Source organism: Pseudophryne corroboree (genome assembly GCF_028390025.1).
Source record: "Pseudophryne corroboree isolate aPseCor3 chromosome 3 unlocalized genomic scaffold, aPseCor3.hap2 SUPER_3_unloc_47, whole genome shotgun sequence".
In the NCBI taxonomy this organism is placed as follows: Eukaryota; Metazoa; Chordata; class Amphibia; order Anura; family Myobatrachidae; genus Pseudophryne; species Pseudophryne corroboree.
Genome location: NW_026967538.1, coordinates 935,314 through 1,007,402, shown reverse-complemented (window position 1 = coordinate 1,007,402; position 72,089 = coordinate 935,314). Strand labels below are relative to the sequence as shown.

Genomic DNA, 72,089 nt, shown 5'->3' with positions numbered 1-72,089 from the left:
TCAGCTCTTCGGTGTGGAGGTATTTCACCAGAAATGCGGACAACAGGTGTCAAGCCGTGTGTTCCCTTTGTCAAGCTGTAATAAGTAGGGGTAAGGACGTTAACCACCTCGGAACATCCTCCCTTATACGTCACCTGCAGCGCATTCATAATAAGTCAGTGACAAGTTCAAAAACTTGGGCCGACAGCGGAAGCAGTCCACTGACCAGTAAATCCCTTCCTCTTGTAACCAAGCTCACGCAAACCACCCCACCAACTCCCTCAGTGTCAATTTCCTCCTTCCCCAGGAATGCCAATAGTCCTGCAGGCCATGTCACTGGCAATTCTGACGATTCCTCTCCTGCCTGGGATTCCTCCGATGCATCCTTGCGTGTAACGCCTACTGCTGCTGGCGCTGCTGTTGTTGCTGCTGGGAGTCGATGGTCATCCCAGAGGGGAAGTCGTAAGACCACTTTTACTACTTCCACCAAGCAATTGACTGTCCAACAGTCATTTGCGAGGAAGATTAAATATCACAGCAGTCATCCTACTGCAAAGCGGATAACTGAGGCCTTGACATCCTGGGTGGTGAGAAACGTGGTTCCGGTATCCATCATTACTGCAGAGCCAACTAGAGACTTGTTGGAGGTACTGTGTCCCCGGTACCAAATACCATCTAGGTTCCATTTCTCTAGGGTTGCGATACCGAAAATGTACACAGACCTCAGAAAAAGAGTCACCAGTGTCCTAAAAAATGCAGCTGTACCCAATGTCCACTTAACCACGGACATGTGGACAAGTGGAGCAGGGCAGGGTCAGGACTATATGACTGTGACAGCCCACTGGGTAGATGTATGGACTCCCGCCGCAAGAACAGCAGCGGCGGCACCAGTAGCAGCATCTCGCAAACGCCAACTCGTTCCTAGGCAGGCTACGCTTTGTATCACCGGTTTCCAGAATACGCACACAGCTGAAAACCTCTTACGGCAACTGAGGAAGATCATCGCGGAATGGCTTACCCCAATTGGACTCTCCTGTGGATTTGTGGCATCGGACAACGCCAGCAATATTGTGCGTGCATTACATCTGGGCAAATTCCAGCACGTCCCATGTTTTGCACATACCTTGAATTTGGTGGTGCAGAATTTTTTAAAAAACGACAGGGGCGTGCAAGAGATGCTGTCGGTGGCCAGAAAAATTGCGGGACACTTTCGGCGTACAGGCAGCACGTACAGAAGACTGGAGCACCACCAAAAACGCCTGAACCTGCCCTGCCATCATCTGAAGCAGGAGGTGGTAACGAGGTGGAATTCAACCCTCTATATGCTTCAGAGGTTGGAGGAGCAGCAAAAGGCCATTCAAGCCTATACAACTGACCACGATATAGGAGGTGGAATGCACCTGTCTCAAGTGCAGTGGAGAATGATTTCAACGTTGTGCAAGGTTCTGCAACCTTTTGAACTTGCCACACGTGAAGTCAGTTCAGACACTGCCAGCCTGAGTCAGGTCATTCCCCTCATCAGGCTTTTGCAGAAGAAGCTGGAGACATTGAAGGAGGAGCTAAGACAGAGCGATTCCGCTAGGCATGTGGGACTTGTGGATGGAGCCCTTAATTCGCTTAACAAGGATTCACGGGTGGTCAATCTGTTGAAATCAGAGCACTACATTTTGGCCACCGTGCTCGATCCTAGATTTAAAACCTACCTTGGATCTCTCTTTCCGGCGCACACAAGTCTGCTGGGTTTCAAAGACCTGCTGGTGAGAAAATTGTCAAGTCAAGCGGAACGCGACCTGTCAACATCTCCTCCTTCACATTCTCCCGCAACTGGGGGTGCGAGGAAAAGGCTCAGAATTCCGAGCCCACCCGCTGGCGGTGATGCAGGGCAGTCTGGAGCGACTGCTGATGCTGACATCTGGTCCGGACTGAAGGACCTGACAACCATTACGGACATGTCGTCTACTGTCACTGCATATGATTCTCTCACCATTGATAGAATGGTGGAGGATTATATGAGTGACCGCATCCAAGTAGGCACGTCACACAGTCCGTACTTATACTGGCAGGAAAAAGAGGCAATTTGGAGGCCCTTGCACAAACTGGCTTTATTCTACCTAAGTTGCCCTCCCACAAGTGTGTACTCCGAAAGAGTGTTTAGTGCCGCCGCTCACCTTGTCAGCAATCGGCGTACGAGGTTACATCCAGAAAATGTGGAGAAGATGATGTTCATTAAAATTAATTATAATCAATTCCTCCGCGGAGACATTGACCAGCAGCAATTGCCTCCACAAAGTACACAGGGAGCTGACATGGTGGATTCCAGTGGGGACGAATTGATAATCTGTGAGGAGGGGGATGTACACGGTGATATATCGGAGGATGATGATGAGGTGGACATCTTGCCTCTGTAGAGCCAGTTTGTGCAAGGAGAGATTAATTGCTTCTTTTTTGGTGGGGGTCCAAACCAACCCGTCATTTCAGTCACAGTCGTGTGGCAGACCCTGTCACTGAAATGATGGGTTGGTTAAAGTGTGCATGTCCTGTTTATACAACATAAGGGTGGGTGGGAGGGCCCAAGGACAATTCCATCTTGCACCTCTTTTTTCTTTTCTTTTTCTTTGCGTCATGTGCTGTTTGGGGAGGGTTTTTTGGAAGGGACATCCTGCGGGACACTGCAGTGCCACTCCTGGATGGGCCCGGTGTTTGTGTCGGCCACTAGGGTCGCTCATCTTACTCACACAGTCAGCTACCTCATTGCGCCTCTTTTTTTCTTTGCGTCATGTGCTGTTTGGGGAGTGTTTTTTGGAAGGGCCATCCTGCGTGACACTGCAGTGCCACTCCTAGATGGGCCCGGTGTTTGTGTCGGCCACTAGGGTCGCTAATCTTACTCACACAGCTACCTCATTGCGCCTCTTTTTTTCTTTGCGTCATGTGCTGTTTGGGGAGGGTTTTTTGGACGGGACATCCTGCGGGACACTGCAGTGCCACTCCTAGATGGGCCCGGTGTTTGTGTCGGCCACTAGGGTCGCTAATCTTACTCACACAGCTACCTCATTGCGCCTCTTTTTTTCTTTGCGTCATGTGCTGTTTGGGGAGGGTTTTTTGGAAGGGACATCCTGCGGGACACTGCAGTGCCACTCCTAGATGGGCCCGGTGTTTGTGTCGGCCACTAGGGTCGCTAATCTTACTCACACAGCTACCTCATTGCGCCTCTTTTTTTCTTTGCGTCATGTGCTGTTTGGGGAGGGTTTTTTGGAAGGGACATCCTGCGGGACACTGCAGTGCCACTCCTAGATGGGCCCGGTGTTTGTGTCGGCCACTAGGGTCGCTTATCTTACTCACACAGTCAGCTACCTCATTGCGCCTCTTTTTTTCTTTGCGTCATGTGCTGTTTGGGGAGTGTTTTTTGGAAGGGCCATCCTGCGTGACACTGCAGTGCCACTCCTAGATGGGCACGGTGTTTGTGTCGGCCACTAGGGTCGCTAATCTTACTCACACAGCTACCTCATTGCGCCTCTTTTTTTCTTTGCGTCATATGCTGTTTGGGGAGGGTTTTTTGGAAGGGACATCCTGCGGGACACTGCAGTGCCACTCCTAGATGGGCCCGGTGTTTGTGTCGGCCACTAGGGTCGCTAATCTTACTCACACAGCTACCTCATTGCGCCTCTTTTTTTCTTTGCGTCATGTGCTGTTTGGGGAGGGTTTTTTGGAAGGGACATCCTGCGGGACACTGCAGTGCCACTCCTAGATGGGCCCGGTGTTTGTGTCGGCCACTAGGGTCGCTAATCTTACTCACACAGCTACCTCATTGCGCCTCTTTTTTTCTTTGCGTCATGTGCTGTTTGGGGAGGGTTTTTTGGAAGGGACATCCTGCGGGACACTGCAGTGCCACTCCTAGATGGGCCCGGTGTTTGTGTCGGCCACTAGGGTCGCTTATCTTACTCACACAGTCAGCTACCTCATTGCGCCTCTTTTTTTCTTTGCGTCATGTGCTGTTTGGGGAGTGTTTTTTGGAAGGGCCATCCTGCGTGACACTGCAGTGCCACTCCTAGATGGGCCCGGTGTTTGTGTCGGCCACTAGGGTCGCTTATCTTACTCACACAGCGACCTCGGTGCAAATTTTAGGACTAAAAATAATATTGTGAGGTGTGAGGTGTTCAGAATAGACTGAAAATGAGTGTAAATTATGGTTTTTGAGGTTAATAATACTTTGGGATCAAAATGACCCCCAAATTCTATGATTTAAGCTGTTTTTTTAGTGTTTTTTGAAAAAAACACCCGAATCCAAAACACACCCGAATCCGACAAAAAAAACCCGGTGAGGTTTTGCCAAAACGCGGTCGAACCCAAAACACGGCCGCGGAACTGAACCCAAAACCAAAACACAAAACCCGAAAAATTTCAGGCGCTCATCTCTATGAAACATACACTGTGGATTATGCAGTAAGATATATCATAAACAGTGACATCTCCAGCTCTAATGCCCCATCATGAATTATTTTTAGGCAGTGGGGAAATAATAAGACAGAAAATATGCCATATATATCATCAATTAGGTGTTTTCAAAAAAGCATGGATTTCTGCATTACACAAAGAGAAAAAACATTTATGTGTTTGATAGGCTCCCAAAGATAGTAGATGTATCTGCATCCGTTGTTTTGGTAGCAAATAAGCACTTGTTTACTTACTGATAATGTTTTATCTGTCACTCATGCATATGATGGAGTGATCTCTGTGCCACGTGGATATGAATTTATCGTGCACAGAGAGGAAAAAGTGCATGTATCAAGATATTACCTAATCCAGGTGTACATTCATTGCGTTTTGTCCTACTTGTATAGGAGAAATGTTAGGGGAGATCCTGATGGAAGGTGCTGGCCGCGTCTGCCCGCGTATTGCCCGCTGCTGTGCTCCGGCCGCACTATTCTTCCTGTTAGGCTGGTTCCCGTAGCGCCGAACTTTACCGTGATCGGCTTCAGGATACTCCCACGGTGCCGTTCAGTCAGGCTGGGGGGAAGTTTTCCCTCCTAAATCTGACTTCCAGAAACCTGCCCGGGACCCCTCTCACTGCTTGCAGCCTGGATTTGGGCTCCAGAGCTGGGCAGCCTGGCTCCCCGGTCCAGGTTTCTTGGCACTACGGGTGATCTCCATGGAGCTCCAAGAAACCACTCAGCCTGTTTCCTAGCTGAGCTGCTTCTCTTTCTCCCTGTGCCCCTTGGAAAGGTGAGGCTGGATGGGAAAGCATTACGTTTTTTTGGGGAAAAGGTCTTGGAGAATCCATCAGCCTGCACAGCCATGGATTCCCCCCTCCTGGGACACACAATCAAGTAAGTGCAATTTATCTTTAAATACATTACATTTAAATCACACTGTACATGTTTATACATTTAAATACACTCTGAGCCTGCACAGGCTCCACATACCTAGGCACTGCATGTTTTACACAATGTCCTGTTCTGTAACTACTGTGCCCAGGGAGAAAAAAAAAAAATAAATTTTTTATATGTATATTATAACAATCAGTGTATATGCAATGTGATCCAGCGGATACTAAAGTTTCCTATAACTATTTTCCAACTGATATACCCTGTAGATACTACTGTTTGTTATTTCTCATTAAGATCCAGTGGTGCAGTGGTGTGGAATAATAGTAAGATAGAATCAAGGGAATAGATACAAGCGTTTGACATAAACAAAGTATACAGTGGTGGTGGTCAGATTCATGTGCATAAGCCATATAATAGGTGTTCCGCTCACATATATAACTCCGAGGGGACAAATATACTATGGGGTATATGCAATTGCGGTCGAATTCGCGGCAATTATCGCCGTTTTTTAATTCGACCAAATTCGCCAGGTGAATTCCGGAAGGTGGCTTCCGGAATTCACCATATTCAATGAAAAACGGATTCGCCAGAATCGCGGGCGAAAATCGGCCGATTTGGCGGATTTTGCCGCGATTTTAAAAACGGGAAAAAAACGGAAAAAAAAATGGCGTGGGGTCCCCCCTCCAAAGCATAACCAGCCTCGGGCTCTTTGAGCTGGTCCTGGTTCTAAAAATGCAAGGGAAAAATTGGCCAGGGATCCCCCGTATTTTTAAAACCAGCACCGGGCTCTGCGCCTGATGCTGGTGCCAAAAATACGGGGGACAAAAAGAGTAGGGGTCCCCCGTATTTTTAACACCAGCATCGGGCTCCACTAGCTGGACAGATAATGCCACAGCCGGGGGTCACTTTTATGCCGTGCCCTGCGGCCGTGGCATCAAATATCCAACTAGTCACCCCTGGCCGGGGTACCCTGGGGAAGTGGGGACCCCTTCAATCAAGGGGTCCCCCCCCCCAGCCACCCAAGGGCCAGGGGTGAAGCCCGAGGCTGTCCCCCCCCATCCAATGGGCTGCGGATGGGAGGGCTGATAGCCTTTTGTGATAATAAAAAGATATTGTTTTTTCCAGTAGTACTACAAGTCCCAGCAAGCCTCCCCCGCAAGCTGGTACTTGGAGAACCACAAGTACCAGCATGCGGGAGAAAAGCGGGCCCGCTGGTACCTGTAGTACTACTGGAAAAAAAATACCCAAATAAAAACAGGACACAGACACCTTGACAGTAAAACTTTATTCACACTGCCGACACACACATACTTACCTATGTTGACACGCCGACTGCCACGGTCGCCGACGATCCGAGGGTACCTGTGAAAAAATTATACTCACCTTCCAGCGTCCAGAGGTACATCCAGGTCCAGAGGTAAATCCACGTACTTGGCAAAAAAAACAAACGCACACCGATCCTTACCGGACTAGAAAGGGGTCCAATGTTTTCACATCAGACCCCTTTCTCCCGAATGCCGGGACACCACGTGACTCCTGTCACTGATGTCCCTTCAGCCAATCAGGAAGCGCTACTTCCGTGGCGCTCACCTGATTGGCTGTGCGCCGTCTGGACTCTGACAGCGCCTCGCAAAGCCGCTCCATTACTTTCAATGGTGGGAACTTTGCGGGTAGCGGTGGGGTCACCCGCCGGTCACCCGCTGACCGGCGGGTGACCTCACCGCTAGCCGCTAAGTTCCCACCATTGAATATAATGGAGGGAGCTATGCGATGCGCTGTCTGAGTTCAGACAGCGATCAGCCAATCAGGTGAGCGCAACGAAGTTGCGCTTCCTGGTTGGCTTAGAGACCTGTCAGTGACAGCTGTCACTGACAGGTCTCATTCGTGGAAAGGTGTCCCATGTGTCAGCATGGGACCCCTTTCAGTCCGTTATGGAGCGGGTATTTGCGATTTATTTTTTTGCCAAGTACGTGGATTTATCTCTGGACCCTGGTTGAGGTGAGTATATTGAACTTTTCTTTTCAGGTATCCGTGGATTCTACATGGAGAAGAGGACCGATGTCGGCGTGTGAACATAGGTAAGTATGTGTGTGTCGGTAGTGTGTAATAAAGTTTTACTGTCGACGGTGTGTGTGTCCTGTTTTTATTTGGGTATTTTTTTCCCAGTAGTACTACAGGTACCAGCGGGCCCGTTTTTCTCCCGCATGCTGGTACTTGTGGTTCTCCAAGTACCAGCTTGCGGGGGAGGCTTGCTGGGACTTGTAGTACTAATGGAAAAAACAATATCTTTCTATCACAAAAGGCTATCAGCCCTCCCATCCGCAGCCCATTGGATGGGGGGGGACAGCCTCGGGCTTCACCCCTGGCCCTTGGGTGGCTGGGGGGGGGGACCCCTTGATTGAAGGGGTCCCCACTCCCCTAGGGTACCCCGGCCAGGGGTGACTAGTTGGATATTTAATGTCACGGCCGCAGGGCACGGCATAAAAGTGACCCCCGGCTGTGGCATTATCTGTCCAGCTAGTGGAGCCCGATGCTGGTGTTAAAAATACGGGGGACCCCTAGTCTTTTTGTCCCCCGTATTTTTGGCACCAGCATCAGGCGCAGAGCCCGGTGCTGGTTTTAAAAATACGGGGGATCCCCTGTCAATTTTTTCCCCGCATTTTTAGAACCAGGACCAGCTCAATGAGCCCGAGGCTGGTTATGCTTTGGAGGGGGGACCCCACGCCATTTTTTTTTATGATTTTACCCTTCCAGCATAAAAAAAAATAAAAAATAATATTTTAAAAAATATATAAATAATATTTGTGCCTCCCAAAAATAAAAAAAAAGTACCTAATCCCTTCTAATATAAATAGATCTGCTATTCCCCAAAAAAAAAACACCAAAAAAAACATGTTTAAATTTTTTTTATTTGTTTTCACCCTCCAAAGTGTGGCGGATTGAAAATGACGAATTTGCTGTCTAAAAGCACTGCTGTCGAATTTCCAAACTTGAATTGAATATGCTTTGGTCGAATTGCAGCACTTGTATCATTGCAGAAAAGTCGAATTTGCAAAAATTCGAATTTCAAAAAGTCGAATTTTGAAAGTCCGTTTTTTGGTCGGAAAGCACTGGATTGCATAGGGGAATTATTTTTTTTGGTCGAAAATGACCCGAAATTCGACAATTTCGGGAATTCGACCACAATTGCATATACCCCTATCTGTTCTATTCTTTTTTCAATTTTTAATTTTTCTTTTGAACAGAACATAATAAAAGGAGTACATACAAACTCCAACAAAAAATACAAACATACTTTTTTTACTTTTTTGTTTTTTGTTCTTTTGAAAATCTTCCCTAATTGCACAAACAGGAGTACATACAAACTCCAGGAACTTTTGATTTTCTTAAATCTCGGTGAAGGAGATAAAGTGATCATATCCCTAAGGTACACCTATTTGTAGATATAACCTAAATAAATGGGATACCCGGGTGCGAACATATAGAGATTATCGCTGTATAATCGGCAAATTACATGCCCTATATTATTTATTGATGAACAAGCCTAGAATTTTTAATACAGAATTAATAAAGAATTGATTTTAATCTTAACACAATATATAGAAAGCGTGCCCCAGAAAAAGATAAAGTCTTCTTTTTCTTTAGCTTTCTCTGTGCAAGCAGAGAGGGCTATACCCCCCCTTTGAGCTCCAAGAAACCACTCAGCCTGTTTCCTAGCTGAGCTGCTTCTCTTTCTCCCTGTGCCCCTTGGAAAGGTGAGGCTGGATGGGAAAGCATTCCGTTTTTTGGGAAAAAGGTCTGGGAGAATCCATCAGCCTGCACAGCCATGGATTCCCCCCTCCTGGGACACACAATCAAGTAAGTGCAATTTATCTTTAAATACATCACATTTAAATCACACTGTACATGTTTATACATTTAAATACACTCTGAGCCTGCACAGGCTCCACATACCTAGGCACTGCATGTTTTACACAATGTCCTGTTCTGTAACTACTGTGCCCAGCGCTCAGCGCTGGGCTTCCCTAGCCCTGCAGCCTGGCTGCTAGGGCTCTCTCTCAGTGCTGGAGGTATGGGGCTGGCTTCCCCCATCCTCCAGCCTGCCTTCCTGCCTCTGGGGTTCCAGGGAGCTGGCTCTCCCTGTCCCCCCAGTGTGGCACTAACTCCGTGGCCTCGCCGCACGCAGCGGCGCACCCCCTGTACCGAAGCCCGGCGGCCCGGGACACTTGTCCCGGCCGCCCCCCAGCGCTCAGCATCCTAATTACACCCCCGCCGCTAGGGAGCCGGCTAGCCCGGTCCCCCCTGAGCGGCGCTGACTTGTGGCCTCGCCGCAGCGTCCGGCGGGGAGCCGGGCTGCGGCGCACCCCCCTCGCCGGCTAGCAGCCCGGGACGTCCGTCCCGGCTGCTGCGGCTGGCCACCCGTGCTGGGCTGAGGTGCCGGGAGCAGAGCTCCCGGCCCCCAGCGGCGGCTCTCACAGAGAGCACTGCAGCGGGAGCCGAGCTCCCAGCCGCAGCGCTCACCCTTCTCCCCGGCGTGCACACTCGAGTGCGCCCGGGGCTACACTGACCGCTGCCGGGAGCGGAGCTCCCGGCCTCCGGCGGTCAGCGGCTCCCTCTCTCCCCCGGCGCGCACACACTGCTGAGCGCGCCGGGGGCTGTCCTTCCTGCCGTGGTCTCCGGAGGGGTCCGGGACCACGGCACATTCAAAAATACAGGTTTTTTTTAACATTAATAAAACACGGCGCCTAGCGCCCAACATATTTCAAATGTGGCGCCAAGCGCCCATTGTCCTTGCAAAATGGCGCCGGGCACTAGGGGTTAACCCTTTCAGTGCCGCGGTGGCCATTTGCCTCGTGGCTGGGCCTCTCCGGCCACACTAGGTATCCCCATACCTGCTCTGCCCTGTACAATACATGATAGTCTCCTCTTACCCAGTGATGTGAGAGGCCGGTGATTCTCCATCATCATGTCCTTGTACAGACCCCTGTGTTCCTCTATATACTCCTCCTCCTGCATGGAGACATAGACAGTGACATCCTGACACCTTATAGGTACCTGACACACACAGTGATACAGTCATCACCCAGACACGTCCCCTGGTGTTACTGTATAATGCCCCATTCCCAGCATTCACCTCTTCAGCCATCACCCAGACACATCCCCCGGTGTTACTGTATAATGTCCCATTCCCAGCAGTCACCTCTCCAGTCATCACCCAGACACATCCCCTGGTGTTACTGTATAATGCCCCATTCCCAGGAGTCACCTCTCCAGTCATCACCCAGACACATCCCCCAGTGTTACTGTATAATGTCCCATTCCCAGCAGTCACCTCTCCAGTCATCACCCAGACACATTCCCCGGTGTTACTGTATAATGCCCCATTCCCAGCAGTCACCTCTCCAGTCATCACCCAGACACATTCCCCGGTGTTACTGTATAATGCCCCATTCCCAGCAGTCACCTCTCCAGTCATCACCCAGACACATCCCCTGGTGTTACTGTATAATGCCCCATTCCCAGCAGTCACCTCTCCAGTCATCACCCAGACACATCCCCTGGTGTTACTGTATAATGTCCCATTCCCAGCAGTCACCTCTCCAGTCATTACCCAGACACATCCCCTGGTGTTACTGTATAATGCCCCATTCCCAGCAGTCACCTCTCCAGTCATTACCCAGACACATTCCCCGGTGTTACTGTATAATGCCCCATTCCCAGCAGTCACCTCTCCAGTCATCACCCAGACACATCCCCTGGTGTTACTGTATAATGTCCCATTCCCAGCAGTCACATCTCCAGTCATCACCCAGACACATCCCCTGGTGTTACTGTATAATGCCCCATTCCCAGCAGTCACCTCTCCAGTCATCACCCAGACACATTCCCTGGTGTTACTGTATAATGCCGCATTCCCAGCAGTCACCTCTCCAGTCATCACCCAGACACATCCCCTGGTGTTACTGTATAATGCCCCATTCCCAGCAGTCACCTCTCCTGTCATCACCCAGACACATCACCTGGTGTTACTGTATAATGCCCCATTCCCAGCAGTCACCTCTCCAGTCATCACCCAGACACATCCCCTGGTGTTACTGTATAATGCCCCATTCCCAGCAGTCACCTCTCCCGTCATCACCCAGACACATCACCTGGTGTTACTGTATAATGCCCCATTCCCAGCAGTCACCTCTCCAGTCATCACCCAGACACATCCCCTGGTGTTACTGTATAATGCCCCATTCCCAGCAGTCACCTCTCCAGTCATCACCCAGACACATCCCCTGGTGTTACTGTATAATGTCCCATTCCCAGCAGTCACCTCTCCAGTCATCACACATACACATTCCCTGGTGTTACTGTATAATGCCCCATTCCCAGCAGTCACCTCTCCAGTCATCACCTAGACACGTCCCCTGGTGTTACTGTATAATGCCCCATTCCCAGCAGTCACCTCTCCTGTCATCACCCAGACACATCACCTGGTGTTACTGTATAATGTCCCATTCCCAGCAGTCACCTCTCCAGTCATCACCCAGACACATTCCCTGGTGTTACTGTATAATGCCGCATTCTCAGCAGTCACCTCTCCAGTCATCACCCAGACACATTCCCCGGTGTTACTGTATAATGTCCCATTCCCAGCAGTCACCTCTCCAGTCATCATCCAGACACATCCCCCGGTGTTACTGTATAATGCCCCATTCCCAGCAGTCACCTCTCCAGTCATCACCCAGACACATCACCTGGTGTTACTGTATAATGCCCCATTCCCAGCAGTCACCTCTCCCGTCATCACCCAGACACATTCCCTGGTGTTACTGTATAATGCCGCATTCCCAGCAGTCACCTCTCCAGTCATCACCCATACACATTCCCTGGTGTTACTGTATAATGCCCCATTCCCAGCAGTCACCTCTCCTGTCATCACCCAGACACATCCCCTGGTGTTACTGTATAATGCCCCATTCCCAGCAGTCACCTCTCCCGTCATCACCCAGACACATTCCCTGGTGTTACTGTATAGTGCCCCATTCCCAGCAGTCACCTCTCCTGTCATCACCCAGACACATTCCCCGGTGTTACTGTATAATGCCCCATTCCCAAGCAGTCACCTCTCCAGTCATCACCCAGACACATCCCCCGGTGTTACTGTATAATGTCCCATTCCCAGCAGTCACCTCTCCAGTCATCACCCAGATACATCCCCTGGTGTTACTGTATAATGCCCCATTCCCAGCAGTCACCTCTCCAGTCATCACCCAGACACATTCCCTGGTGTTACTGTATAGTGCCCCATTCCCAGCAGTCACCTCTCCTGTCATCACCCAGACACATTCCCCGGTGTTACTGTATAATGCCCCATTCCCAAGCAGTCACCTCTCCAGTCATCACCCAGACACATCCCCCGGTGTTACTGTATAATGTCCCATTCCCAGCAGTCACCTCTCCAGTCATCACCCAGATACATCCCCTGGTGTTACTGTATAATGCCCCATTCCCAGCAGTCACCTCTCCAGTCATCACCCAGACACATCCCCCGGTGTTACTGTATAATGCCCCATTCCCAGCAGTCACCTCTCCAGTCACCACCCGGACACATCCACTGGTGTTACTGTATAATGTCCCATTCCCAGCAGTCACCTCTCCAGTCATCACCCAGACACATTCCCTGGTGTTACTGTATAATGTCCCATTCCCAGCAGTCACCTCTCCAGTCATCACCCAGACACGTCCCCTGGTGTTACTGTATAATGTCCCATTCCCAGCAGTCACCTCTCCAGTCATCACCCAGACACGTCTCCTGGTGTTACTGTATAATGCCCCATTCTCAGCAGTCACCTCTCCAATCACCCAGACACGTCCCCCGGTGTTACTGTATAATGCCCCATTCCCAGCAGTCACCTCTCCAGTCATCACCCAGATACATCCCCCGGTGTTACTGTATAATGCCCCATTCCCAGCAGTCACCTCTCCAGTCATCACCCAGACACATCCCCCGGTGTTACTGTATAATGCCCCATTCCCAGCAGTCACCTCTCCAGTCATCACCCAGATACATCCCCCGGTGTTACTGTATAATGCCCCATTCCCAGCAGTCACCTCTCCAGTCATCACCCAGATACATCCCCCGGTGTTACTGTATAATGCCCCATTCCCAGCAGTCACCTCTCCAGTCATCACCCAGACACATCCCCCGGTGTTACTGTATAATGCCCCATTCCCAGCAGTCACCTCTCCAGTCATCACCCAGATACATCCCCCGGTGTTACTGTATAATGCCCCATTCCCAGCAGTCACCTCTCCAGTCATCACACAGATACATCCCCTGGTATTACTGTATAATGCCCCATTCCCAGCAGTCACCTCTCCAGTCAGCAAATGAATGATTCTGTTGGTGAGTTCCAGGATCTTCTTGTCATTGTGTCTCTCATGTGTCAGTGAGTGAGGTGGAGGCACCGTGATTGGGCTCTGGGTTCTACTCAGTCCTCCTGATACACGGGGATGGCTGCTTGGTGTCTCATACTCATTGGATGTCTTCTTCACTATTGTGTAATCCTGTGTAATGGTGGAGACATCATATATCAATATATACACTCTCAGATCCCTTCACCTCCCCAGTCATGTCCCTGTATTATTACTATAGAAATAAGTGACGTCACTGTGACACTCCCAGATTCCCTCACCTCCACAGTTATGTCCCTGTATTATTACTATAGGTATGTGATGTCACTGTGACGCTCCCAGATCCCCTCACCTGCCCAGTCATGTCCCTGTATTACTACTATAGATATGTGACACCACTGTGTCACTCCCAGATCCCCTTACCTCCTCAGTCATGTCCCTGTATTATTACTATATATATAAGTGACCTCACTATGACGCTCCAATTTCCTCATCTCCCCAGTCATGTCTCTGTATTATTACTATAGATAAAAGTGATGTCACTGTGACACTCTCAGATCACCTCACCTCCCCAGTCATGTCCCTGAATTATTACTATAGATATAAGTGATGTCACTGTGACACTCCCAGATTCCCTCACATTCCCAGTCATGTCCCTGTATTATTACTATAGACAAAAGTGACATCAATGTGACACTCCCAAATCCCCTCACCTCCCCAGTCATGTCACTGTATTATTGCTATAGATAAATGTGACGTCTAAGTGATTCTCCCAGATCCATTCACCTCCCTAGTCATGTCACTGTATTATTACTAAAGATATAAGTGATGTCACTATGACACTCCCAGATCCCCTTACCTCACCAGTCATATCCTTGTATTGTTTCTATAGATATAAGCGATGACGCTGTGACACTCCCAGATCCCTTTGCCTCCCCAGTTATGTCCCTATATAATTACTACAGATATAAGTGACATCACTGTTCTGCTCCCAGATCCCCATACCTCCCCAGTCACGTCCCTGTATTATTACTATAGTGATGCCACTTAGTATTATTACTAAGTGATGCCACTGTGACACTCCCAAATCCCCTCACCTCCCCACTCATGTCTCTGTATTATTACTATAGATATGTGATGTCACTGTGACGTTCCCAGATACCCTCACCTCCCCAGTCATGACTCCGTATTATTACTATTGATATAAGTGATGTCACTGTGACGATCCCAGATCTCCTCACTTCCACAGTCAAGTCCCTGTATTATTAATATAGATATAAGTAACTTATCAGTAACTCTTCAAAATCCCCTCGCCTCCCCAGTCATGTCCCTGTATTATTACTATAGACATAAGTGATGTCACTGTGATGCTCTAAGACCCCCTCACCTCCCCAGTGACATCCCTGTATTATTACTATAGATATGTTACCTCACGGTGATGCTCCGATTCCCTCACCTCCCCAGTCATATCCCTGTATTATGACTATAGATATTAGTGATGTCACAGTGACGCACCCAGATACCCTCACCTCCCCAGTCATGTCCCTGTTTTATTACTATAGATATTAGTGATGAGCGGGTTCGGTTTTACTCGGTTCTCAAAACGGCATCTTATTGTCTCACGGATGTCACGTGTTTTGGATAGCCAATAAGATGCCGTTTTGAGAACCGAGTAAAACCGAACCCGCTCACGACTAATAGATATAAGTAACATCACTGTGACACTCCCAGATCCGCCACACCTCCCTAGTTATGTCCTTGTATTATTAATTTAGATATAAGTGATGCCACAGTGATGCTCCCAGATTCCCTCACCTCCCCAGTCATGTCTCTGTATTATTACTATAGATATAAGGTCACAGTGATGCTCCCAGATCCTATCACCTCCCCAGTCATGTCCCTGTATTATTACTATAGATATAAGTGATGTCACTGTGACACTCCCAGATCTTCTCACCTCCCCAGTCATATCTCTGTATTATTACTATAGATATAAGGTCACTGTTATGCTCCCAGATCCACTCACCACCCCAGTCATGTCCCTGTATTATTACTATAGATATAAGGTCACTGTTACGCTCCCAGATCCACTCACTACCCCAGTCATATCCCTGTATTATTACTATAGATATAAGGTCACTGTGACGCTCCCAGATCCACTCACCTGCCCAGTCAGCAGGTAGATGATCTCCAGGGTGATTTCTACTATACTCTCAGTCCTGTGACTCCTGTCCTTGTCCATCCTCAGTGAATCAGAAAGAATACAGAACGTGTGATGTGTAATAAAGACTCCGTTCCCCACAGCTGGAGTTCCTTGGAATAAATATAATACATAAAACATATTGCACATGGAACATAGTAAATATGGAACAGAGTGGCCATGAAGTCTCCTATTTCCCCACAGCCATAGAGTCCTGGAAAGTGTCTCCAAGGTTCCTGTGACCCAGCCCCATAAGGCTGTACTGCATAGTGGGCCTGATCTAGATATTAGCGCTATTGTGGGAGGAGTCACAATGAACTGATGGTCGGTACACCGCTCATGTGCACGACCCGTACGGGGCATGTGCTCTGTGTCCTGAGTTGTCAGACGAGTATGGCTGCAGCCATGGAGTGGTGTAAGGGTGAGAATTGGTTGTGAAGGGACAGGGTCTCCTGAGGGAAATCTCATGGCCTCATTCATGGAGCTGCGGCGTACAGTCTCCGTGACCTCAGGTTTCACACATCCAGCTGATGGTGTAGCAAAGGCGACAGGAGACAGGCAAGGAAAGGTTGCAGGAGACAGGCAAGGGAAAGGTGGCAGGAGACAGGCAGTGGAAAGGTTGCAGGAGACAGGCAGGGGAAAGGTTGCAGGAGACAGGCAGGGGGAAGGCAGCAGGAGACAGACAGGGGAAAGGTTGCAGGAGACAGGCAGGGGAAAGGTTGCAGGAGACAGGCAGGGGAAAGGCAGCAGGAGACAGGCAGCGGAAAGGCGGCAGGAGACAGGCAAGGGAAAGGTTGCAGGAGACAGGCAAGGGAAAGGTTGCAGGCAACAGGCAGGGAAAAGGTTGCATGCGACAGGCAGAGGAAAGGTGGCAGGAGACAGGTAGGGGAAAGGTTGCATGCGACAGGCAGGGAAAAGGTTACAGGTGACAGGCAGGGGAAAGGTGGCAGGAGACAGGCAGGGGAAAGGCGGCAGGAGACAGGCAAGGGAAAGGCGGCAGGAGACAGGCAGGGGAAAGGCAGCAGGAGACAGGCAGGGGAAAGGCGACAGGAGACAGGCAAGGGAAAGGCAGCAGGAGACAGGCATGGGAAAGGCGCCAGGAGACAGGCAAGGCAAAGGCGCCAGGAGACAGGCAAGGCAAAGGCGGCAGGAGACAGGCAGGGGAAAGGCGACAGGAGGCAGGCAGGGTAAAGACGGCAGGAGACAGGCAAGGGAAAGGCGGCAAGAGACATTATTTGTTCTCAGGAGATTGTATAAATTGTTAATCATTTGTAACAAAAGTTAGGTTTTATTCTTTGAGAATATCTCATTATTTCTTCACAAGAGTGCACCCACAAAGAAGTCTACGTTCTTTCTCTTGTCACTGTGACACTCCCAGGTTCCCCTTACCTCCCCAGTCATGTCCTTGTATTATTACTATAGATATTAGTGAGATCAATGTGACATTCGCAGGTCCCCCCACCTCCCCAGTCATGTCCCTGTATTATTACTATAGATATAAGTGATGTCACTGTGACAGTCCCAGGAGTATGATATACATTTGCTTCATACTGCTCCAATTAGCATCTGTTACACATGCCAGGGATATTATGGTCTCTGCCTTAATATATCCTAGAATTTGAGCAATATTTTCAATCCCCACAATTACATATAATAAAATTAATAATAATAATAACAACGACACGAAAGGCTGCACCCCAGTATAAAAATAATAACATATGTCTTTATTAACAGGACACCACAGGCTACTCCCCCTTTATAATCATAACAGGACCCACAGGCTGCTACTCCTGTATTATAATAACAGGACACCAAAGGCTGCTCCCCCTGTATTATAATAATAATAATAACAACAATAACAACACACCACAGGCTGCTCCGCCTGTATAATAATAATAATAATAACAATAATAAAAAGACACCACAGGCTATTCCTTCCAAATAATAACAGGACACTACAGGCTGCTCCCCCTGTATAATAATAACAGGACACCACAGGCTGCTCCGCCTGTATTATAATAATAATAATAATAATAATAATAATAATAATAACAGGCTGTTTGTACTGTATAATAATAATAACAACTACTACTACAGGACACCACAGGCTGCTCCCCCTGTATAATAATAATGACAGGACACCACAGGCTGCACCCCCCTCCCGTATAATAATAATGACAGGACACTACAGGCTGCTCCCCCTGTATAATAATAATATCAGGGCACCACAGGCTGCTCCCCCTGTATAGTAAGACGCCATTACCTGATCTTCCTCCGGAAGTAAAGTGGAACGCACAGCCAGCAAGTAGGGAATGATTGGCACAGGCTGCTTCCTGGTTACTGCCCCCCCCCCTACTACACCCCGCCCACAGCCCCGTCCTCTGTAAAGCTATTACCATATATGTCCTCAGTGCAGGAGGCCGGCGGCCATTTTCTTGTAGACAAGTCCGGCAGCAGCAATAGGTTCCCTGGCCGTGTAGTGACGTCAGGAGCGGCGGCCATTTTCCCCTGGTCTGAGCTCCGCCTTCCTTCTATCATTCCCACAAGGCAGCAGGAGCAGAGAGCAGCCATTGCTGTGTCTGGCAGCAGGTAATGGTATTATTATTATTATTCTATAGGCTGAGCAGCTCTGGTGTCAGGTTCTGTACTACAGGGGGAGCAGCCTCTGGTGCCTTGTTATAGTGCAGCTGGAGCAGCCTCTGGTGCTGCATTATCCCTGTACAGGTGGCTGACACTCTAGTGTCCTATTACTGTAATACAGGTGGAGCAGACCCCGCCGTTACCGTAATATAGGTGGCGCAGACCCCGCCGTTACCATAATACAGGTGGCGAAGATCGTGCCGTTACCGTAATACAGGTGGCGCAGACCCCGCCGTTACCGTAATACAGGTGGCGCAGACCCCACCGTTACCGTAATACAGGTGGTGCAGACCCCGCAGTTACCGTAATACAGGTGGAGGAGACGCCACCATTACCATACTACAGGTGGTGCAGACCCCGCCGTTACCGTAATACATGTGGCGCAGACCCCGCCGTTACCGTAATTCTATACACGGGACATTGCAGGTGTTGTGTCCTGTGGCATTGTGCTGTACACGGGGAGCGGCCTGTGTTGTCATAATATACAGGGGTAACATCTTGTGTTGTCATAATAGACAGGAGGAGCAGCCTGTGGTGTCCTGTTGTTGTTGTTATTATTATTATTATAATATAGAAGGATCAGCCTGTGGCGTCTTGTTATTGTTATTATTATACAGGAGGAGCAGCCTGTGGTGTACAGTTATTATTATTATTATTATTATTATTATTATTATTATTATTATACAGGGGGAGCAGCCAGTGGTGTCTGATTATTATTATTATTATTATTATAATACAGGGGGAGCAGCCTGTGGTGTCCTGTTATTATTATTGTACAGTAGGAGCAGCCTGTGGTATCCTGTTTTTATACAGGATGAGCAGCCTATGGTGTCCTGTTATTATTATACAGGGGAAGCATTATTGTTATTATTATACAGGGGGAGTAACCTCTGGTGTGCATTTGTTCTTGTTGTTGTTGATAATAATAATACTACTACTACTACTACTACTACTAATAATATTATTATATAGGAGGAGATGCCTGTGGTATCCACATTATTATTATTATTATTATTATTATTATTATTATAATAATAATAATAATAATGTCCTGTCATTATTATTATACAGGGGAAGCAGGCTGTGGTGTCCTGTTATTGTTAGTAAACAGGGGGAGCAGCCTGTGATGTCCTGTTATTATTATTATTATTATTATTATTATTATTATTATTATTATTATAATAATACAAAAGGGAGCGGCTTGTGGTGTCCTGTTGTTGTTGTTGTTGTTATTGTTATTATTATTATTAATTGGGAACAGCCCGTTGTGTCCTATTATTATTATTTTTTTGCATAGGGAGCAGCCTATGGTGTCCTTTTATTATTAGTATACAGGGAGAGCAGAATGGGGTGTCCTGTTGTTTTCCCACAGGCTATGACAACTAAATCGCCATCGGTGGAGTCTTCAGTTTCTAAACTTTCACTAAAATTGACTATTCCAGTCCCAGGTGCAGCTACGCTTAAAGACCCCTCGGAGAGTAAGCTGGAGGCCATGCTAAAGTCCATGTATACAGCAACAGGGGTGATACTTACACCTGTTTGAGTTGGAGTTTGGGTTAACAAGGCTGTAGTTGCATGGGTAAAACAGCTCAGGTTAGGCCTACAACGAGGTTTTTCCTCAGATCAGCTTATATTTCTTACCGATCACATTCGTGAATTGGTTGAGTATTTAGGTACGGCTTCGTTGTACGTTGGACAAGTTTGTTCTCGGCTTGCAGCCCAACAGCTGCTGTGGTTGCGTTCTTGACAGGCCGGGGCAGAATCAAAATGAGGAATAGAGGCGTTGCCTTCTACTGATGTTATATGGTCCTGAATTGGACAAATGGCATTCTCAGTAAATGAGGGGGGGGGGATCTGTTTACCTGCCAACCATGCAGAGGGATGTGGTTTTCAGCAAACCACTAACCGTCGTCAGGACTCAAGCCAGTGGCATGATGGGCTTCCAGCCCATCTTGGCTCTTCAGTTGTGGGAGCACGCCTTCAGAAGTTTCCCTTCGCATGGTTTCAGACATCACAGATGGGTGGATCCGCAGTTTTGTTTTAAGAGGTTTCAATGAGTTTGACTGTCTACCACCGATGTGGTTTTTCAAGACAGGTCTGCCTGTGTCAGCAGACAAGTGAGCAGGTCTGCAGACCGCTATTCAGTCTCTTGTATATTCAGCAGTTTTGGTTCAGGTTCCAGTACACCAACAAGGTCAAGGGTTTTATTCCAATCTTTTTGTAGTACCAAATACGGATGGCTCAGTCACACAGATATGGAACCTAAAGGGGTTCAATCGGTACGGCACTTACTACACATGCAAGATGGAATCCCTACGGTCAGTGATTGCAGGTTTAGAACCACAGCAATTCATGATTTTGCTTTCCAATTTGGCTACCGCATCAGGCGTACTTAAGTTTGCAGTTCAACAAGTGCCTCGGGTATTCACAAAGGTGATGTCTGTGGTGATAGTTCACCTCAGATCCCTGGGAGTGATAATCGTTCCGTACTTAGATGACCTTCTCATCAAGGCTTCGTCTCAACAAATACTTCATAAACATGCCTTACTGTTGTACAGTGTACTAGTTCAGTACGGTTGGATTGTCAACTTTAAAAAAAAAAAAATCAAGTTGCGTCCTGTGTCAAAGAATTCAATTTTAGGAATGATTCTGATTATGGTGGATCAATGCATTTACCTGCCACAACAGAAAGTACATGCTATTCATCATCCAGTACTGCCAGTGCTCAAACCACGGACAGTCTCGGTGCATTTGTGCATTCGACTGGTAAGACAGATGGGGGCATCTTTCATCACACTCCAGTTCGGAAGATTTCACTCAGGTCCCGTTCACCTGGATCTTCTCGCATAGTGATCCGGCTCTCGTCTACAAATTCATCAGATGGTGCGCTTGTCTCCAGGACAATATCATGTGGTGATGTTCGGCCCAATTGAGGATTCGAGCAACCTCTCGCATGGCCATGCGACTTTGAGTCCATCCCCTTTTTGTTGATGTATGCGACTTCTGCTGCGTTGTCCAGCTGAACCTGAACAGTGTGAGACAGATATCAGTCAGTGCAGTGCGGTGCTGTGATATGCGGCAGCACGCAATACAGACAGCACTAGCTTTCTGACATATGTCCGCGGCGTCTGGTAACAGAGACTAGGATCATGCCTGCTGTGTATTACAGGACCCTAAATGCCAGTACTGTCAGTACAGAGGAGCATATAATTGTCCTATGCTATCACTACACTTATGTAATAGCTCTTGTATTGCCCTATAATCTATATAGACATGAGGGATGTGGAACGTAATATTGGTATGAGCATAATACAGATATCATTTGATATCAGCTGAGTACGGACGCATTACCTCTTTTGAGGGGCATATAATACATAAACACATAATAAATAGATCTGATCCCTTTCTGAATGGTTTATGTATGATCAACGTGCAATTTTGCTATTAGTTTAAAAGGTTGCATACTACAATTAATAACGTTACACGCATGTATATATACATATGAAGGACTGTATATAGGAAAGACTTCCACTGTGTTTTTCTGCCTATGATAAGAAACTTTCACAACTGTATCCCATCTGGAAGGAGTTACTGCAGACCTCCATTGATATGGTGGTACAGTTATAACACAGCAAGATACTCTGTTTTCATAAAGTAACAATTGTATCGGTTACAACATTCTGCTGTGTATCAAATGATATTAAATGTATCACCTAGAAGTAACTGTGACTTTTGGTAGGATAGAAACACAGAGGTAATGTTTATATTGGGAATTTTTGTCCCCACTAAACAATATAAGGCTCAAATATAATCAGGAGCAAGTATTGTTAATATTAACAGAATAAGGTTGTTACAGGTTCATGAAGAATTATATTATTAATTAGGGATTGCTATACCAATCATAAAGAATATACATATATATCCCAATTTTATTCCTCTGAGGAATACAGCAGTGGAATACGATCTGTACATAAAATATAAATAAATGACAGGCGGCACACGGCTTTGTTTTTAATTTTCTTTATTATTTGGCACCAGGACAAAATAAATTCTTTCTTTCTTTCTTTTTTTTTTGTCTATTTTTCTGATTCACGTCTAATTATCTTCTATTGTTTTTATATTTCACTGTTTACGGCCTATTTAAGGGTCTTAATACTTCATATGGGATACTAATAAAGTTGATACGTTCCATATGGGTATTGGTATGTACTATGAATTAAGTGTCAATACATATATATAAAAAAAGTATAAAGACACAGACCTAATATCAGGAATTCTTGTTGGTCCTGGGAGAGAGTGCACCCAGAGAAACTGATCCCCTTTCTTCACCCTTCTTGTACATGTTTTAGGATCAGTGGGTAGCACCAGTCTATCATTTTATATCTGTATTGTATACAGTTATTGAGAGACTACATCTCTACAATTATTACTGAAACACGAGCAAGTGAACTGCCTGACGCAGAGTGTTGTAAATTGCCCTGAGTTCCAGGACACTGATTGCCAGTAATCCTGTGTTAAAGAGCTGCTGAAACTGGCTTCCTAGCACGTAACATGGATGGTATAACCAACTGTGGAATGCCCTCTCGTCTTGAAAGTGGTCTCAACAGCCACCCCGTAAACCGCAGTCACGCTAAATCAGGGTAAAGGAACGACCCCTGCTGTAGTATAACTTGGAAAACAGTATTTCTCTTAGCCTTAGCTTCGGCAAGGCGTGTTGCACAATTGGGTGCCTTGTCATGCAAGCCACCATATCTGGAATTTCATACTGACAGAGCGGAACTTTGGACAAATCCCGCTTTTCTACCACAGGTAGTATCTTCTTTCATATCAATCAACCAATCGTAGTTCCTGTTTTTCAGAAGATTCAGGTACTCCAGCTACTTTGGATGTGGTACGCGCACTCCGCGTTTATGTAGCCCGAACATCAACAGTACGTATAACGGATACTTTGTTCTTTGTGTGATGCAGTCAATATAGGTTGGCCAGCTTCCAAACAGACCTTGGCAAGATAGATTAACCTGACCATTCGTCAGGTACACTTTCATGCCAGTCGATGGGAACGTCATGGGCAGCAGGCCTTAGAGCTTCTACGACGCAACCTTGCCGTGCAGTTACATGGCCATCAGTGCACACGTTTGTGCGCTTTTACAAGTTTGATAATCTGCGGCACCAGCTTCTAGCTTTGGCCGTCTAGTGTTACAGGTGCCAAACAACTCTCCCGCCCAAGGGGGAAACTTTGGTACGTCCCAAGGGTACTCCAGTGACCCCTAGTGGATTAGAAAGAAAACACGATTTTGATACCAGATAAATACTTTTCGTTGCACCCACAGGGGGCACTAGACACCCACCCAGAGCAGTTTCACCTGGCTGGTGGTAAGTTCAGTAGTTCTTATGGTAACACATTTTCACCGACTTGTTCTAATGTTAAGGTGATTGTTATCTATTGTTGTGTCAACTTTCTAATTGTCCATTATGTTATGTGTCAACTTTATAGTCCGTTATGTTATAATGTTATATGTAATTCTCCGTTGTTCATCCTCTTTTTCGCTCCTATTTGGCTCAGCAGAAAAACACTAAGGCATCTTGGGAGTATGGAGGGGGAAGGAGGGTTACACATTTACATTTTTAAATGCGCCTATCCCTGCTATCACACCGTCCATATCCCAAGAGTACTCCAGTGCCCTCTGTGGATTCAAAGAAAAGGATTTATCTGGTAAGTACCAAAATCCTATTATCTATAGTAATAATACAGGGACATGACTTTGGAGGTGAGGGGATCTGGGCGTATTTACAGTGATATTTATGTCTCCCCCATTTCACAGAAGTGTGAAGAAGACATCTGGTGAGCGTGAGACACCCCGCAGCCATGCTCATGTGTCAGGAGGACTGAGCAGGTCCCAGAGCCCCATCACGGTGCCTCCACCTCACTCACTGATACATGAGAGACACAGTGACCAGAAGATCCAGGAACTCACCAACAAGATCATTCCACTGCTGACTGGAGAGGTGACTGCTGGGAATGGAACATTGTACAGTAACACCAGGGGATGTGTCTGGATGATGGCTGGAGAGGTGACTGCTGGGAATGGGACATTATACAGTAACACCAGGGGATGTGTCTGGGTGATGACTGGAGAGGTGACTGCTGGGAATGGGACATTATACAGTAACACCAGGGGATGTGTCTGGGTGATGACTGGAGAGGTGACTGCTGGGAATGGGACATTATACAGTAACACCAGGGAATGTGTCTGGATGATGACTGGAGAGGTGACTGCTGGGAATGGGACATTATACAGTAACACCAGGGGATGTGTCTGGGTGATGACTGGAGAGGTGACTGCTGGGAATGGGACATTATACAGTAACACCAGTGTATGTGTCTGGGTGATGACTGGAGAGGTGACTGCTGGGAATGGGACATTATACAGTAACACCAGAGGATGTGTCTGGGTGATGACTGGAGAGGTGACTGCTGGGAATGTGACATTATACAGTAACACTGTGGGACGTGTCTGGGTGATGACTGGAGAGGTGACTGCCGGGAATGGAGCATTATACTGTAACACCAGGGGGTGTGTCTGGGTGATGACTGGAGAGGTGACTGCTGGGAATGGGGCATTATACTGTAACACCAGGGGATGTGTCTGGGTGATGACTGGAGAGGTGACTGCTGGGAATGGGGCATTATACAGTAACACCAGGGGATGTGTCTGGGTGATGACTGGAGAGGTGACTGCTGGGAATGGGACATTATACAGTAACACCAGTGGATGTATCTGGGTGATGACTGGAGAGGTGACTGCTGGGAATGGGGCATTATACAGTAACACCAGTGGATGTATCTGGGTGATGACTGGAGAGGTGACTGCTGGGAATGGGGCATTATACTGTAACACCAGGGGATGTGTCTGGGTGATGACTGGAGAGGTGACTGCTGGGAATGGGGCATTATACAGTAACACCAGGGGATGTGTCTGGGTGATGACTGGAAAGGTGACTGCTGGGAATGGGACATTATACAGTAACACCAGTGGATGTATCTGGGTGATGACTGGAGAGGTGACTGCTGGGAATGGGACATTATACAGTAACACCAGGGGTATGTGTCTGGGTGATGACTGGAGAGGTGACTGCTGGGATTGGGACATTATACAGTAACACCAGGGGATGTATCTGGGTGATGACTGGAGAGGTGACTGCTGGGAATGGGACATTATACAGTAACACCAGTGGATGTATCTGGGTGATGACTGGAGAGGTGACTGCTGGGAATGGGACATTATACAGTAACACCAGGGGTATGTGTCTGGGTGATGACTGGAGAGGTGACTGCTGGGAATGGGACATTATACAGTAACACCAGGGGATGTGTCTGGGTGATGACTGGAGAGGTGACTGCTGGGAATGGGACATTATACAGTAACACAGAGGGACGTGCCTGGGTGATGACTGGAGAGGTGAATGCTGGGAATGGGGCATTATACAGGAACAGCAGGGGATGTGTCTGGGTGATGACTGGAGAGGTGACTGCTGGGAATAGGACATTATACAGTAACACCAGGGGATGTGTCTGGGTGATGACTGGAAAGGTGACTGCTGGGAATGGGACATTATACAGTAACACCAGGGGACGTGTCTGGGTGATGACTGGAGAGGTGACTGCTGGGAATGGGACATTATACAGTGACACCAGGGGATGTGTCTGGGTGATGACTGGAGAGGTGGCTGCTGGGAATGGGGCATTATACAGTAACACCGGGGGATGTGTCTGGGTGATGACTGTATCACTGTGTGTGTTGGGTGTCTATAAGGTGTCAGGATGTCACTGTCTATGTCTCCATGCAGGAGGAGGAGTATATAGAGGAGCACAGGGGTCTTTACAAGGACGTGATGATGGAGAATCACCGGCCCCTCACATCACTGGGTAAGAGGAGACTGTCATGTATTGTACAGGGGAGAGCAGGTATGGGGGCCCCCTATATACACACATCACCTGATAATCACATATATACACTGTACTCAGTCACTGTGTGTCTCCTACAGATGGGCCCAGTAACAGAGATACCCCAGAGAGATGTCCCCGTCCTCTGTATTCCCAGGATTGTAAAGAGGAGAATCAGAGGACCCCACAGGAGGATCAGGTAAGTGGGATTTAGGGTCTCCCCAATATACCAAAGTGACTGTCACTATATGATCTGTAAAGGAGCAATGTGTCTTATACACTGATATTATACTGTTTCACCTCAGTTTAATCTGACTGTATGCAAATGTCATTATAGTGTTTTTTGTTTTTTAGGTACAACGTCTGTCTGATATTAAAACAGAAGATATAAAGGGAGAAGAAGAGACGTATGTGACTGATATAAAGGCAGAAGATATAGAGGGAGAAGAAGAGACGTATGTGACTGATATAAAGGCAGAAGATATAGAGGGAGAAGAAGAGACGTATGTGACTGATATAAAGACAGAAGATATAGAGGAAGAAGAAGAGACAGATGTGACTGATATAAAGGCAGAAGATATAGAGGAAGAAGAAGAGACGTATGTGACTGATATAAAGGCAGAAGATATAGAGGGAGAAGAAGAGACGTATGTGACTGATATGAAGGCAGAAGATATAGAGGGAGAAGAAGAGACATATGTGACTGATATAAAGGCAGAAGATATAGAGGGAGAAGAAGAGACGTATGTGAGGGGTGATCAGCAGTGTAAGGAGGAGGAGATCCCTACAGATATCAGCACAGGTGAGTAATAAACACTTATTACAGAAGTCACATATTCTCCTTGCTCAGTCACGACAGCAATCTCTTATCCTACACCCTCCTCCGCCATCAGCCCTGTTCTCAGTTGGGTGTTTCTAACACAAGGCTATCGATGACAAATATCACATGTAGAGAGTTATTACACACAACACTATAATGTTATTAAAAGTAACAAGCAGAAGTTTATTATTAGTGATTATATATAAATGTGTATATATGTATGTATATAATATAATTAGTATTGTTTTTTGTGGAGTATGAAATATTTCCTGCTATACAGTAGACCTGAGCTCACCAAATACAATTTGTATAAAATGAAATTTGAATCTAGAACTTCAAGTAAAACAGGTTAAACGCTTATCACAAGTACATATCTGTATAATCATAAGACAAGCGTTTTGCATGTGCGGGCTTGTTCTTATCCACTCCAATTCACTCTAAATCCAAATTACATGTCCCCAACGCGTTTCATCAATAGTGAGTTCTTCAGGGGTGTTTTCTGTTAAAGGCTTTAGCCTTAAATATCAGTTGTGTAGACCTGAAATAATTGTGTAACCTTCAGACGGTATTTGTGGACTTGTTCATGATGAACACATTCCTAATTACTTGTGAATAATAGTTCCTGCTCTGTGCAAATTTGCGGTTATGACTTTAGGGAATGTAATGGCCAGATCCAATATTGCTCAATCTAAGGTCTTCCAGTAGCCTTACTACATACATAAATGTGTCTTACACTCAGTATTTTAACTAATAATAATAAACAGTGTAGTTTTAGTTCATGTATTGCTCAGTGCATTTAAGCCTGCAGCGCCCGACAAGTGACCCCACTATACTGCAGGTGCTACTCTACTGCGAAAAATAATTACCATAAAAACAGCTATCGCATTAGTGTAAAACTTTAGGTTTGCTCTCAGCGGCGGGAAAAGTGGCTGAAAGGCTTGGATTGGTTTTCAGAGCACCAGTCTGACGTGCCACCACATCTCACGTGGCCCTCCAATTCACCAGATCTGGGACTGCTTGGCTGGGTCCGGCTTTGTACTGTTGGTGCAGGTCCTGATGCGTTTGGAACGATTGGTGGTTGCTAGACGCCCTAAATGCCTGTGGTCCCGATTTGTCATGATCTACTTTCGCCCACTGTTCTGCCGCTGAGATTCTTGGTGTCCATGCTTCTTCCACTGTAGATGGATGCTACTCACTGTCTACAAGGGATCACCAACAAACAAATGCCGGTCTCTGACAAAACCAATGGCTCCCTTATGCCAGTCGTATCACGTGCAGGACCCATGGTTCCATCTGAAAAAGAAACCTGAAGAAAATATTAAAGAATCAATAGCTGGTGCCCTCCAAACCAGGCTGCATCAGTTGGTGCAACGTAATGTAGAATCCATACAAGGCGGCACTCAGAATAAATAGACCGGGCAGGGTTAGTGTACCAACGTTTCAATGCTCTATTCGCGGCATTTTCATCAGGGTGCAGAACAAAAGAGACATACAACCACTCTCCTAATATACCCGGTGCAACCGTCCATGTCGCCATCCGTCGCGCACTCCAGCGCATCAAAGTGACGTCATCTAACACACGCTACATCTGGGGACACGGAGAGAACCCCGTCCACGTGACCTATAGTAACCAATGAGGACAAAAGTATCAAGTAACCTGCCAACAAAACAGTGTAACTACACCGATCAAATTCTATCCTCTTAAATATATATATCTTTCTCTGCCAGGGTCCACAGGTTATCCACAGGATAACATTGGGATATGATGACGTGACAGCAGATTTGCAAAAAACGGTCAAAGCTTTCGGCCTCCCAGCATGCAACGGGTCTGTCCATATATCCCGCCTCCTGACTCAGGCAAATCAGTTCTTTGGTGCGGCAGGAGCCGGACCATGGTCAGAGGGCTGCTGCTTTTTAGCAGCCATAAGTTTTCTTATTTTATTTTATTGTCTTACTATTTTTTTTTGAGTGATCTTTCTATAAAGCATCTTATACGCACCTTAGAGTCGCTCCAACAACTCCCCACCGGGTCGCGACAACGCTTACCCACGTGTACAGTGAGGCAGGCACATGTTCTGGTGAACCTTCATGGGCTACTTTGCACAGACATTATCCAATGCAGCTGAGCAGTTTATACCAGCTCCTATACCAGTGATAGGTTTCCCTATTAACCCTTACATGCAACATTCATTCTGAGGTTTATACACCTAGGGAATTGTCAGCCTCTCAAAAAAGCAGCCTGAAAGGCTGGTGGTAAGTAAATCACATAGACATGATACAACATCTTCACAGTCTATACATGTTTTAGATGAGGATTCGTTGGAGGATGAGGACTCATTGCATTTCGGAAGGTCTCAGCTCAGTGGACATACCTGATCTAATTAGTGCTCTGTAAGACATTCTATCCTTCGAAGAGGCAGCAGAGCCTGTGTTAAAAACTAAGGCAACTGTATTTAAACATCCCAAAACAGCTGATGAAAATTTTTGGTTACGCCCAGTAGGAAGTTAAAATTCCAAGAAATGGAATTCCAATTATCCTCGTCCAGCTGGGGACTGTTTAAAAAAAAGGGAGGTGGCTCCCAAAGTAGATTCGCAAGTCTTAGATTGGTGCGAAAATCTACATTACTTTTGTTTTTAACATCAATAAATTATGTCAATAAATTATGTAAATTATGTGGCTTGACTGGAAAGGCAGCAGGAAGCAGGATAAAGGAACTCTTGCTTATATAGGTTCTTTCTGCCTTTTCCAGCTGTCCTACGGGCTCTTTCGGGCCCTTTCTTGCCTCTCTGTGTGTTTTGACACCCTGGTGTGAAGGTTGCAGAGCCGGGGAGCCATTCATTTGGCTTTTGCAGGTTGCGGCTACACCTGGATCTGAAGCCGCGGACTGAAGTTGTGCAGTGATCCCACCGTGGACCGGACCTCAGCGAGGTAGCGCTGCTACTCACCGAGGATTGTGCGCCCTGACCACTCTTGTGCCTAGCCGTGCTGTTGAAGCCGTGTGGAGAGGCTGACTGGGGATCATCGGTAACCGCTGCTGGAGACACAGAGCAGAGCTGCTCTCCCGGCATCTGATGCGGCGCATACTACGGGGATTGGTGGCCTCAGCAGGGACGCGTCAGGTTAGTCAGCTCACCTGCCCGCAGCCTGCCTTCTCCTACTGTCTGGCCGTTGAAGCCTAGACTCGTGGCAGCGGGGAATACATGGAGCGATTGCCTGTCATCACTCAAGCAGTGTCCGGGCATCTCCCCCTCTCCTCCTAACCCATGGTGCTATGGGGGAATCTAGCGGAGCTGTGAATTATAGAGGACATACACATGGGGTTCCTGTGAGCCAGATACGCTACCCTGTGCCACTGCATCCTAGTACCCCCTCCTCTCCTGTCTTATTACTGACCTGGTTCACCCACCATAGCCAGCCAGTTTCTTCTGATCTGGGCTTCCCTGCCAGAAGTGCCATCCTGAAAACTGGCAATATAACCACATGCCCTCCTGAAACCAGCCGCTTCTCTGGGAGCTACAGACACTGCCAGCCCACGATCAGTGCCCTTCACTACAGCCTCAGTGATTTCCGGCAGGGACTTCTGCCGCTGCGGCCCTACCTGGGCAGTAAGTGGTCGCCTGAACTGCTTTTATTATTATTATTATTGCCTGGCCTCCACTCCTGCTCTGTCAACTCCTTCTAGTGGCAGACTGTGCTGACTACATCCTCCATACTGTATGACTGCTGCTGGGTTTTTTTTCTTCCTGCTCCCCTCAATCCAGCAAGATCCAATTAGAGCTCTTGGGGCATCAGTATAGCTATGGCGTAACAGTCCATGTGTCCAGGACAGTAGCAGGCTCCAGTTGCTGGCTCCTATAAATTACTTTACTGCTCAAGGATGGCATCTTCTTGCTATTACCCATAAACAACTGACCTCACAATGTTTCAGTAACCGATGGCCACTGGGGTTCTATGCTCACTGATGTCTCCCTATTTCCACACTTCAATACTACTGCTATGTCGCTACTGGCCTCCTGACCTTGTTCTCTAATCTCCGTAATGTTATGCTGAAGAATGGGCAGAACTGGAAAATCATTTCATAAGAAAGCTAAATCTCATCCTCAACAGGAAACCTCTCAAACTGACTTGAGACCTTTTCTTCTTCCTAATCAACTAACATTGAGCCCCAGTCCTGATCAATCAGAATCTTCTCCCATTCCGTCTTCTCCTTCAAGTCCTTCCATGAGGGCTTAAACCCATTGCTTAAACACGTTGTTTAAACCCATGGCAAGCCAGGTGGGCTCTCTTCTTCTCTCGGTTCTCTTTCAAACTCTTTAACCGCCCAGGAACCTTAAATCGAAGAGCAGATGCACTTTCTCGTTCTTTTCAAACGGATGATTCACTCAACTCCTCTGAAAAACAATTTATTCTGAATCTGGCTTCATTTGCTTCAACTCGTACTGTTCCTCTACCTCCTCCGGGGAGAACTTTTGTAGCACCAAAATTTTGCAGGAAATTGCTTACGTGGGCTCATTCTTCATCTTTCATGGGTCATGCCGGTAGTCTTAAGACTCTCTAGTTCATTCAGCAATTCTTCTGGTGGCCTCATCTTAAAACGGATGTCTTTGAATTTGTAGCAGCCTGTTCCAAGTGTGTTCAACATAAAAGTTCACAAACATCTCCCTCGGGTCTTATTCATCCACTTCCAACACCTCAAAAGCCTTGGACTCACATCTCTATGGATTTCATAACCGATTTGCCAGTCTCCAGAGGGCACAACACCATTTGGGTCATTGTGGAATGATTTTCGAAGATGGCTTACTTCATACCCCTCCCCGGTCTTCCCTTTGCTCCTCAGCTATCCAAATTGTTTTTCTCATAGAATTTGCATGGCCTTCCACAGGAACTAGTTTCTGATCAGGGTCCTCAATTCGTCGCCAAGTTCTAGAAAGCTCTCAGCTCTGTCCTAGAAATCAAGTTGAACTTCTCTTCAGCCTACCATCCCCAGACTGACGGACAGACTGAAAGAGTCGACCAAGATCTGGAAACTTTCTTACGGATGTTCATGTCCCTTGCTCAAGAAGACTGGATGGATTACTTCCCATTTGCTGAGTTTGCATACAATAACCTATATCATTCTTCTACCAATTCCACTCCTTTCTTAATTAACTATAGTTTTCATCCACTAGTTTCTTCCTCTCCCACCTCTTGAGGTTCCTGCTGCTGAATCCGCTTTTCGTCAGTTCACTAAGATTTGGAGACAAATTCATAAGGCGCTACTTAAGACTTCCCAGAAATAAAAGACCTATGCTGATCAGAAACGTAGGGCTGTTCCTAGTCTCAAAGTGGGAGATTGTGTTTGGATATCCACCAGAAACCTCAGACTCAAAGTTCCTACCAAAAAGTTTGCTCCAAGATTCATCGTCCGTATCCTATTAAGAGTGTTGAATCCTGTTTCTTACAAGGTGAAACTGCCTCACTATTTGAAAATTCCCAATGCCTTTCACATTTCTCTGCTAAAGCCTCTTGTACTAAATTATTTTTGGGCAGCTTTCCCTTAACCTCCCAAGGTTCAAGCTGCTCAAAATGAGGAATTCGAGTTTCATAAGTTTCTTGACTTCCACAAGAGGTATGGTCGTCTCCAGTATCTCATAGATTAGAGAGGATATGGTCCGGAGGAAAGATCTTGGGTGGCTGCAGAGGATGTTCATGCTCCAAGACTGAGTTGTGCCTTTCATGCCAAGAATCCCACTAAGCAGCGTGGGTGTTCGGAGACCTCCCTAAAAAGGGGGGTACTGTCAGCATCCAGAGTCTTACCACCGATTCTGGTCCCTGCGGCCTTCCTCTTAGCTTCCTCTTAGCTGGCTGGTGTCGCTGCGATGGATAGGAGCTACAGCAGCGAGGTCCTCCAGTGCGGCTGCCAGGTGTCTGGAGGCCGGGTCCTGGGGAGGGGAGCATGGCAGCCAGAGGTGTCTGTTTCCGAGTGTCCTGTTGCTGGAGTGCTGCGTCTGGGAGGCTTAGGCCAGAGGTAGTGGCTGTGTGCTGGTTCCATATGTGTCCTCTGTGCAGGGAGCCACCATGTTGCAGACCAATCTAAGACAATAGGTATCCCAGTTCGCATCCAGCCAATCCGGTACATGCATACCTTATAAAAAGGGGCTGATGCTTAGCTATGTTGCCAGTTCTTCAAGTTACTTGCTGCTGTAAGGTGCCCTGCGCTCCCAGGTTATCCCCTGGTAGCCTGGTTCTGTTGTGTCCGCCTGGTGGTCAGTTCTGTTATTGCAGTCCTTTGCTCCCAGTCCACCTGCTCTTGTGGTTTAACCACTGGGCCCTCTATCTGGTAGAGGGTCTCCATTTGCTGATAGTGCTCACAGCGATCCTCTCTTCAGCATTGTTTAAAAATCACAAGTCATCTCTTCACTCAGTGTCCTTCAGCATCGTTTACAAATCACTAACCTTTCGTCTTTCAAAATTCACTCAGACTTCTCTCCTAGTCGTTGTGTATGATTGTGGTCTCATTAAAACTGAATTCCTCTGTCTTCAGTGTATCATTCTTGGTCATTGTCCTCATTGCCTACCCCTCTACATCTTCGGGCCGAAGTCTTCAATCCATGAGTAAGAACTACATTCAGCCACCTCGTTTCCTTCCTTTGCCGATAGCTGCTCCCTCAGTCAATTATCAGTCGTCAGATCCCCAACTCAAGCCAAGTGTGACATGGAAGAAGGGGAATTCCTGGTTTCTCTGGATATTAAGGATGCGTATCTTCACATCCCAATATGGCCGTTTCTTCAGGCTTACCTCAAGTTTGCACTGCATGACAGTCACTACCAGGTTCAGGCCTTGCCTTTTGGTCTCTCATCGGCACTGATGGTGTTATCAGGGGTGATGCCAGAGATGTTGCTACAACTCCGCAAGCAGGAAGTGAACATCGTTCCATTCTTGGACGATCTCCTCATAATGGCTCTGGGGGTAATTCCAAGTTGATCGCAGCAGGAAATTTTTTAGCAGTTGGGCAAAACCATGTGCACTGCAGTGGGGGCAGATATAACATGTGCAGAGAGAGTTAGATTTGGGTGGGTTATTTTATTTCTGTGCAGGATAAATACTGGCTGCTTTATTTTTACACTGCAAATTAGATTGCAGATTGAACACACCACACCCAAATCTAACTCTCTCTGCACATGTTATATCTGCCTCCCCTGCAGTGCACATGGTTTTGCCCAGTTGCTAACAGAATTCCTGCTGCGATCAACTTGGAATTACCCCCTATATTCAGAGCACAGTTGATGGAAAAGATCAGCCTTCCAACACAACTACTCACGGATCATGGGTGGGTTTTCAATCTGCAGAAATCCCACCTAGAACCTACGCAGAGGCTTCAGTTCCTGGTAATGATACTGAACACGGTGTCTCAGAAGGTGTTCCTTCCTATGGACAAGGCAAAGATAATTCAGACAATGGTACGTTCCATTTTGAAGCTGAACAAAATCTCGGTACATCTTTGCATACGCTTACTGGGAAAGATGATGGTCTCCTACAAAGCAATTCGGTACAGAAAATTTCATGCATGACCATTCCAGCTGGATCTGCTGGACAGATGGTCTGGGTCACATCTGCACATGCGCCAGAAGATATGCCTTTCACCAAACTCCAGGATTTCCCTTTTATGGTGGTTGCTGATCTCCCTCCCGGAGTGTTGACACTTCGGAATTCAACATTGGATTCTGTTGACAACGGATGCAAGCCTCCATGGTTAGGGTGAAGTGAACCTAGGGGCTCGGTTCCAGTGAAGGTGGTCTGATCAAGAGGCTTCCCTTCCGATAAATGTTTTGGAACTCAGGGCGATTTACAATGACCTTCTGCTAACCTCATTATATCCTTCAGTATCAGGCCATACAGGTATGGTCGGAAAACCCCCAACTATGGCGTACATAAACCAACAAGGAGGTCCAAACAGCAGAGCTGCAATAAGGGAGGTGTCACAGATACTCCTCTGGGTGGAGCGGAATCCCAAGGCCATTTCCGCCATATTAATTCCGGGAGTAGACAATTGGGGAGCAGACTTCCTCAGTAGACATGATCTGCACCTGGGGGAATGGGGTCTCTACCCGCAGGTGTTTCAGCAGATATTTAATCGCTGGGGCTAACCGCAAATCGACTTGATGGTTTCTCAGCTCACCAAGAAGCTTCTGCGTTACTTTTCTGGGAGGAGGGATCCACAGGCCACAGCAGTGGACGCTCTGGCGACACCGTGGATTTACCGGTTGGTGTACTTGTTCCCTCCAGTTACTCTAATTCCAAAAGTTCTCAAAGGACTTAAAGGGACAGGGTTCAGGCAATTCTGATTGCCCCAGACTGGCCCAGCAGGGCCTGGTATGTAGACATTCTAGCCTTATTACTCATTGGCCCCTGGCCTCTGCCAATTCAGGATGATCCTCTTGCACAAGGGCCGTTCGTCTATCCAGACTTACCATGGAAGTATATTGGGAAGATTTTTGCCAGTAAAGAGATTCCGGACAAGGTTATCTCGACTATGCTGAAAGCTGGCCAGATGGACGCATCGAAACATTACCATCACATATGGAAGAAATGTGTCTCTTGGTGTGAGGGTCAACAGTATTCTGCTGTGGATTTTCATCTGGGACATTTCTTGCACTTCCTGCAGGCTGTTGTGGATGTGGGCCTAAGTTTAGGCTCCATAAAAGTTCAAATCTCAGCCATGTCTTTTTCTTCCAGGGAACAATTGGCTGTTTTCCCAGTGGTCCAGATGTTCTTGACAGGTGTCCTTCATATTCGACCACCCCTTGTGCCTCCCACAGCGCCATGAGTTTTCAATTTGGTTCTGGCCTTTCTCCAATCGGTTTCATTGAACCTTTCCACAAGGTGGACATGGAGTATTTGACATGGCAGGCTATCATGTTGTTGGCCTTGGCCTCAGTGAAGCGTGTTTTGGAATTAGGGGCCTTATCCTGTAAGAGTCCTTCTCTGGTGTTTCATGAGGATAGAGCGGTGCTTAAAACTCGCTAGACATTCTTGCCTAAGGTGGTGTCAGCATTTCATATCAATTGGCCGATGGTGGTTCTGGTTGTCACTGGCACGTCTGTTACAGCAATGTCCTTGGACGTGGTTCGAGCTTTGGAGATTTATGTCAAGAGGCCAGCTCGTCTCAGAAAATCAGACTCACTTTTTGTTCTCTATAATGCTTCAAAGATTGGTTGTCCTGCTTTGAAGCAGTCTATTGCGTGTTGGAGCAGGCTTACAATACAACAGGCTCACTCTTTGGCGGCTTTGCCGCGGCCACGGTCTGTTCAGGCCCACTCCACACGGTCAGTGGGTTCTTCCTAGGTTGCTGCCCAGGGTGTCTCAGCTTTGCAGTTATGCTGGGCAGCTACTTGGTTGGGTTTGAACATGCTGTAAAGTTTTAAAGGTTTAACACCTTGGAAACTGAGGGCCTTCAGTTTGGTCAATCAGTTTTGATGGGGTCTCAGCACTCTCCCACCCGGTTTGGAGTTTTGGAACATCCCCATGGTACTAAGATCATCACAGTATCCCCTTGGACATTAGAGAAAATAGGATTTTAATACCTACCGGTAAATCCTTTTCTCGTAGTCCATAGGGGATACTGGGCGCCCGCCTCTGTGCTTTCATATTTTCCAGCAAGCGTTGTTCTTATGTGTTGTAGTTTGGGTCTGCTTTTGCTGTCCCTATTTTCAAGTTGTGGTTTGTGTTGCTATCCTCTTTTTATGTTGTGTGCTGGTTTGTTCTCTCACCACTTTTTTTTTCAATCATGTAAAAAAAAATTGAAAGGGAGAAGCATACGGAACAGCGAATGGTGAAATAACGGTGACACAATCAGTATACCTGTGGCTAGGAAGCCAATATTAGTACATACATAACAAATTTCTCCGAAAAAAAGTGAAAAAGACAGTAGAGGGATAAGACTAAATATCACAATAATGTTACATCTGGATATTGTGAGTGGGAATATTAGGACAGTTTTAGAGAAAAGAGAGACATAGCTTCGGGAAGAAGCTCGAGCTTGCGAAGTTACGAGCTGAGGTAGAAGCGATAGACATGTGGAAATGTAGGAAGGTCAAGCTGATTGGAAGAGGAGAACTAGAGAGAGAAATCAAGAGGTGGAGAAAGAGGAAGAAGATAAAGAAGAAGAGGTCCTCCCCTGGATCGGGGGTCCGTTAAGTGTGGAGGAAATGAGAGATGGAAAGAAGAAGAGAGGAAGGGAAGGGGAAAAAAAAGAGGGGGAGGGAAAAAAGTTGTAGATTGGAATTCGTTTTTAGTACAATCCAGGAAGGGGGTGGTCATGATATCGGTACCAAGGGAGCCAGGTGGAGTGGAATTTTTGTATTGTGTTGCGTTGGAGGCTAGTAATATATTCCATGTTTGCGACGAACCAAATTCTGTTAATTAGTGCCTGACAATTGGGCGCTCCGGGGCTCTTCCAATTACGCGCTATTTGATATTTAGCTGCGCAAGAGATGAAGAGGATCAATCATTTCGAATCCTTAGAAATAGCGTCGAGCGGAGTGCAGAGAATAAGGTTAGCGGGTGAGAGAGGTGTGGGCAAATCAATTAGTTAAGATGATAGCATGCGGACCATCGCCCAATACTTAGCGATTACCGGGCAGGTCCACCAGATGTGGTAAAAGGTGCCCACATGGCCACAGTTCCTCCAGCAAAGGTCGGAGGTATCCGGATAAATTCTGTGTAGCCGATCAGGTACCAAGTACCATCTCGTATATATTTTGTATGAGTTTTTGCGAATTGCTACACTGATTGAGCATTGTGAGATTGCGTAACGAATTGCGCTACACCCCTCCTCATCAAAGTTTTGCCCAAGATCCGCTTCCTATGCTAGCTCGTGCAGTTCAAGAGGGAGATAGTCAGGGATGAGGTTGGATTTGTAGAGAAGAGAAATAGCGCCCCTATCAGTTGACTTATATATGCAGAATCTCTCAAGAGGGGAGGGAAACGGCAATGGAAAATAAGAATTTACTCACCGGTAATTCTATTTCTCGTAGTCCGTAGTGGATGCTGGGAACTCCGTAAGGACCATGGGGAATAGCGGGCTCCGAAGGAGGCTGGGCACTCTAGAAAGATCTTAGACTACCTGGTGTGCACTGGCTCCTCCCACTATGACCCTCCTCCAAGCCTCAGTTAGGTACTGTGCCCGGACGAGCGTACACAATAAGGAAGGATTTTGAATCCCGGGTAAGACTCATACCAGTCACACCAATCACACCGTATAACTCGTGATATTATACCCAGTTAACAGTATGAAACAACTGAGCCTCTCAACAGATGGCTCAACAATAACCCGATTTAGTTAACAATAACTATGTACAAGTATTGCAGATAAACCGCACTTGGGATGGGCGCCCAGCATCCACTACGGACTACGAGAAATAGAATTACCGGTGAGTAAATTCTTATTTTCTCTGACGTCCTAGTGGATGCTGGGAACTCCGTAAGGACCATGGGGATTATACCAAAGCTCCCAAACGGGCGGGAGAGTGCGGATGACTCTGCAGCACCGAATGAGAGAACTCCAGGTCCTCCTCAGCCAGGGTATCAAATTTATAGAATTTTGCAAATGTGTTTGCCCCTGACCAAGTAGCAGCTCTGCAAAGTTGTAAAGCCGAGACCCCTCGGGCAGCCGCCCAAGATGAGCCCACCTTCCTTGTGGAATGGGCATTGACAGATTTTGGCTGTGGCAGGCCTGCCACAGAATGCGCAAGTTGAATTGTACTGGAAATCCAACGAGCAATAGTCTGCTTAGAAGCAGGAGCACCCAACTTGTTGGGTGCATATAGGATAAACAGCGAGTCAGATTTTCTGACTCTAGCCGTCCTGGAAACATATATTTTCAGGGCCCTGACCAAGTCTAACAACTTGGAGTCCTCCAACTCTCTAGTAGCCGCAGGCACCACAATCGGCTGGTTCAGGTGAAACGCTGACACCACCTTAGGAAGAAACTGGGGACGAGTCCTCAATTCTGCCCTATCCATATGGAAAATCAGATAAGGGCTTTTACAAGACAAAGCCGCCAATTCTGATACACGCCTGGCCGAAGCCAAGGCCAATAACATGACCACCTTCCACGTGAGATATTTCAGATCCACGGTTTTTAGTGGTTCAAACCAATGTGATTTTAAGAAGCTCAACACCACGTTGAGATCCCAAGGTGCCACCGGGGGCACAAACGGGGGCTGAATATGCAGCACTCCCTTTACAAATGTCTGAACTTCAGGTACTGAAGCTAGTTCTTTTTGAAAGAAAATCGACAGAGCCGAGATCTGTACCTTAATGGAGCCCAGTTTTAGGCCCATATTCACTCCTGCTTGCAGGAAATGCAGAAATCGACCTAGTTGAAATTCCTCTGTTGGGGCCTTTTCGGCCTCACACCATGCAACATACTTCCGCCATATGCGGTGATAATGAGTTGCTGTAACCTCTTTCCTGGCTTTAATAAGCGTAGGAATGACTGCCTCCGGAATGCCCTTTTCCTTCAGGATCCGGCGTTCAACCGCCATGCCATCAAACGCAGCCGCGGTAAGTCTTGGAACAGACAGGGCCCCTGCTGGAGCAGGTCTTGTCTTAGTGGTAGAGGCCACGGGTCCTCTGAGATCATCTCTTGAAGTTCCGGGTACCATGTTCTTCTTGGCCAATCCGGAACCACGAGAATTGTGTTTACCCTTCGCCTTCTTATTATTCTCAATACCTTTGGTATTCGAGGTAGAGGAGGGAACTCATAAACTGACCGGTACACCCATGGTGTCACTAGAGCGTCCACAGCTATCGCCTGAGGGTCTCTTGACCTGGCGCAATACCTCTCTAGTTTTTTTTTTAGGCGGGACGCCATCATGTCCACCTGTGGACGACCCCATTGATTTACAATCATTTGGAAGACTTCTGGATGAAGTCCCCACTCTCCCGGGTGGAGGTCATGCCTGCTGAGAAAGTCTGCTTCCCAGTTGTCCACTCCCGGGATAAACACTGCTGACAGTGCTAGTACATGATTCTCCGCCCATCTGAGAATTTTTGTGGCTTCTGCCATCGCCATCCTGCTTCTTGTGCCGCCCTGTCGATTCACATGGGCGACTGCCGTGATGTTGTCTGACTGGATCAGCACCGGCTGGTGTAGGAGCAGGGATTTTGCTTGACTTAGGGCATTGTAAACGGCCCTTAGTTCCAGAATATTTATGTGAAGGGCAGTCTCCTGACTTGACCATAGTCCTTGGAAGTTTCTTCCCTTTGTGACTGCTCCCCAGCCTCGTAGGCTGGCATCCGTGGTCACCAGGACCCAGTCCTGTATGCCGAATCTGCGGCCCTCCAAAAGATGAGCACTCTGCAGCCACCACAGAAGAGACACCCTGGTTCTTGGGGACAGGGTTATCAGCCGATGCATCTGAAGATGCGATCCGGACCACTTGTCCAACAGGTCCCACTGAAAAATCCTGGCATGGAACCTGCCGAATGGAATTGCTTCGTAAGAAGCTACCATCTTTCCCAGGACCCGCGTGCAGTGATGCACCGATACCTGTTTTGGTTTCAGGAGGTCTTTGACTAGAGAAGACAACTCCCTGGCTTTCTCCTCCGGGAGAAACACTTTTTTCTGGACTGTGTCCAGAATCATTCCCAGGAACATTAGACGTGTCGCGGGGACCAGCTGTGACTTTGGGATATTCAGAATCCAGCCGTGCTGGCGCAGCACTTCCTGAGATAGTGCTACTCCCACTAACAACTGTTCCTTGGATCGTGCCTTTATTAGGAGATCGTCCAAGTATGGGATAATTAAAACTCCTTTTTTTCGAAGGAGTATCAAAATTTCTTCTATAACCTTGGTAAATACCCTCGGTGCCGTGGAGAGTCCAAACGGCAGCGTCTGGAATTGGTAATGGCAATCCTGTACCACAAATCCGAGGTACTCCTGGTGAGGATTGTAAATGGGGACATGCAGGTAAGCATCCTCGATGTCCAGGGATACCATGTAATCCCCCTTGTCCAGGCTTGCAATAACCGCCCTGAGCGATTCCATCTTGAACTTGAATTTTTTTATGTACGTGTTCAAGGATTTCAAATTTAAAATGGGTCTCACCGAACCGTCCGGTTTCGGCACCACAAATAGTGTGGAATAGTAACCCCGGCCTTGTTGAAGTAGGGGTACCTTGATTATCACCTGCTGGGAATACAGCTTGTGAATCGCTGCTAGCACCGCCTCCCTGTCTGAGGGAGCAATCGGCAAGGCGGATTTTAGGAAACGGTGGGGTGGCGCCGCCTCGAATTCCAGCTTGTATCCCTGAGATACTATTTGAAGGATCCAGGGATCCACCTGTGAGCGAGCCCACTGATCGCTGAAATTCATGAGGCGGGCCCCCACAGTACCTGGCTCCGCCTGTGGAGCCCCACCGTCATGCGGCGGACTTGGAAGAGGAAGCGGGGGAGGACTTTTGTTCCTGGGAACCTGCTGTTTGCTGCAGCCTTTTTCCCCTACCTCTGCCTCTAGACAGAAAAGACCCTCCTTTTCCTCGCTTGTTTTTCTGGGTCCGAAAGGACTGAACCTGATAAAATGGCGCCTTCTTGGGCTGTGAGGGGACATGGGGTAAAAATGCTGATTTCCCAGACGTTGCTGTGGAAACTAGGTCGGAGAGACCATCCCCAAATAATTCCTCCCCCTTATAAGGCAAAACTTCCATATGCCTTTTGGAATCTACATCTCCAGTCCACTGGCGAGTCCATAAACATCTCCTAGCAGAGATGGACAATGCACTTACTTTAGATGCCAGCCGGCAGATTTCCCTCTGTGCATCTCTCATGTATAAGACTGAGTCTTTAATATGGTAAATTGTTAGCAGAATCGTGTCTCTGTCTAGTGTGTCAATATTTTCTGACAGTTTATCTGACCACGCAGCGGCAGCACTGCACATCCATGCTGACACAATAGTCTAAGTATAATGCCTGAGTGTGTATATACAGACTTCAGGATCGCCTCCTGCTTTCTATCAGCAGGTTCCTTAAGGGCGGCCGTATCCTGGGAGGGTAGTGCCACCTTTTTAGACAAACGTGTGAGCGCTTTATCCACCCTAGGGGGTGTTTCCCAACGTAACCTATCCTCTGGCGGGAAAGGGAACGCCATTAGTAGCTTCTTAGGAATTACCAATTTCTCATCAGGGGAAGCCCACGCTTCTTCACACACTTCATTTAATTCATCTGACGGGGGAAAAACTACGGGTAGTTTTTTCTCCCCAAACATAATACCCTTCTTTGTGGTACTGGGATGTAAATCAGAAATATTTAACACCTCTTTCATTGCCTCAATCATGCAGTGAATGGCCTTAACGGGCATTAAATTTGACTCATCGTCGTCGACACTGGTGTCAGTATCCGTGTCGACATCTACTTGTGCCATCTGAGATAGCGGGCGTTTCAGAGCCCCTGATGACTTTTGAGACAACTGGACAGGCACGAGCTGAAGACTCGGCTGTCCCACAGTCAGCATGTCGTCAAATTTTTTATGCAAGGAGTCTATACGTGCACTCATTTCCTGCCATATAACCATCCAGGGGGTGACATCCCTGCTAAAGGCATCTGCTCCGCCTCCACATCATTATCCTCCTCAAACATGTCGACACAGCCGTACCGACACACTCCACACACACAGGGAATGCTCAAACAGAGGACAGGACCCACAAAGCCCTTTTGGGGGGACAGAGTAAGAGTATGCCAGCACACACCAGAGCGCTATATATATACAGGAACTAACTGAGTTATGTCCCTAATAGCTGCTTTTTAATACACTATAATGTATATACTGCCAAATTTTATGCCCCGCCCTCTTTTTCCCTCTTACTGTGCTGTAGATTGCAGGGAAGAGCCAGGGAGCTTCCTTCCAGCGGAGCTGTGAGGGAAAAATGGCGCCAGTGTGCTGAGGAGATAGGCTCCGCCCCTTTTTCGCGGCCTATTCTCCCGCTTTTTATGGAATTCTGGCAGGGGTATATACCTCATATATAGCCCCAGGGGCTATATATTGAGGTATTTTAGCCAGCCAAGGTGTTTATATTGCTGCCTCAGGGCGCCCCCCCCCAGCGCCCTGCACCCTCAGTGACCGCAGTGTGAAGTGTGAGAGGAGTAATGGCGCACAGCTGCAGTGCTGTGCGCTACCTTGGTGAAGACTGAGTCTTCATGCCGCCGATTTTCCGGACCATCTTCTTGCTTCTGGCTCTGTAAGGGGGACGGCGGCGCGGCTCCGGGACCGAACATCAAGGCTGGGCCTGCGGTCGGTCCCTCTGGAGCTAATGGTGTCCAGTAGCCTAAGAAGCCCAATCCGGCTGCAAGCAGGCGAGTTCGCTTCTTCTCCCCTTAGTCCCTCGCTGCAGTGAGCCTGTTGCCAGCAGGTCTCACTGAAAATAACAAAATCTAAGACTATTACTTTCTAAGAGGAGAGCCCCTAGTGTGCATCCAACCTTGGCCGGGCACGAAATCTAACTGAGGCTTGGAGGAGGGTCATAGTGGGAGGAGCCAGTGCACACCAGGTAGTCTAAGATCTTTCTAGAGTGCCCAGCCTCCTTCGGAGCCTGCTATTCCCCATGGTCCTTACGGAGTTCCCAGCATCCACTAGGACGTCAGAGAAATGGTAGACGAAGAGAAGAAAAAAAGTGACGGATTTGAAGATATTGGTAAAACAGAGAGTTGGGAAGATTATGTGTTTTGTAAATCAGAAAATGATCTAATGGCGTGTGTCCCTGTGAAGTGGTGAATTCTGGTGATGCCTGCAGAAAGCCAAGGGCGGGCCATTTGGTGGGAGAGCCCCGGGGGAAATGCTGAGTTATACCAGATGGGGGTCAAAGGGGAGGGATGGGTGGATAGTTTTACTTTTTTGTTCAAATTCTGCCAATGGCTAAGTGTCAAATCTATTGTGGGTGAAGGGTGGTGAGGTGGTGGGCGTTGCTTGCTTGAAAGCCAAGGTAAATATGAGACCGACGGGATTCCCAGGAGATCACTTTCCAAATCAACCCACCGTTTAGTGTGTTGTGGAGCATGCCAGGTGATCATTTGGCTCAACCTAGTTGCATCGTAATATCGCCGGAGGATGGGGAGTCTTAGACCGCCATTCCGAGAATGTTTAGCTAGAATATCTCACCGTATTCTGGGTTTTTTATGATTCCAAATAAATTTACATAGTGAAGATTGGAGGGTAGCAAGAGTCTGGTGAGGGATCGAGATTGGAATCCATGGTGTACCTGTTGAAAACATGGGACCCCTTTCCCCGAATGCCAGGAACCCCCTCTGACTTTTGTCTAAGAAGGTTCCATCAGCCAATCAGGGAGCGCCACGTTGTGGCACCCTCCTGATTGGCTGTGTGCTCCTGTAGTGTATGACAGGCAGCACCCGGCAGTGTTACAATGTAGCGCCTATGCGCTCCATTGTAACCAATGGTGGGAACTTTGCGGTCAGCGGTGAGGTTACTCTCGGTCAACCGCTGACCACAAAGTTCCCTTTCAGTGCGAGGTCGGGTGTTCGGTTTGTTATTTTGCCAAGTACCAGGATTACAAATGGATTAAACGAGGAGCCCTCTACACTGGATTATGTGAGTATAATTTTTTCAACAGGTACACCATGGATTCTACATGGAGAAGAGGACCGACCTGCGTGGGTACATAGGTAAGTATGTGTATATGGTGGTGTGGATGTATGTATTAAAGTTCTACTGTCAAGGTGTGTGTCTTATGTCTTTATTGGGGTATTTTTTTAGTAGTAGTACTACAGGTACCAGCGGGCCCGGTTTTCCGTCGCATGCTGGTACTTGTGGTTCTCCAAGTACCAGCTTGCGGGGAGGCTTGCTGGGCCTTGTAGTACTGCTACTAAAAACAATATTCAACACATTTAACAAAGGCTATCAGCCCCCCATCCGCAGCTCTTGGATGGGGGGGGGCAGCCTCGGGCTTCACCCCTGGCCCTTGGGTGGCTGGAGGGGGGGGGGGGGGCCCTTGATTGAAAGGGTTCCCACTCCTCCAGGGTACCCCGGCCAGGGGTGACTAGTTGGGCATTTAATTCCACAGCCGCAGGTGAAAAGGTAAAAGTGACCCCCGCTGTGGCATTATCTGTCCAGCTAGTGGACCCCTACGCTTTTTGTCCCCCGTATTTTTGGAACCAGGACCAGGCGCAGAGCCCGGTGCTGGTTGATTAAATATGGGGGAACCCCTGTCACTTTTCCCCCCATATCCTGGGAGGGTAGTGCCACCTTTTTAGACAAACGTGTGAGCGCTTTATCCACCCTAGGGGGTGTTTCCCAACGTAACCTATCCTCTGGCGGGAAAGGGAACGCCATTAGTAGCTTCTTAGGAATTACCAATTTCTCATCAGGGGAAGCCCACGCTTCTTCACACACTTCATTTAATTCATCTGACGGGGGAAAAACTACGGGTAGTTTTTTCTCCCCAAACATAATACCCTTCTTTGTGGTACTGGGATGTAAATCAGAAATATTTAACACCTCTTTCATTGCCTCAATCATGCAGTGAATGGCCTTAACGGGCATTAAATTTGACTCATCGTCGTCGACACTGGTGTCAGTATCCGTGTCGACATCTACTTGTGCCATCTGAGATAGCGGGTTTTTTATGATTCCAAATAAATTTACATAGTGAAGATTGGAGGGTAGCAAGAGTCTGGTGAGGGATCGAGATTGGAATCCATGGTGTACCTGTTGAAAACATGGGACCCCTTTCCCCGAATGCCAGGAACCCCCTCTGACTTTTGTCTAAGAAGGTTCCATCAGCCAATCAGGGAGCGCCACGTTGTGGCACCCTCCTGATTGGCTGTGTGCTCCTGTAGTGTATGACAGGCAGCACCCGGCAGTGTTACAATGTAGCGCCTATGCGCTCCATTGTAACCAATGGTGGGAACTTTGCGGTCAGCGGTGAGGTTACTCTCGGTCAACCGCTGACCACAAAGTTCCCTTTCAGTGCGAGGTCGGGTGTTCGGTTTGTTATTTTGCCAAGTACCAGGATTACAAATGGATTAAACGAGGAGCCCTCTACACTGGATTATGTGAGTATAATTTTTTCAACAGGTACACCATGGATTCTACATGGAGAAGAGGACCGACCTGCGTGGGTACATAGGTAAGTATGTGTATATGGTGGTGTGGATGTATGTATTAAAGTTCTACTGTCAAGGTGTGTGTCTTATGTCTTTATTGGGGTATTTTTTTAGTAGTAGTACTACAGGTACCAGCGGGCCCGGTTTTCCGTCGCATGCTGGTACTTGTGGTTCTCCAAGTACCAGCTTGCGGGGAGGCTTGCTGGGCCTTGTAGTACTGCTACTAAAAACAATATTCAACACATTTAACAAAGGCTATCAGCCCCCCATCCGCAGCTCTTGGATGGGGGGGGGCAGCCTCGGGCTTCACCCCTGGCCCTTGGGTGGCTGGAGGGGGGGGGGGGGGCCCTTGATTGAAAGGGTTCCCACTCCTCCAGGGTACCCCGGCCAGGGGTGACTAGTTGGGCATTTAATTCCACAGCCGCAGGTGAAAAGGTAAAAGTGACCCCCGCTGTGGCATTATCTGTCCAGCTAGTGGACCCCTACGCTTTTTGTCCCCCGTATTTTTGGAACCAGGACCAGGCGCAGAGCCCGGTGCTGGTTGATTAAATATGGGGGAACCCCTGTCACTTTTCCCCCCATATTTTTTCAACCAGGACCGGCTCAAAGAGCCCGAGGCTGGTTTGGCTTAGGAGGGGGGACCCCACGCATTTTTTTCCCAGAAAATTAACACTTTCCCACCCCTTCCCACTGATAAACATGCACGGATCTCATGGATCCGTGCATGCCTATCCAATCACGGTAAAAAAAAGCAGGTCTGTTTTATTTTAGCACTTTATTGCGATTTGTATTTTTTCACGGCAGTGTTTGGTTATTTTGTGATTTGCACTTTTTAGTAAATTACAGAGTTCTACCAATTTGCAGGTGTATTTGACCAATGGTGTATTCATTCATATTTTTAAAATTGGACTTCCAAAAAAATACGAATGCCCTCATCACTGCCGAGATTTTTGCTTAGTAAATTCCCGAGATGACACTTTGAAGAAAAAACGGCATCTCGGTCAAAATCGGGACCTTAGTAAATATACCCCCATGTCTTCCTGAAGGGTGTCATGTGCTGAAATCAGATCTTTGTGAGATGCAACAATTTCTTTCATCTTAGTCTGTACGAGTGCCAATCTCATGGATACTGGACCTCAAAGCTTGAATATTAGAGTTAAATTCTGAGATTATTTCAGTCCTTTAATGTAGATAACATAGAATGTATAGAGCATAGAGTAAGATGACCATCTAGAGTGTCTTAAGATGTCTTCAGCCATTACAGCTGGGCTGTGCATCTGACAAGAAGAAGCAGATATTATTGTAGCGGTCTCATAAGGACCACCTGAATTCATGGTACCAAAGAGATGGACAGGTGGGGCCTATTTGGTACCTTTTAACCTTTTTTGGAGGCATGATAAGCAGTCTACAAAGAGACTGACCTCTCTGAGATAGGAAAATACAAACTATAAATAAAAGGAGCAGTAGTACGCTGTCAGGAGATTACATCACGATGACTCCGTTCAAAATTACATTCTTAGTCGGGGTGACGGGAGTATCCGAGCCAAAATTTCAAGTAAACCTGATGTAATGCAACTCAAATAACACAGTAATGACCGAGATATTCCACTAGAAGTCAGCGTGACCACAGACGTGAAGTACTCAGCACAGAGAGACACAAATGGCAAAATATATTCAGTGGCTAAATCCACAAAATAATATACTGTGAGGTTGTAATCAGAGTGTAATGAGCTGTACTCAGACGATACTTGTTACTGGGCTCTGCATGTAGACTGAGAGGAAGTAGATTATAGTGGTACCATATAAATAGAAGGTAGTTTCACCTCCAAGCAAATGCTTCAATTTAGTGTAGTGACCCCGGCCCAGCCGTCAGGACACTTATTTATATTAAACCTTATTGAAGGCAGAAGACAAAGCATGCAATGGCCGGGCACCAGGATCCAAAATGGCAGCCATCTCACTTCCCAATATCAGCGCTGGGCTCTGGTGACTGTGGGCATCCTGTTGTGTCCCCAACAGTAGCGGGAGCTGCGCACCAGTGTTATCTGGAGAGCAAGTACTCCCGCCTGAGCCAAAAGCGCCTCCAAGTCAGGTGTCTGGAGCGTGCAGGAAAGACTGGGCGCACATAGCCCCAGAATACAGCCCGTGGCTTCATAGGCGTCACTAGGCTGCGGCAGTGAACTGTGCTCGGAGCGAGCGGCTGTAGGGCAGTAGGAGTGGGGGACTTAATAAATTGGGTCTTGGTCCCAGCAGCAGCTGAGAGCTATCAGGTAGGGTAGATAAGAAGCCACTTAGTGAGGAGAGCTCCAGAAAGCACGTCTGGATGGACCACGCTCCTCTTATTTATTATTTATATACTAACAGGGGTGACAGGTGTGGTACATCCCTGCAAAGGCAGATCCAATCTCTATCTCAGTGGTGGGGAACCTTTTTTCTACCCAGGGCCATTTGGATATTTATAAAATCCTTCAGGGGCCATACAAAAATTATCAACTTAAAAATGAGCCTGCCCCCAGTAGATATGCCCCCAGTCAGTAGTTTTGCCCCCAGTCAGTAGTTATGCCCCCAGTAGATATACCCCCAGTCGTTATGCCCCAGTAGATATGCCCCCAGTAAGTATTCCCCATCACTTGTTATGTCCCATTAGATATGCCACCAGTCAGTAGTTATGCCCCATTAGATATGCCACCAGTCAGTAGTTATGCCCCATTAGATATGCCACCAGTCAGTTTTTATGCCCCATTAGATATGCCCCCTAGTAGCGACGCTTACGCACACACATTAAAAGAAAAAACCCAATACTCACCAGCCCCGCTCCTGCTTCGGGACCGTTGCCATCCACCTGGCCACTTGCTCCTCAGAACTATGGGAGAGAAGTCATGACATCTCTTCCATAACACCACACAGCAGCACACGCACACTGCCAGAGCCGGAAGCCGGAGCTCAGGAGTGAGTTCCTACCTCCGGCTGCTACTGAGGGTAAGAAGCCAGGCACCCACTAGTAACAAAATCTCAGCGGGCGCCCGGCTAGGTGAGCCTGGCCTGGCCGGATCAAGTGGCTCTGTGGGCCTTATACGTCCCTCGGGCCTGAGGTTCCCCACCCCTGCTCTATCTCATCAAACTCTGCTGTCTTCCCTGCACTTTCACTCAGATGTTCACTGCTGCCAGTAGCACACGTATGAGAAGCAGAAGTATGGCGGCAGCTGTATAGATTCTGATATGTACTTCTCTATATCATACTTACCGTACACACATCATCCTTATTACTATTGAGAATATAGAGGTAAGACACTGATGATGGGGTTGTAAAAATAGGATTTTAATTACCTACCGAAAATCCTTTTCTCGTAGTCTGTAGAGGATGCTGGGGTCCATTTAGTACCATGGGGTATAGATGGGTCCTTTGGGAGCCACTGGCACTTTAAGAGTTTAATAGTGTGGACTGGTTTCCCTCTATGCCTCTCCTTCCAGACTCATTCTAGAAACTTTGCCCGAGGAGACGGACATACTTTGAGAGAAGAAAATACACAGATAGTGGTGAGATTCACACCAGCTCACACATAACAAAAAGGAAAGCCAAACTAACCAACTTGGAACAATTCAGCAACGGCTAAACCAACAATACTGAACCAAGTAACAATGCAGTAATACGAAGCACAGGGTGGGCACCCAGCATCCTCTACGGACTACGAGAAAAGGATTTACCGGTAGGTAATTAAAATCCTGTTTTCTCTTGCGTCCTATAGGATGCTGGTGTCCATTTAGTACCATGGGGATGTACCAAAGCTCCCAGTACAGGAGGGAGAGTGCTGAGGTTCCTGCCGAACCGATTGACCAAACTTGAGGTGCTCATAGGCCAAAGTATAGAACTTGTAAAACTTAGCAAACATGTTCGACCCTGACCAAGTAGCTGCTCGGCAAAGCTGAATAGCCGAGTCACCCTGGGCAGCTGCCCAGGAAGAACCCACTTTACGGGTAGAGTGGGCCTTTAACAGATTTTGGAACTGGCAATCCTGCCGTGGAATAAGCATGCTGGATAGTAAGCCTGATCCAGCGTGAAATTGTCTGCTTAGAAGCAGGACACCCAATCTTGTTGGGATCATAAAGTACAAATAGTGCGTCCGACTTCCTGTGACGAGTAGTTCTCTTCACATAGATTTTCAAAACCTGCACGACATCCAAGGACTTTGAGGTAATTGAGGTGTCAGTAGCCACTGGCACCACAATAGGTTGCTTGATATGAAAAGCCGACACAACCTTAGGGAGAAATTGCTGACACGTTCTGAGCTCAGCTCTATCCTCGTGGAAAATAAAGTAGCGGCTCTTGTGCGACAATGCCCCCAAATTCTGACAAACGTCTGGCAGCAAAACCAAGGCCAACAACGTGACCGCCTTCCAAGTAAGAAACTTTACGTCCACCTCCTGTAAATGTTCGAACCAATCCGATTGCAGGAACTGCATCACCACATTAAGATCCCAAGGTGCCATAGGAGGCACAAAGGGTGTTTGGATGTGCAGAACTCCTTTCAAGAAAGTCTGAACCCCAGGGATAGCAGCCAATTGTTTCTGGAAGGAAATAGACAATGCCGAAATCTGGATCTTGATGGAGCCCAAGCGTAGGCCAACATCCACACCTGCTTGCAGAAAAAGGAGAAAATATGCCAGTTGAAACTCCACTGTAGGAAACTTCTTGGATTCACACCAAGACACATACTTTTTCCAAATCCGATGGTAATGCTTAGACGTTACTCCCCAACCTCTGAGGCTTGCATCCATGGTTAGAAGAATTCAACTCTGAATCCCGAACCTGCGGCCCTTGAGCAGGTGAGAAGTTTGCAGCCACCAGAGGAGTGAAATTCTTGCTTTCGGCGACAGGCATATCCGTTGGTGCATGTGAAGATGCAATCCCGACCACTTGTCCAGGAGATCCAGCTGGAAGAACCGTGCATTGAATCTTCCATATTGTAGGAGGCTACCATCTTCCACAGAAGGCGAATGCACTGATGAACCAATACCCGGGGAGGTTTCAAGACATCCTGGACCATTGATTTGATCTCCAACGCTTTCTCCACCGGTAGAAACACCCTCTGCACTTCCGTGTCGAGTATCATCCCCAGGAAGGGCAGTCTCCTTGTCTGTTCCAAATGTGACTTTGGAAGGTTCAGGATCCACCCATGATCCCAGAGAAGTTGAGTTGAGAGCGCAGTACTCTGCACCAGCTTCTCCTTGGAAGATCAGCAGATCATCCAGATACGGAATTATGTTCACTCCCTCTTTGCGAAGGATGAGCATCATCTCCGCAAGTCCCACAAAGCAGGGAGTCTGTTGCCAGCAGCCTTCCTATAACCTAACTAACTCTAGAAAATAATAATCAGGAGCTCAGTGTCCTGTCAGTGGAGTAAAGAACCATTAACTCTTCAGGAAGTTGGTCCCTCCTCCCCCCCCTAAGTCCCACGAAGCAGGGAGGCTGTTGCCAGCAGCCTTCCTGTAACCTAATTAACTCTAGAAATAAAAAAATAAGAAAACTCCTAGAAGCTCCCCTAGCAGTGACCGGCTCCTCTGGGCACATTTTCTAAACTGAGTCTGGTAGGAGGGGCATGGAGCCAGCCGACACTATTAAACTCTTAAAGTGCCAGTTGCTCCCAAAGGACCCGTCTATACCCCATGGTACTAAATTTATCCCCAGCATCCCCTAGGACGTAAAATAATAAAGTAGATTATAACCTAGCAGATGATGATGATGATTACAGTGTATCATATGATGTATGGCATGTAAAGTACCTTGTTCCACACCTACTCTGCTGTAGCAATATACGTTATATAAGGGTGGATAACACTTGTACAGACTTACCAGCGTATGAGCCCACACATAAAGGAATGCTACCTTACCAATGCTTCCAGGAGTAACGTTAGGAGACATTTCTCTGATCCATCAGCTCATATGACTGATGTTATTGTTCATCTAGAATCTCCAATTCATACAATATGTTCCCCATCCATTGTTTTACATTGGTGGTGACATAGGACTTGGCGAGTGACTACATCTCCATTTATACTTCATGGTTAGTTACCAGTACAAGAGAGAGATATATCTAAGTCTTATTATAATATTACATTTGTTATTGAGAGTGTTCTCCGGAGGGTGGACACAATGATAGTCTGAGACACAATATTATAAAGCCTTCATTAAAAGTTATGTTTTATTATACACACACGTTTACAATTAAGTGTCCCAGAGAGTCGTCTTCTCCTATTGTTTACAAGATTAATATTGTTACAGAAAATGTCACATTTCCATAATGTGTTTTATTTCCAGCAGATGGACACACAAGCAGGAATATCTCAGAAGGACATCTAATGTTATCCCCGGATTGTGACATAAAAGAAAATGACAGTAGACAAGAATCTCCAGGAGATAACCCCATTACCCCAATTATACATCCAGGTCTATCAGCTGATCCCTCTGATCCTGGGAAATGTTCTTCTGATCACTCTGATATTGGTGTATCTGGTACAGTTCTGACAGTAGATATAGAGTTTCCCTGTTCTATAGGTGCCAGATGTTTTACACAGAACACAAAGCATATTTACCCACAGACAGGTAAGGCAAGTGAGAGGCCATTTCTATGTTCTGAGTGTGGGAAATGTTTTGTATACAAATCAGATATTGTTGCACATCAGAGAAGTCACACAGGTGAGAAGCCATTTCCATGTTCTGAGTGTGGGAAGTGTTTTGCACACAAATCAGATCTTATTAAACATCAGAGATATCACACAGGTGAAAAGCCATTTCCATGTTCTGAGTGTGGGAAATGTTTTGCACACAAATCAGATCTTGTTATACATCAGCGAAGTCACACAGGTGAGGAGCCATTTCCATGTTCTGAGTGTGGGAAATGTTTTGCACGCAAATCAGATCTTGTTATACATCAGCGAAGTCACACAGGTGAGAAGCCATTTTCATGTTCTGAGTGTGGGAAATGTTTTGCACACAAATCACATCTTGTTAGACATAACAGAAGTCACACAGGTGAGAAGCCATTTTCTTGCTCTGAGTGTGGGAAATGTTTTATCCAGAAATCACATCTTGTTATACATCAAAGAAGTCACACAGGTGAGAATCCATTTCCATGTTCTGAGTGTGGGAAATGTTTTGCACAGAAATCAGATCTTATTAAACATAAGAGACGTCACACAGGTGAGAAGCCATTTTCTTGCTATGAGTGTGGGAAATGTTTTACCTGGAAATCACAACTTGTTACACATCAGCAAAGTCACAGGTGAGAAACCATTTCCATGTTCTGATTGTGGGAAATGTTTTGCACACAAATCAGATCTTATTAAGCATGAGAGAAGTCACACAGGTGAGAGGCCATTTTCTTGCTCAGAGTGTGGGAAATGTTTTACATGGAAATTAGATCTTGTTATACAGTTGTGCTCATAAGTTTACATACCCTAGCAGAATTTGTGATTTTCTGGCCATTTGTCAGCGAATATGAATAGCTCACAAACTTTTCTTTCACTCATGTGGTTGGGTAAAGCCATTTATTGTCAAACAACTGTGTTTACGCTTTTTAAATCATAATGACAACAGAAACTACCCAAATGACCCCGATCAAAAGTTTATCTACATCTCTGACTTTATCTCCCTTTACACTTCCACCCGTCCTCTTCGCTCTTCTAATGCACGCCAACTCTCCTGCCTACTGATTACTTCCTCCCACTCCTACCTCCAAGATTTTTCACGTGCTGCACCACTTCTCTGGGATTCCCTACCTCTCCCCCTCACACTCTCCACCTCTCTACAAAACTTTAAACAGGCTCTCAAGATCCACTTCACCAAACCCAGCCAAATCTCATCCTCACCCTATGTTTCACGCTCTCTATGTACCCCATCTGTGTCACCCCTGTCTGTCTACCCCTCCCCTTTAGAATGTAAGCTCAAATGTAAGCTCTCACGAGCAGGGCCCTCTTCCCTCATGTGCTTATTCTTTCTTTAAGAATCTTCAACTGCATCAAATCCAGTAGTCTGCTGATGTAACTATGTTTATTTACCCTGTATTTGTCCTATACTGTCATCAACTGTAAGTTGCTGTTTTCCTGTTTGATTATTTGTTTATGTACTCTGTAATTAGGTGCTGTGGAACCCTTGTGGCGCCATATAAATAAAGGATAATAATAATAATAATAATGTCACACAGGTGAGAAACCATTTCCATGTTCTGAGTTTGGGAAATGTTTTGCACACAAATCAGATCTTATTAAACATGAGAGGTCACACAGGTGAGAGGCCATTTTCTTGTTCTGAGTGTGTAAAATGTTTTACACAGAAATCACAACTTATTATATATCAGCAAAGTCATTTCCATACTCTGAGAAATAAATCAGCACACTAGACATCACTCAGGTGGGAAACCATTTTAATCTTCTGGAGTATCCTTATTGCCATGCATTGTTCTTCAACGTTCTTCTATCTCCTATGCTTTTTGCAATATACATGTTACTGCAGGGTGAAATAATCAGATGTCATGCCCTCATCTACCACTGCTATGCAGATGACCTGTCTTTTGTTTCGGGTACTGAGAACCCAGTACCAATCCTACATGGTTGTCTAGCTGAGCTCCAGGTGTGGGTGATGCCATTTAGCTGTGACTCAGTCCTGGTGAAACAGGTCTATATGGTAGAAGCTCACCAACAAAGGGCAGGGCTACAGCTCAGCTTTGCAAACCAACCAGACTTGCGCTTGGTGGTTCAGAGATACAGAATGCAGATCCTGTGCGGAATATTGGTGTCCTGGATGGTAGAGTGACACTTAGACTCAGGTATCAGCCACAATCAGACCCTCATCTGAGGAACATAGCCAGACTCCAGTACTTATTTCCCTCAGAAGATCTACCTACAGTCATACATGCACTTGTATCATCACACATAGACTACTGCAATGTCCTCTACCTGGGTCTCCCACCAAAAGAATTGCACCGGTTGTAGCTTGTACAGAATGCAGCAGTCAGTCTGTTACCTAACCAGCCCGTTCCTGCCATATAACACCCATTCTCTGCTCCCTTCACCGGCTGCCTGTAAGATGGTGACTCTATTACATAATCTTACTGACTCTCCCAGCCTTACATGACCAGGGTCACAGGTACCAGAAGCAGCTTCTGCCTCCTTACTGCCCAGCTTGCTTACTTCTACCTGCAGATGAAGGACTGTTACCCGCAGTACCAAGAATCCCCAAGCAGTTCTGAGGTGTCAGGGGAGGATACAGGGTGGGTGGCAGTAGTGCTGTAGCGGGGGCTGCGGGAGTTACTGTCTGTGGGTAATATTGTCCCCAAGCAGTGCTGAGGTAAAAGAGGGGGGACACATGGTGGCGAGCAAGAGGGGAGACAGGGTGGTGGTAGTAGTGGGGGGAGACAGGGCAGTGGCAGTAGTGGGGGAGACAGGGCGGATGGTCACAGTGCAGTACCGGGGGCTGCTGGAGGCAGTAAAGAGGTGTATGGGTCCCGCACAGAACCAGTTGATAATTAGACTTAATGATGATTATGCTTCCTTATTTCTAATGAATCCCTTGTATGTGTTACTGTTATTTGCTCTGTCAGCCTTTATGTGTGTTCTGTGTAATAATCCTGAAAGTAGTGCTGCTACCGATCTCATATCATTTGTAGTAACATGGAAAAGATGAAATATGAGGTGCACTCTGGAAGCTTATAGGGGATTATTCAGAGATGAACGCAGATGTGACATCAAGCAGCCCTCCGGAAAATGGTCCTGGCCCGCCGGCATTCGACCCTCAGGTATGCAGCCGCAATGTGCGTGTCCGCACGGCCGCTGCACATGTGCATTTTGCCAACACCAGCAAACGGCTGTAGGCCGCTAATGCGGCTGGGTCTGAATGACCCCCATAGGGTTTTGGCTCTCCTGATATGTATCTGTTTTACTTACCTGCAATACTATAATGTAACTGGAATTGTTTCTGTGCTTTAAAGGATATTTTGTCCATGTTGTGCAGAGTAAAGTATTTTTTAAGTTTAAAATATAGAGAAAAATCTGTGTATTAAAGATATGAAATAAAGTTTAAAAACAAAAGATTTCCGTTGAGTCTTTTTATGTGTCTGTGTATCATCTTATTATCAGATAATTGTCGCTATGGTGACAGAAACAATTTCCTGTTAATGTGTCACTTGTAGAGTTACTTTTGTGTCCACATAATATCAGTGTTGCTGTGTATATATATCCCGTCTGCTGTATAAAGGTGGGTACACACACTGCCATTGTGACTGTGCGATTTCCCTTGAACTGTCCGGAGCCCAGAACCACCAATAGTGACTGTATGTACTTGTGATTTTGGCTATGTCCAATTTTGACAGCTCATGTGAATAGTGGATGACATTATGGGAGTGGGGACTCTTTCTGTATGCGTTTCGAGTCTGAGGTGACTCTTTCAAGGCATGCCTTGAAAAGGCACAAAAGACTCGAAACGCGTTGCCCAAAGAAGGTCTTTACACAGGTGAGGTGGATTTGTGTCTCCCATGTAAGGTAAGACCTATTTTATTTCTATATATTTGGGATTTGGAGCTTCGTTACCGGACCTCAGCTCAACAAAATCATATATTCTTCCTTGCTGGGATCTCGCACAGCCCCCATCCCCACTAAGGCTTGTATGTTTATTTTTTCAACCATTTTAAACCATTTGTGAAATAAATTGTACCTTTATTGCATCACCGTACAAGTCTATTTGACGCAGAGACCTTTATATGTGGAGTTATGCTGTATTCATTGTGAGTAATGGTACGCTTGAGACGTATCTTATGAAAACGATACCTTGATGTGTTATACTGTTCCTCACTATGTAAGTGAGGTATGCTGTTCCTAAGATCACCTGCATATCTTATTGTGGGGTTAAAATATAAAGAAACCATTATAAGGGTTATAGCACATTACATTGTGTAAGTGAGTTACGCCACCTCTAATCTACTAAAAAAAGATCATTCACTTTCATAAGGAGTACCGCATTATAATCTCATGTATGGAATAATCTTGAACATACAGTGGGGCAAAAAAGTATTTGGACAGCCACCGATTGTGCAAGTTGACCCACTTAAAAAGATGAGAGGTCTGTAATTTCCATCATAGACTTCACCTGTGAGAGACAGAATCGGAAAAACACATTGTATGATTGTTACACTATTTATTTGTTTATTCTTGTGGAAAATAAATATTTGGACAATCAAAACGTTTAACTCGACACTTTGTAATATAACATCGGTTGGCAATTACAGAGGTCAAACGTTTCCTGTAGTTCTTGACCAGGTTTGCACACACTGTAGCAGGTATTTTGGCTAATACTATTCGAGCAATACCCAAAGGAGAGCTATTAAGAATCAAAAGAAACTGTTCTGATGAAGAGATTTTTCACGTCAGGCAGAATGAACTTAATGAACGTCTCCAAGTAAGGGGGTATAGTAAGAGACTCCTGAATCGAACAATGAGGGAAGTGAGCTCTTATGAACGAGACACCCTGCTAAAACCTAAGCCCAAATCTACTCGAGAAGAACCGATAAGATTTGTGGGCACTTTTAATGCCCAGTGGAAGGGGATTTTAAACAGCCTACAGAAACATTGGTCCATACTTCAAACTGACTCGGACCTGTCAAGAATACTACCATCGAGACCACAAGCAAGTTGGAGGAGATCTAAAAGTATAAAAGATCGACTGGTACACAGTCATCTGACTAAACTCCCAGATAACAGAACGAAATCAACAGGGTCAATGCCCTGTGGTAATTGCAAAGCCTGTGCTCGCATGGTCGTCTCCACTGACCACTTCTATGATAAGTTTGGTAAAAAGTGGTAAATTTCTCCCAAAATTACTTGTACTACCGTAGGAACCGTTTACCATCTTGAATGCCCATGTCATAGGAAATATGTAGGGAAAACCATCAGGCCTTTGAAAGTCAGGATCTTGGAACACATTGGAAGTATACGTAATGCCAGAAAAGATGCTTCCAATTTCAAAACCCTTCAACCTGTCGCGAGACACTTTCTGAATCATCATAATAGTGACCCAATGGGCCTAAGAGCTTTCGGCCTTAGACATATACAATTGGGGATACGTGGCGGAGATTTAGATCAACAACTACTTCAATTTGCAACCAAAATGATCTTTCTCCTTGACACTCTATATCCCAATGGGATGAATGAATCTAACAGTTATACATCTTATCTAGTCTAAGTACAATTGAAATTAAAGATGATATCTACCATTTAACTACCTCTATTTGATAATTGATTTACCTGTTGGATCACCAATCTGGCGTCCATAAATTATGAAATTTATATTAACGCATTATTCAGAACAACGAATCCATCGGAGTATAAAAACATCTGAATCCTTATTACTACATGATATGACAGATATCAATCAACATTTAACCTTTTTTTCTTCCTCCCCTTTTAAATTCTCTGGTTTTTCATTCTCCCCCCCCACCCCCCTTTCCTTTCTCTCTCCCTTTTCTCATATTAGTAGGTCATTCACGTTTTTATGACACCTAACTCTGCACATTGGGGGTCTTACAGCATGTTTAGTAAATTTTTATTTTTCCTCCTCATATATATATTAAATTCTGTTCACACTCACTCACTTAACAGTCGTAGGCACTTAATTATTCAACAGATCAATAATTTATGATCTGAGTATTATACCATTCCAGCACCAATCACCAAATATCCACAGTCACTCAGCTCACTTCATATTACCTTCATGCCATCACAAGATCAATAATATATGTGTGCATCATATCCATTTTTAAATACTTATATAAAGAATCGTTTGACAACCATGTAATGTATTATTATTGCCTCCCAATCCTAATATAATATACATAGCCGGATAAAAATCCAGTATTCACTTTATTCACATGATTGGCCCATAACTGTATTCGTCTGGTGATAATTATGGCAGTAGACAAATACATGATTATTTCATATATCATTTAATTTATATGTTTAACTAACTTACTGAACAAAATCTTGGTGATGGATGCTCACAATTTTATAATGGATTGATATGATAAATTACTAACGAGTCTTTATAGTCATGTATATATGTAATACAGATACATTGATCAATTGGTGGAAATCAGATATGGTGGCTTAATCAAGTTTAAACTCTAATGGTTCTCAGTAACATATCACATGCTTACTACAAAAAAAGATGTAAAATCGGGGTTTTACCCGTAATAATAAGCACAGTCATATCCAGTTTGCTTTATACAGAATACAGGGAAAGCACGAGGATTAGATATGTATAACTTTAATTCTAAAGTGAATGGGCTAACAACTAAGCATTATAATTATGCTCCGTTGGAATGATGGTCCATGCGTGGGCTAATAATATTAGAGACACGAATAGACAGGGTCACAAGGATGATACAAAGTGTCGAATGAAGGTGAGACAATTAATAAATACAGGTCTCAGGGCACTGACTACTGGCAGAGTTACGGAGTATAACGACATCAGCAGCCGTTGTCATGACAGCCAAAATGTCCTGCTATTGGCTCTATAGATCATGTGACACCTGGAACGGCATGTGACTAGCTGAGTATAGCTGATTGGATCACTAAAAGAGTTTAAAAATCATACCAGGAGAAGCGCTCTGGGTCAGCCCTGACGAAGCTGTCAAAGTAACGGCGGAACACGCGTGTGGGCAGCGTGTGTCCGCGAGTCCTAATGTCTATGTGTGATAGTTAGAAAAATGTCTAGTTAGTTTTGATTTATATAGAATGGCAGTATCGTTCAACAGCATTAGTGTGTAATAGCAGAGACCAATATTAGCTGCAGCAAATTGTTGACTCACCTCAGAGATAAATGGTTCAGTAAGATAATAAGCAGCACTGCACTAGCCAGAACAGGCTCTCTAATATAATATAAATAAGCATGTGGAGCTGAGAAATCACACATTGTATTTTCACATGAAAGAACCTAGGGGTCTGAAAGACAATAGTGAAACTATTTAACAGTGCTAATTACAACAAATGTTCCAGTTTATACTTTGTAACGAACACACAGGAACATTCATGACACTTGTAAACATGAAATAGCTTAGGGATGTACAAATCTCAATGATACTGTTTAACAGTGTCAGTTGCAACAAATGTTTCAATCTATACTTTGTAACAAGCACACAGAAGCATTCAGGACACATTTATACTGAATGCAGGGATAGTGTTTCCTCAAACAGCACTAGTGCTAAGTAGGTGGTAACAATACTAGGCGCCAAAACCCAGATGACAATATTCAATTGTGTATATATAGTCACAATCACACAACACCCATACAACAGTTATTAGGGTACGTTCCTTATTGTTACTTGTATTTGAGCATGTAGAAAGATCTGTATTCTCCTTCTGGATCAATAGGTACTCGTCTTCCGAATTTTCATTTATCCAATGTCATAAAAATAAGAAGGGAGAGGTATCTCGTGTAATACCGTTTATTTTTACAAAAAAATATTCATATAAAGACTTTCATAACATAATCCCTTATCCAATGTGAACAGAGCACAATGCAGCCGGTGCACAGCTATACTGGGTGTAAGAATGGGATAATTACCGTGTAGTTTGAGGAAGCAAAGTCCTCAATACAGCAAAGTTCTTAAGTACCAGTCTGCCTCCCGGGAAATGGCGTTCTGGATTTTGCGGCAATCACCCCTTCCACAGACAGCAAGATGTCACCTCCAACTGCGCCGACGCGTTTCAGGCCTTGCTAGGCCCTTTCTCAAGGCAAGTGTGCTCTCTACTGACAGATCCCCCCTTTTTATTTTCAGATCCACCAATCAAAATTTACAATTAAAATTAAACCTGTTTCATATGTGATCAAAGATGGCGTCCTCCATTTGTTAGTCACTGTTGTCTTGACAACTTATGATCGTCAAGCATGAATTACAGATAAAAATACGTCCCATATATTATCAGTATCCTTATGATGTACTGAACTAGCTTTTCTACAATCCTTTATATAGATATTGTCATTAAAAAGAGTTCATTCTCGGAGTCCGTTTTTAATTGCGATACGTCACTTCCGGTTTTTTCCTTCGTGACGTTGCTCCGTCCGCATCTATAGTTTGTCACGTCCGGTGTCTTTTGTTGCTAGGCAGCGGCTGTGATCTCCCTGTGCGCGACGTCACTTCCGCTCCCAGCGAAATGTTTCCCCGCCGTCGATCATGTTGATTTTGGTGATGCTTACTGTTGCTAAGTAGCGGGGATAAACAAAGAAAAGCTAGTTCAGTACATCATAAGGATACTGATAATATATGGGACGTATTTTTATCTGTAATTCATGCTGTCAGTAGAGAGCACACTTGCCTTGAGAAAGGGCCTAGCAAAGCCTGAAACGCGTCGGCGCAGTTGGAGGTGACATCTTGCTGTCTGTGGAAGGGGTGATTGCCGCAAAATCCAGAACGCCATTTCCCGGGAGGCAGACTGGTACTTAAGAACTTTGCTGTATTGAGGACTTTGCTTCCTCAAACTACACGGTAATTATCCCATTCTTACACCCAGTATAGCTGTGCACCGGCTGCATTGTGCTCTGTTCACATTGGATAAGGGATTATGTTATGAAAGTCTTTATATGAATATTTTTTAAAAAAAATAAACGGTATTACACGAGATACCTCTCCCTTCTTATTTTTATGACATTGGATAAATGAAAATTCGGAAGACGAGTACCTATTGATCCAGAAGGAGAATACAGATCTTTCTACATGCTCAAATACAAGTAACAATAAGGAACGTACCCTAATAACTGTTGTATGGGTGTTGTGTGATTGTGACTATATATACACAATTGAATATTGTCATCTGGGTTTTGGCGCCTAGTATTGTTACCACCTAATTTTATCACAAAGTCTGTTATTCTGGGAGGTGGGAGACATCCCTTCTTGGTGGATATAATTTTGGTAGCCATCCCTGCGCAATTGTGAGGTGTCCCAAAAAAAAAAATTTTTACTAGTGCTAAGTAGCTGACAGGTGACGATCAACCAAATGTTGCTTTAGTCAATGTCTCAGTGAGGCCAGTAGTAATACTGCATCAGTTAATAGAGCGTGTGTAATGACATACGTCACAAGAGGCTAATATATACAGTGGAAAGGAAATATTGCACTTATATAAGACACATTTAGAAATGTTATGAGACACCTGTGATACAAGCTAATAATGGCAACCGGAATAAAAAGTTCAGATCACATCTTGCAATAAAAATATGAAAACACTTAAGACATAGTGAAGCTAGATACTAAGATAATTCCTTCCTTTTGCTTTAATCTTAACATCCTAATTATTCCAGAAGAAATATACCACAGTCATGTGATTTGTATAAACCATAATAAACTTACTATATGGTAATCTGGTGAAATACTGGGTGGTGACATACGATTTATCGGCTCAATATATACAACCACTTAAGAGTTATCAGTGCCGTGTAACAGTGGAGGTGCTTTCCCATGTAACGACAAAAATACTGTGAACATATAGAGCAGTGGTGGCCAACGCGTGGCTCTTGAGCCACATGCGGCTCTTTCTTCATTCAAATGTGGCTCCCAACACTCAAAGTCACGTGACCACAAGAGGTCTGTAAACCGCTGCACTCCAGCCCGACATGCAGCAGCACTACATAGACTGAGAACTGAGGGAGCCAAATACACACGGGGTAGCTGGCTGGAGTGATACATGGGGTAACTGAAGTGTATTATGTGAATCTGGCTTTTCAATATATTTTATTTGGATCCGGCCTTTTCAATTATTTGATGTAGAAGTGGCTCTTTCATTGTATTTTATGTTGTATCTGGCTTTTTCAATGTATTTTATACCAGGGGCGTGGCCTAGCAGGCACATGGTCACACCCCATTTTTGCAAGTGTGCCTTCGGCTCGAAGTCGCCTCTTTGATGTACCTAACAAGATTTCTTGGCTCTTTGTCTCTGACTGGTTGGCCACTCCTGATATAGAGTATTGGGGAGGTGTTACCAGTCCTTTATAATGAAGGTGCCTTCCTTCTAGGGATATAAATAGAGTATACACCTCAACGTTATAACAGATCAAAGATATGACAGCGTGTTTCCCATACTCTATTTGATAAAATATCATGATGACTACTGCAGGATATCTGATCTAACTTTGAGTAGCCTTAAGGTGTTACCAGTCCCAAATAAAGAAGGCGTTTGCCCTCTAGGGATAAAAATAGAGCATACACCTTGGTATCATAACATCATAATTGTATTAATTAATGAGAGTTTACGGTAACAGTATGTCAAACACTCAACAACATACCATCTGAAATCCATTTTACTGCATCCTAACGCACAGGAATTTAATCTAAATAACCTCAAGGGATTATCAGTCCCCAGTATAGAGGGTGGCTTTTCTTTTGTGTATAAAGATAATATGTATATCGAACACTGAAATCCAGGATTATACGATACTAATATCTGAATATTGGAACAGGTTGTCACGTGATTATACCTATATGATCTGGAACTACTTCAAGGTGTCATAAATTCCTAATGAAGAAGGTGTTTCCCTCCGCTTGATAATATTAAAATATACACTTAACCATTAGAACAGAGTGTTGTACAAGTGATAATACATAATTTCCAATTGTCTTATTCACATTCCCAAAATGTCCTCTTGAAATATCATTCACTAACTAGACAAATACAGTAATAATGATATAATCAATTATCAATATAATACGTAGACGTTAGAGTAAACACACGACATTTTTTAATCTTTTGATCACCTTTATTATATTCCATTGCACCTTTATGTTTTGTTTATGTCATATTTAACTTCTATGTTTCGCCTATACTTCTAGTTTGTGTGTAATCATTTTGCACAATTCTTAAATATATAATAATAAAAGTAGAGAGAGTTTTAAGGTCAGTGCGCTTAGTCTCACGTCCAAATGTTCCTTTTAAAACAAGGCGTAGACTAGAGGTCCTGCTATTTAGATTTCGTCAGTCGTAGATGCTCCGTCAGTAGTCACCTCCCAAACTTCTTTGGTGGCTGCTCAGTTCTTCAGAAGATGACTTGGGTATGTTCAGTCATGCAATTCTGTGAAGGCAGGGGAGAAGAACAAGCGCCATATGGTGTAGTATTTTAAATAAATGGGAGTGATGGATACGTATATAAGATATAAGTACTGGATAGATTCTTGAGATTAGGCCTGTCTGTCTCACTGAATTCCTTGTGGCTGTTCCCCACCTAGGAGACAAAGATCATCGCCATATGGTGTAGTACCCTTAGATATGTCTTGGAGAATCATTCTCCTGAGGAAGCCCTGGAGGCGAAACGCGTTGGGACTGACCAGACTACTGCCTATACTAATCAGCTAAGATTATTTCATTTGGTTTTATTTTTATTTTTATTTGAATTTGTATATTATTACTTTATGTGAATTAAATACTTTATTGATATTACTATATAAGGCAGTAGCAGTCGATTGATTCAGCCGTTACACCGTATTGGACCGACTTTATCTACCTGGATATAAGTATATCCTACATGCTATATTGAATCTCTTTTGGTACGCATGAAATATAGGGGAGGGTACCCCAAGACATATCTAAGGGTACTACACCATATGGCGATGATCTTTGTCTCCTAGGTGGGGAACAGCCACAAGGAATTCAGTGAGACAGACAGGCCTAATCTCAAGAATCTATCCGGTACTTATATCTTATATACGTATCCATCACTCCCATTTATTTAAAATACTACACCATATGGCGCTTGTTCTTCTCCCCTGCCTTCATATAATAATAAAAGTTAAATTTTAAACAATATAAGTGGATGCGATAACCAGATTGGATCTTCTTTTTGTGCACCGACAATACAGCCCTTTTCCTCTTTTTCTTTCATGTATCTAGTATAGCTGTAGTTGGTTGCACCCCCGAAGTAAATGGTAATTACCGGTAACATAATAGGGGTCTGACATGGAACTTATGTTTCATATTTTCATTTGACAAAAAAAAAAAAGAAAAGAGTGTGTGTGTGTGCAGATACAACATTGATTAACATTGGGATATGCCTGAGCAACAGCGGATTGGCACCAAATAGTCATGAGTTTTCTGGCCTCCCAGGATGCATTGGGCTCATCCATATAATCCCGCCCACCGACTCAGTCAAATCAGTTTTTTGTTTGGCGTGGCAGGAGCCGGACCATGGTCACAGGGCTGCTGTTAAGGCAGCCCTAAGCTTTATTATTTTATTTTTTATAGTCTTACTATGTTTTGAGTGATCTTAACAGCGTCTTAAACGCATGCTGGAAAGAGTCGCTACAGCAACTCTCCACTGAGTCGCAACAACGCTTATCTATGGGTACAGTGCTGTCTCGGCGGGCATCTATGTCGGATGTTCTAGCAGGTCCAGCAGACGTTACCAAGCTGTGGCCGGAGCATGGGGAGAAGGTAAGGCATCGGTTCCACTTACTAGAGGAATTCGGACACAGCTGCACTGTATTGGAGAAGGCTACAAACAGTGGTTGATGCACCACCACCATGAGTGCTCCAACGCTAGGCTTTAGGGATCATAGGCGCCAGGACTAGGTTGAGGCCACGATCCCTAGGGTTGATGTAAGCAGGGGGGAGTCAGACGCTCTCCTGGTCGCCCCTCCCCCAGTTCATGACCAGTTTCCGGCCGTCTCCCGTCCATGAACTGATGACCTCACTTCCGGCTCAGACGCTACCACGAGGGTACTCGGTCGCAGCTTAGGCCGCTGCGGTTGTGTACACTAGTGTTACTGCTGAGACCGGTCATAGACAGGAGTGTCTGCATACACTAGTGGTTCAATGAGCGTCTGTGTCCTTTATCAGTTACCAGAGCGGCAGTGTACACCAGTAGCGTCTGGATCCACTCAGCGTCTGTTAAGCGTATTGATCGATCCTGGAAGTGGGGTGAGTCTCCCTGTATCCCACTCTACTGAGTAAGGGTTATACAGTACTAAAATTCTATCTACTGTGTTAGTATGAATAGGTAATTTTGGTACATAGTGCATATGAGGCCTGCACAGTACTGTTGTTTTCTGCATAATATGTCTGAAAAACTTTTTGAAATAACTGTTTACAAAGAGATTACGGTAGTTGTACTCCTACATACTGGGAAAGTATTTGTGGTTGATTATATACTTATATGACAATGTCTAATATATAACATGTGACTGACTGCTAGTGTGATTGCTGACTTTTATATGTTTGTCTGTATTTTCTGAACCTCAATGCTGGTGCTTGGTTTGGGGTCAGATTGATATCACTTCTATATTTATATAAAGTGATTTCAGTCACAGAGTGTGTAGTATATTGTATAAAACAGATTATTTACCATGTCTGTGAGCGGCAAAAGTGACGAGGATACTTTATCAGGGACTCCTACACATTTAACATGTTTATCTTGTAAAGTGGTGATGTTAACCCAGTATCTAAATTATGAGTGGTTATGTGCAAACTGTTTTGCGTATCAGAAAGTAAAAGACAGGTTCTGGTTCAGCAACCAGTAGATCCACCGTGGGCTGTGTTCGCACAAACCTTGTCTAGTATAGCTGACAGATTAGCACCTGCAGTTCCACCCCCGGGAATAGGATACACTATTAACCCATACATGCAGCTCCCTTCTTGTGGTTTAGTTCCAGCAGCTGCAACAAGTCAGGCTGTTAAAACCAGGGTAGATACATCTATGTTACAGACTACACAAGATGATACAACAGATGAGGATACAGTGTATTCAAATACTCCATATGATGAACAGTCAGAGGGTTTCAGCTCAGAGGATATAGCTGAGCTTATTGAAGCCATGAAGGCTATTCTGTCTCTGGAAGAATCAGCTAAGGCAAAATCAAAATCTAAAGCACCTGTGTTTAAACGTCCAAAAACAATTAATATTGAGTTTCCATGGTCAAAGGAACTGACGGAAATTATGGAAGAGCCTGGGGCTACACCCAATAAGAAGTATAGAATTCTGAAAAGATGGTATTCTTACTATCCTTTTCCGACTGCGGACTGTTCAAATAGAGAAGTTCCTCCTAAAGTAGATACACATGTCGTGCGACTTGTGCGAAAATCTATTTGACCTTTGCCGTCTACCTCACTAAATGATGTCACAGATAGAAGAGTGGATGGTTTCGATAAAAACATCTTTTCTCTGTCAGGGGCTGTTGTAAGGCCAGCTATGGCTTCAGCCTGGATGGCAAAAGCGATGGTAGAATGGGCGTAGTAACTAGAAAGTGGCTTTTCGGCACCTACCAGGGAACAGGAGTCTCATCTAGGCCATATAAAACAAGCTGCACTATATTTGGAAGAAGTAGCAATTGATATGGGTACGATTGCTTCTAAAGCATCAGCCTTAATGGTAGCCGCTCGCAGAGCAATTTGGCTACGTACTTGGAAAGCAGATGCAGAATCCAAGAAAGTTCTGGAAGATTTGCCTTTTGTTGGTAATATTCTATATGGAAAGGAAATGATAGATATTCTGGAATCGGAAGCCGAATCCAAGAAGGTCATGTTTACGGCCAGTTATAACCCTATGCCTGGGTGTTCAAAATTTTGGCCATTTCGATGGCAAGGTAAAGCAAAGGGAAATGATGAATCTAAGCAACCCCAGTACAATAAATCTGCTAGGGGTAAGAAGCAATGGGCCACCAGATGGCCAGCTTCCAAGCCAGAACAGAAGCCATCAGCCTGAGGGTGCGGTCCTCCACCTGGGGGACTCCAGGGTTGGGGGCAGACTCCTTCATTTTGCACACATATGGAAGCAGTCGACAACAGATGCTCTGGTGCAGAAGGTGGTATCTCTTGGTTATGGTTTCCCCTTCAAGAAGCAGCCTCCTCAAAGAGCTCGTCTCATATAAAGTCAAAGGCCAGTGCCCTGCAAGAAGCAGTTCAGTAATTGCTTCAGTCTGGGGTAATTATCCCAGTACACCCCCCCCCCCGACACAATGGGGATGGGGTTTTTACTCAAACCTGTTTTTGATTCAGAAACCAAATGGATCATTCTGACCACTTCTTATTCTCAAAATGTTAAACAAATACATTTGGGTCCCAAGGTTACGTTCCATAGTTTTGGCCATGGAACCAGGGGATTACATGGTATCTCTGGATATACAGGATGCTTACCTGCATGTGCCCATAACACAGTCCCATCCGTGTTACCTCAGGTTTGCCATCCTCCAGCAACATTTTCAGTTCCAGGCTTTGCCTTTTGGGCTAGCAACAGCCCCCAGAGTATTTACCAAGATTATGGTGGTCATGACAGCTTATCTCCGCAAGCAGGGGATAAGAATTTTTCCATACCTCGATGATCTTCTAATCCTGGCACAATCCCAGGAATTGCTTTTGAGCCATCTCCAACACACATTAACTTGTCTACAGAGACACGGATGGCTCATAAATTGGGCAAAGTCGTCTCTGATTCCATCATAATGGATGGTTCACTTGGGGGCTATATTGGATTCAAGTCTACAAAGAATAATCTTACCTTGGAAAAAGATATCGAAGGTGCAAGTAATGACTCGAGTTTTTGCACAGTCAGACAGTTTCAGTTCATGCAGCAATGCGAGTGATGGGTCTGATGGTGTCAACATTCGACATGGTGGAATATGCACAATTCCATTCAAGACCTCTGCAGTACCTGATTCTGACCAGATGGAATGGAAGACATCAGACAAAAAATCAGATGATAAAGCTTCCAGTAAACGTAAAAATGTCACTAGCCTGGTGGCTACACACAAACCATCTAGACAAGGGCTGGGGAGCAGTGTCCGAAAGGCTTTGGTTCCAGGGAAAATGGACCACAGAGGAAAGTTGCCTGCCAATAAATCTGTTGGAAATAAGGGACATATATATGGCTCTGGTTCAGGCAAAGGACATTCTGAGAGGAAGACTAGTCCAGATCCGCCCAGACAATGCAACAGCAGTAGCGTACCTCAACCATCAGGGAGGAACTCACAACAAAAAATTGATGGAGGAAGTAAGTCACATACTAAGGTGGGCAGAACTCCATCTTCCGGCATTGTCCACAGTGTTTGTTCCAGGAGTACTGAACTGTAAAGCGGACTTTCTCAGTTGACACACCATTCAGGAAACCGAATGGGCATTACACCCGGAGGTATTTCAGACTCTAGTGAACAAATGGGGTCTGCCAGAGATAGATCTCATGGCATCCCGTCTGAACAACAAAGCTCCGGCATACGGGTCAAGAACAAAGGATCCCGAGGCAATGTCTGTGGAAGCTCCAATTCTGCTCCCTCAGCATCCAGATCTACTGATGCAGGGTCCTTGTTATCACAGCCATCTGGATCGACTGTCTTTGACAGCGTGGCTGTTGAAACCTCTATCCTAAAGTCAAGAGGATTTTCACAACAGGTAATTCAAACCATGCTTAGAGCAAGAAAGCCTTCTTCAGCTTGTATTTATCATCGAATATGGCAAGCCTATATTCATTGGTGTAGCGAAAGAGGTATGGAGCCAAGATCCTTTACAGTATCCAGGATTTGGGATTTCCTTCAAGCAGGAATGGATAAGGGTTTAAAGGTGGCTTCCTCCACAGTTCAAGTATCAGCATTAACTGTATGGTTTCAGAGAAAAATTGCTAACCTACAGGATGTGCGTACTTTTTTTCAGGGAATATTGCACATTCAACCATCTTTTGTTCCTCCTGCGGTACCCTGGGATTTAAATCTGCTTCTCAAGGTCCTTCAGGGGGCTCTGTTTGAACCACTTAAGAAAGCGGATCTTAAATGTTTGACAGCTAAAGTTCTCTTTCTACTGACCATGGCGTCAGCTAGAAGAGTGTCAGATTTAGGAGGGCTGTCATGTAAGTCTTCTTTTCTGATCTTTTATCCAGATAAAGCAGTTCTCAGAACTAGATCTGGTTATCTTCCGATGGTGGTCTCAAAGTTTCACCTTAACGAAGAGATTGTAGTCCCGGCCTTTCAGGTATCGGGACTTTCTGCGGGAGAAGCGTCGCTGGACGTAGCCCATGCATTAAGAATCTATGTGGATCGTACCAGTCCCAGCAGAAAGACAGATTCTCTCTTCATTCTCTACGAATTTGACAAAAGATGATGGCCTGCTAGTAAACAGATGCTGGCAAGATGGCTTTGAATGATAATTTCAGAAGCATATTCTCGTGCTGATCTCCCTGTTCCAGCTAATGTCTTTGCTCACTCTACACGTAAGTTAGGTCCTTCATGGGCAGCACAACATGGGGCTTCAGCAGGACAGATTTGTAAGGCAGCCACGTGGTCTTCCATTAACACATTCATTAGACATTACGACTTGGATACTTTTGCCTCTCATGATGCTGAATTCGGGTGAAAGGTTCTCCAGTCTAATCAGGAGCGTCCCCACCACTAAAAATGTCTTTGGGAATCCCAATGTTATCCTGCGGATAACCTGTGGACCCAACTGGAGAAATATACGTTATGGTAAGAACTTACCATTGATAACGGAATTTCTCCTATGTCCACAGGGATCCCACCCTGACGCACCTGATTTGAGGATCTTTACAAGCACTAACCTCTTACCTATTGTATGGAAAGGTGTGCATGTGTGTTCTTCTCACCTGAATAGGGTTCTACATAATGCTCCCACCTAAATGATGTGAAAAAACTGATTTGACTGAGTCGGTGGGCGGGATTATATGGATGACCCCGATGCATCCTGGGAGGCCAAAAAGCTCATGACTATTTAGTGCCAATCCTCTGTCGCTTCGGCATATCCCAATGTTATCCTGTGGACATAGGAGAAATTCTGTTATCAACGGTAAGTTTTTACCATAACGTATATTTTTGTTAAATTAAGAGGCAGCCACTGTACCAAACGAAACACCAGGAAGACTCCACCTACATTTTACAACAAGAAAAAGAGAATTGTTTGGGCCAAGAAACACAAGGAACGGACATTAGACAAGTGATAAACTGTACTTTGGTCTAATGAGTCCAAATGTGAGATTTTTGGTTCCAACCGCCATGACTTTGTGAGACGCAGAGAAGGTGAGCGGATGGTTTCTGCTAGAGATGAGTGAGTTCGGTTTTTCTTGGTTCTCAAATCGCCATCTTATTGGCTCACAAACATCACGTGTTTGGGATAGCCAATAAGAAAAATCCAAATAAAACCGGCGTTAATTCTGGCGTTACTATCTTAATATTAGTCTGACATTCTTCCTAAATAGCAGTGATGTCAGGGTAACTGCTTCAAATCCCGAGTTCAACCTGTGTTTATAGTATTGGTCATTTTCCGCCTGATATTGATATTAGTAATATTCTCAGAATACGCTTTGAGAAAAGTCTCTCTGCTGTTCAAAAATCTAAGCAGGATCGATAGTCTAATGGTCAAGTGTCCTTCCCACAGTGATGTACCCTGCGGACAGTGATGGACCCTGCAGACAGTGATGTACCCTGCGGACAGTGATGTACCCTGCGGAAAGTGATGTACCCTGCAGACAGTGATGTACCCTGCAGACAGTGATGTACCCTGCAGACAGTGATGTACCCTGCAGACAGTGGTGGACCCTGCAGACAGTGATGTACCCTGCAGACAGTGATGTACTCTGCAGACAGTGATGTACCCTGCAGACAGCGATGTACCCTGCAGACAGTAATGTACCCTGCGGACAGTGATGTACCCTGCAGTCAG

The 72,089-nt window shown here is 45.8% G+C and overlaps 1 protein-coding gene across 1 annotated transcript; it reads left to right on the top strand.

Moving 5' to 3' along the window:
- Positions 1–23,100: 23,100 nt before the first annotated feature.
- Positions 23,101–55,785, top strand: LOC134984287 (zinc finger protein 260-like). The gene is made up of 6 exons (XM_063949909.1): positions 23,101–23,189; positions 24,372–24,555; positions 26,398–26,476; positions 26,596–26,693; positions 26,849–27,296; positions 52,728–55,785. The coding sequence occupies exons 1-6, from the start codon at positions 23,101–23,103 to the stop codon at positions 53,693–53,695; spliced, it is 1,866 nt and encodes a 621-aa protein (XP_063805979.1). The 3' UTR covers positions 53,696–55,785.
- Positions 55,786–72,089: the final 16,304 nt, after the last annotated feature.

Bases quoted from the DNA above. Each gene is read 5' to 3' on its own strand.
- LOC134984287 (XM_063949909.1), top strand. From the start codon at position 23,101: ATGGATGGTATAACCAACTGTGGAATGCCCTCTCGTCTTGAAAGTGGT. The intron at 24,556-26,397 runs GTGACTGCTGGG...GTCTCCATGCAG, and splicing joins TTCCACTGCTGACTGGAGAG to GAGGAGGAGTATATAGAGGA. The intron at 26,694-26,848 runs GTAAGTGGGATT...TTTGTTTTTTAG, and splicing joins GGACCCCACAGGAGGATCAG to GTACAACGTCTGTCTGATAT.